This window comes from Vigna angularis, chromosome 10 (genome assembly GCF_016808095.1).
Source record: "Vigna angularis cultivar LongXiaoDou No.4 chromosome 10, ASM1680809v1, whole genome shotgun sequence".
NCBI lineage: Eukaryota > Viridiplantae > Streptophyta > Magnoliopsida > Fabales > Fabaceae > Vigna > Vigna angularis.
In genome coordinates this window covers 10,309,284-10,374,601 of record NC_068979.1, presented here as the reverse complement: position 1 = coordinate 10,374,601, position 65,318 = coordinate 10,309,284, and the positions used below count along the sequence as shown (strand labels likewise).

At 35.9% G+C, this 65,318-nt stretch overlaps 5 protein-coding genes across 7 annotated transcripts; 2 read left to right on the top strand and 3 right to left on the bottom strand.

The window, feature by feature from the left end:
• Window positions 1-10,208: 10,208 nt before the first annotated feature.
• Window positions 10,209-17,237, top strand: LOC108335994 (rop guanine nucleotide exchange factor 14). Of its 3 annotated transcripts, XM_052869708.1 has the most exons (9): window positions 10,223-10,332; window positions 11,343-11,390; window positions 11,498-11,681; window positions 14,724-15,107; window positions 15,229-15,383; window positions 15,474-15,548; window positions 15,639-15,908; window positions 16,051-16,401; window positions 16,520-17,237. In XM_052869708.1, exons 3-9 carry the CDS (start codon window positions 11,606-11,608, stop codon window positions 16,895-16,897), a joined length of 1,689 nt encoding a protein of 562 aa, XP_052725668.1. In that variant the 5' UTR covers window positions 10,223-10,332; window positions 11,343-11,390; window positions 11,498-11,605; the 3' UTR covers window positions 16,898-17,237. The 3 variants fall into 3 exon arrangements, with proteins under 3 accessions (XP_017427748.1, XP_052725668.1, XP_017427749.1); XM_017572259.2 differs by lacking the exon at window positions 11,343-11,390 and having other exon boundaries at window positions 10,209-10,332; XM_017572260.2 differs by lacking the exon at window positions 11,343-11,390 and having other exon boundaries at window positions 11,508-11,681.
• A 6,185-nt stretch (window positions 17,238-23,422) lies between these two features.
• On the bottom strand, window positions 23,423-24,768 carry LOC108334609 (putative receptor-like protein kinase At3g47110). The gene is made up of 3 exons (XM_052869322.1): window positions 24,418-24,768; window positions 23,937-24,302; window positions 23,423-23,648 (listed from the first exon to the last, which is right to left on the bottom strand). Exons 1-3 carry the CDS (start codon window positions 24,635-24,637, stop codon window positions 23,629-23,631), a joined length of 606 nt encoding a protein of 201 aa, XP_052725282.1. The 5' UTR covers window positions 24,638-24,768; the 3' UTR covers window positions 23,423-23,628.
• Window positions 24,769-25,916: 1,148 nt separating this feature from the next.
• Window positions 25,917-40,387, bottom strand: LOC128194237 (uncharacterized). The gene is made up of 3 exons (XM_052869321.1): window positions 40,176-40,387; window positions 33,572-33,622; window positions 25,917-33,118 (listed from the first exon to the last, which is right to left on the bottom strand). Exons 1-3 carry the CDS (start codon window positions 40,207-40,209, stop codon window positions 31,911-31,913), a joined length of 1,293 nt encoding a protein of 430 aa, XP_052725281.1. The 5' UTR covers window positions 40,210-40,387; the 3' UTR covers window positions 25,917-31,910.
• A 430-nt stretch (window positions 40,388-40,817) lies between these two features.
• Window positions 40,818-44,427, bottom strand: LOC128193373 (putative receptor-like protein kinase At3g47110). Its single transcript, XM_052869968.1, has 2 exons — window positions 44,169-44,427; window positions 40,818-41,893 (listed from the first exon to the last, which is right to left on the bottom strand). The coding sequence occupies exons 1-2, from the start codon at window positions 44,425-44,427 to the stop codon at window positions 40,818-40,820; spliced, it is 1,335 nt and encodes a 444-aa protein (XP_052725928.1).
• An 11,750-nt stretch (window positions 44,428-56,177) lies between these two features.
• LOC108334857 (putative pentatricopeptide repeat-containing protein At5g08310, mitochondrial) lies at window positions 56,178-60,687 on the top strand. The gene is given in 2 exon segments (XM_052869967.1): window positions 56,178-58,742; window positions 59,657-60,687. A coding segment is annotated over 1 exon segment (2,466 nt). The 3' UTR covers window positions 58,644-58,742; window positions 59,657-60,687.
• The last annotated feature ends 4,631 nt before the right edge of the window (window positions 60,688-65,318 follow it).

The following is a 65,318-nucleotide window of genomic DNA, read 5'->3' as shown; positions in this document are numbered from 1 at the left end:
TCTAAATCGCGCAAGGTCTCCTATCCAGCGCTCGTATTAATTGAATAATTATTGATTTCTAAATAGCGTTCGTCCTGATTTCTAAATAGCGTTCGTCCCGATCTTAAATAGCGTTCGTTTATACAGTTAATTAACGTTCGTCTTTTTAAAGAAGTGTAACTAAGAATGAAAGTGTGATGTTGAGTGAATTATGAAGTGTGCGAACCATATATGAGATGAGATTATGATTTTGGAATTTGAACGAGCGTTCCAAGGAGGAACGTCTCTATGAATGATTATGATGAGTTGTAAAGTGTGACCATGGTAAAATCGCTGATGGCTGATCATCCTGATATTCCGTGAGTGCTCTTCTCAGGTAGAGGAGAGTAGGTCATGCGTGGGAATGGCAGGAGGCCCTAGCCCTATTGAGTACTTTGAGGCTGATAGGGTTAACCTCGGTTGGCAGCTGATGAGGGTCCCAGTTACTACACCAACCGGGTGCATGAACGCCTGCGGTTACATGGATTCACACAGTCCGGACGGTCGGTCTTAGGAGAGTTTTGGATGGATTATATTAGGCTTTGATGTATTGATGCATGTCTTGTGTGTTAAATTCGTATGTTAAATTGTATGTGATATGTATGAATTAAATTACCTAAGCTTACCCTTGCAATTTCCTTGTGTTGTCTACCGTTTATGTACGTCCGTCTTGTCAATGCAATGATCATCCGTTGTGGATGTGAGCAGATGGTGAGGCGCCACTTGAAGATATGCTGGAAGAAGAAAATTTGGAGGACGCCAACCTAGTCGAAGTGGAAGTTAAGGCCGAGCAGTAGATCGCTCGTTTTTGGTAGTTGTTAATAGTTTTGTTTATGTTTAAGGACGTTCGGTTACTTAGGTTGTAAAACCGTTCGTTGTTAGCGTTCGCTATTTTTGGGACTCGACGTTGTAACGCTGTACTCCTAGCCGTTCGGCTTGTGTTCTTGTTTAGCTGTAAAAACTGTTGACTGTTTACTGTTAATTGTAATTAATTCTAATTAATGGTAATTACTATTTATTGGGATGTTACACTGTAACTCTGCTGTAACACTAAATTTGTATACTGTTAGTATAAGCAAACTATTTCCTAATAAAATATAGTTCTGTAAGCTTTAATTTATTTGATTTGGACCCATCAAAAGTTTGGTTGCTTTCATTGAGACTGAGACTGTGATTTGGGTAGCCAATAACCTGTTTGATATCAAGTTTTTGAGGCCACTTTCAAATTTGAAAATCGTGGTGCTGTTGCTGATGTAATTTGTTTTACAATTATCTTTTCATGTGCTTTCTTGTCACGAGAGAGACAATCTGTGATGGGATCGCATTGTGTGTCATTGTGCATGTGAAGCGTTTACTATTTTCAAAAAACGTTCTTTGAATTCAACACAATAATATAGGCATATTGAGGCATGTGAATTTGACTAATGGAAGCAAGCTCTTGTGTATGAATTTTCTCCCCAAGAGAAAGTCAAAGGAAGTAGGCCGAATTGTAAGTGCTGCAGAGTTTGTGAGGTTGTTGAGTTAATTAGGCAGGTTTGTGTCCATGTGCTTAGGAAATGCCAGCATCTTGATAAGTGCTGCAGAGCTCCCAAAGCTTTTTCACTTTCTTGCAGTAATGTTTAGTTTCTTTTAGTGCTTTCACTGTATGCATGATGGCAATGGGACGATTTGCATGAGATTTGTGACTCTGTTTTGATTGAAAAATAATGATTAGGGGGGATGAGTTTTCAAGGTATGTTGCGTGACTGAGTGGTGTGAAAGACAAAGAAAGTCAGATTAATAGTTTCTATATTTCGAATCTGTCCAAGGATTATAGTCACTTTATAAAAGTACTCTGTTGATCTATGAATAAATTATAAGAATAAAAGGCAGCTTTCAAAAATTCTCTAACAACAACTTGGATGGATGATTAAAATAATATCTCAACGGTTCTTCTCGTTTCAATTAAATCAATAAAATACCCTACAAATTCTATTCTTATTTCTGCTAATTTAAACCTTAATCTTTTTTTCCTTTTTATTCATTCCCTTATTTTTCTTCCTCTTTCCAAACACAAACTAAAATATGAAATTATTTTTCATGCTTTGAACAAAAAAAATAATTATGTTTTTATTTGATTTTAAAATATATAAAATTTCAAATTTCACACTTTATATCTTAACTATTTAGTTTTTATTTATTAACCAAATTCGTCATCTCAATACTTTTTTTTTATTCTTCTTATCTTTTTTTTGTCTTTCTCATAGTTTTTATTATTTTTGCAATCAGATAACACTATTGAGTCTGTCATGAGATTCAACTTTGATTGATCAGAAAAGTAAGTTTATTTTTATTTTTTAAATATTTTATTTGTTTTTTTTTCATTGGATATATAGACATCTCACAATCTTATGAGATGAGAGGATAGTGTTTCATCAATATTAACATTGATGTTGATATTTGGGGTTCTGACTTTTATATCTTAAGACATTGCAGCTTAGAGAGCAAACGATTATCATGAAAGGAGCTGATAACTTAAATTTATTTTAATTTAGTTTTGAAGTTAAGATGAAAATTTATTTGGAGTTAATATTTGAGATATCTATTCTGGATTTATAAGTCACAATGTTAAACTAGTTTGGAGTTTGCAATAGTCATTTTAAATTAGGATTAATTTTTGATAAAATTCATATTTGGATTAGTTATCGATATTTTAATGTTGTTAGAACAAAACTAGATAAGTAGAAGATGTTTCAATGAAATTTTTGTTTGAAATGAAATTATTTTAATTTTGAATTCTATGTTATAACATGAAATGTAGTGCTTTATTTGGATTAAAATGTCACAAGTTGATTTGATTATGTGATTTTGAAAACAATAAGAAACTATAACGAAGTTATGAAACCTATTAGAATTAATACTTTTTTTTTATCCTTGGATGCATGTTATAGACTTTGTATAATTTTAATTTTTTGACATTTTGCTCAAAAAAAATAGGAGAAATCTTTCTCTTTATGAATATTTTTCTATTCAAGTGAAAATTATTAGGACACAATTCTTTTTTTCTTAAAAGGATTTTCTTTAAAGTAAAAACCATCTCACTTCGAAATTGTTGTTTACTTAGTGAAAGTTTTTGCAAATAAACACTTGTTACAAGGTGAATTTTATTATATAATTGAAGTTTTTGGAGTTGACACTAGTACAGGAAAACGATACTGCACCGGTTAATTTCACTAATAGGCATCGGTTTTTGAACCGAGGCATATTCAGGCGAGGCAAAAAGTGATAACCCTTATGCCTCGGTTCTAAACCGGGTTATTTTTTCGGTCTCTACGGCCTCGGTTAGAACCTAAACCGAGGTGGTAAGGATTTTTTTTTCATTCTATTTTCAAACCCCAGAATACCCCAGAATCCCAGATCACAGATTGAAAACGTTAAAAACGTTAAAAATGAAAGAAGTCAGATAACAAAATTCATTCATTCAGTGACGCCAAACTTGATTCATTCATTCTATTTTCTTCCCATTACAGTTCAAAAATCTAAAACAATCAAGAATTTCATAACAGAATCAAAAAAGACACAATATTACAACATAATGTCAAAATTCTCTCTACAGATGCAATGCAGTAGAATTACATTCTCATAAGCAATATTACAGCAGAAGAAACTCAGAGATGGATGAAACAGAAAGTCAGAGAAGCCAAATTTTTTCCACTTCGCACATGGTGAAACAGAAAGCCAAGTTTCTCTATTCTTTCCCCAGCGGCGTGGCCCGCCGTCCCTCCACCTCCTGCCCCGCCACCCCGACGAAGCCTTCACCGGCTTCTGTCCCGCATGCCTCTGCAAACAAGGTTTTAATCGGTGGAAAAGGTTTCTAACGGTGAAAACAAGGTTTTAATCGGTGGAATCGAAGGGAAATGGTGAAAAGGAGAAGAAACCCTAACGGAGGGTTTAGATCTATGAATGTTTGAGGGCAGAAGGCTTACCGTGACGATGAACGGCGACTTGCGGCAAGGGATGAACGCGGCTTGCGGCGTGCCCTGAGGTTGGGGTTTGGTGGAGAAGAGAAACTGGAGGCGAGAGGCCGAGAGGGGAGAGGGCGAGAGGGCGAGAGGGGAAAGGGCGAGACGGCGAGAGGGGAGAGGGCGAGAGGGCGAGAGGGCGAGAGGGCGAGAGGGCGAGAGGCGAGAGGCGAGAGGCGAGAGGCGAGAGGCGAGAGGCGAGAGGGCGAGAGGCGAGAGGGCGAGAGGCGAGAGAGGGAGAGGGAAGAGGGCGAGAGGGTGAGAGGGCAGAGGGCGAGAGTGCAGAGTGCGAGAGAGAAATTCGTGTTTTAACCTAGGGTATTGCCTCGGTTAAATTTAAACCGGTGTCTAATTTCAGAATATTACCTCGGTCAAATTTAAACCGGTGCCTAAAGCCTTTCAGTCACAGGGAATTACCTCGGTTCGCCTTTTACTCGAGACAGTAAAATTTATAGGCATCGATTAATATACAACCGAGGCATATAACTACTCAATATTTACGAAAATACCATCGCATTTTTATATGCTTCGGTTTTAGTAAAACCGAGGTATATATGGCGCGTTAAAAAGCGCTTTTTTTACTAGTGTGATAAGTGTTATATATAAGTTCTATGATTAAATAAAAATGCTTACAATATTATATATTGAATAACATTAAATGTAAAATGTGTTGCCGATGATAAAATTATGAATAAAAAAAGTATTTGATAAATAATGATGTGAGTAATTATCTAAGTGATATTAAGATCAATATCTAAAGATGTATTATTTATTTGACATGTTGAAATGTGGTTCATTTGTGTTAAAATAAAAAAATATTATGTAATGAAGAAATAATGAATATTTCATATGCTAAGTATTCAACTAGAATTATAGAAATTATTTATCAAGTCTCTAACGATATTTATATTAGAGTAATTAGATTAATAGAAATAATGAATTGACAAGAGATGTTAGTATTTGATTTTTGAACTTAATACTGATTATTGTTTTTACAATCAATAGAGTTTCTTGTGATATAAATATTTAATGTAAATTTTAATACAAATCTATTGAATTTATTTATTTATTATTTGTGTTATATATTTAATTAAAATATAACTCGTTCTTTTGCTTATATTTAATATGAATTTTGCTTATATTTAATATGAATTGTCTATTATGATAGTGTTTTAATATAAGAGTATATGATTGTGTGTGTTGGATAAGAAGAAAGGGAATGGTTTTTGTTATTACTGAGTAGGTTAGACCGATCGGACATGCAGAAGAGATGGAAGTCAATTATTTCCGGTCGGCCACTAAAATAATACTTATGTTGAGTAGGTTAGACCGACCGGCCATACAGGCGATGAAAGTCAATCATTCCCGGTCGGCCACTACAATAATACTTGTGCTGAGTAGGTTAGACCGACCGGCCATACAGGCGATGGAAGTCAATCGTTCCCGGTCGGCCACTAGACTAATACTTGGGTGAACTCCAGTCGTTCGCTGGAGACAACCTTTGTTTGTCATTTAATGCATAATTAATGACGTAACAGTCACCGTGGAGCGGTTAAGGTTTGCATTGATCGTCATTAAGAGGTAAATTAATGGATTATATTACTTGAAACCCTATAAATAACAACTGATTACGAAGGTAAAAGCTTTGATTTTTTATTCTAATTAGACTTGTGAAGATAAATTCTGACTTGTCCCATTCCAGCAGAAACAGTTTTCTTAGAACTTTAAACATTAATGTTTAGTTGTTATGCTTTTTATATATACATAATGTTTACAATATTTAAGTATAATTACATATTGAACATATATGTATTGGGTGTTAGACAAAATGTTTCAAGTTTTTATAAAACAATTTACCTAATTATCAAAAACGAAGAATTTATTATTTTATGATTTGAATCTATTTTGACATATTTTTATCTTATCAAACTAACGTAAATTTGACTGTTGCTATTTTTTTTCATGATTAATCTATCTTATGACTTAGTATCGATATGGAATCTTGAATTAAAAATTATTTATTGATGACAAACTTATCTCATATTTCATTATTACTTCATTACCCTATCAAACATCCATGAATTGAATTAATATTCTTTCTAAAACGATCAATTCAATATAGTACTCAAATTCAAATTCACTTAATTAGTCCAAAACTCATGACTAAATAAATTAGAAGTTAATGGGTGTGTTTATTTCAAGTAATGGAAATATCGAAGGTGTAGATTTTGTGAAGAAAGTGTGAAAAGTAATAAGAATAATACAAATAACACCATTTTCCATTTTATTTTTTCTCAAATTCATATTTTTTTACTCCCTCAAATCTACTTTGAGAAAGAAACAAAGCTTTATGGTTCAATGAATAATAACCATGTCATGATTTTATCATTTAGATTCTTTTATCTTCTTATCATTGAAGAAGATGAAATGGATTGGTGTGTCTTTTTAGTAAGGACAAAAGAAGAAGAGAGGACAAAGGTACTTTGGAAGAAGTAGGACTGTCATGTATGAAAGAAAGCAATTGTTATTATTACTCCCATAACACTGAAATTAATTAATTAATTAAATGAAAAAAAATGTTATGATTACCGGGTTATTCTTTGTCTGGATGGTGTTATAGAGTAAGTGTTCAATATTTTATGCCCATTCAAACATCAAAATACACAAAGAACAGGCACCACACATATATCTCCATGTTCTTTCCTATAGACTTTTATTTTTATTTTTTTAATTTGGGATAATTGAGAAAATTGGTTACTTCTAATTAAGATATAAGAAAAATCCATCACATTCAATATTATTTTTACTATATTCATAGTTTCACATGCCTTAAAAGTTAAATTAAAAATTTAAATATTTATTCTATCATTCCACCTTTTCAAATGCTTTTTATCATATGATAGATAAAGTTTTAAAGCAGAATTTAAAATAGACAACATACGATGATTGACACTAGTTATGTCAGCTCAAAGCAAACATAAATCTTTAAAACTTAATATTATTTTTAGTTACAAAACTATCACCTAAAATCGAACTTCATTTTTATCTAAAACTTTAATATAATTCAATATTTAAACTTTAAAAATAAATAAATATAATTCTTTTATTCTAATTGGATAATTGTTTTTACGTATTGAATTATATTTCAAGTCATTTTTTATTTTTTTACGGTATTTGATACATTGAAGTTCAAATATCAATTTAAAACATCACATAAAAAAGTTGATATTGTGTTAAATTTATTTTTAAAGTTTGAAAATTAAAATATATAAAAATTTAAAAGTAGTTTTACATTCAAATTTAAGAAATAAATATATATTTAAGTGTTTAACATAAAAAATTTAATTGATAATTAAATTTAAGTGTGATTCCAACATAAGAATAGTATAAAATGAAATGGAGACAAAATATAGTGGTGGCCTGGAGCTTGTGTGGTGGGGTTGAGCATGCAACTTCTTATTAAGCTTTTGTTTGTTAGCATAGGGAGTATGTGATGATAGGAATAGGAGCGGCAAACGGAGGCAAGCTACTTTTCTGCTTCTTCCAATACTAGACAACTTAGATACAGCCACGCACCAATAATTCATCTATAATTGACCCCATCATTTTTAATATAATTTTTTAAGTAAATAATTCTTTCTTTCCCTGTTATTCACCTTAATATTTTACTTAATGGAATTTAATTTAATGTACTAAAAGTTATTACTGTGATGAGAAAATGGACAAACTAAGAGACAGCATCCCCTGGTAGCGGCGGTTTTCATGGCACCGAAATTGGGGAATTAGGTGAAGTTTTTTTGTGTCTGTTCTCTCGTGTTATAGGTTTTCACAACCCTTCGTGCTATGGCATGTGTTATGTTTGAATTCTCAACTTTTTTTAACCTTTTAGAATCGTTGCTTCTGTTTTTATATAGGAAACAGTTCTGCTTATTGCTAATTTTTCAAATTAACGTTACAATTACTTTCATAACGTCTACTTCTATTTCTTACATGTGAAACTCACTTGTTTGTTTTTATTATATTCAGTTCATTCCAAGTTCATACCTTGGATCTCGCATGTGAAACCGTACTAATTATTGGTTTCAACTTACTTAAATAAGTTGGTTTTCGTAAAAGGATAATGATACTTTGACAATATTTTTTTGACAACATTTTAACATTGTTTACGTGTCATTTTATGATTGGTCTATATTGGTGTTTATGATTATTATTATTGATTATGGAATAATTTTGAACCAATCCAGAATGACACGTAAACTGTGTTAAAATGTTGTTAAAGTATCATTGTTCTTCGTGAAACTATTGTAAAACAAAAACAATTCATAACAAAAAGTAAATTATGTGTTTTTTTTTTTACTATTTCAGCTAATAATGTTGATCATTTTTAATTTAAATATGTTAGATGTGTATGTGTAAGTTAAAATTACACAAAAGATGTTATATATTATAAGAATCTATTTTTTTTTCAGGAAATTAAGAAAATAAATTTTATTTGTATTATGATTATCGTTATTATATAAGCTTTATTCGATTTCTATTTCATATGATTATCGAATCTAAATAAAACAGTCCAAACAGTAAAACTATTCATTAAATCACTTAGAGATTGTGTGATTGGATTTTATAAACTTAATGGTTATTTCTAAGTAATAATTAAATTTAACAGTGATTAACTTACACTGAAGTATGATAATTATTAGTTCACTCCTAATTAAGTTCTGAAACCTATTCAAAAAAATATAAATATAAATTTGAAGTTTCTACATAAATGATTTATTACGTATTTAGCTTGTTGAATCTTTATTAATTTTGATATAAGAAAAAGTAACATCTTAATTTGAACAATAAAATGAAAGACAACAATTCAAACAAGTATTAAAATATTCAGGACTTAGTATTAATAAGTGAGACAATTTATCATGATGGTGTTAGCTTTTCTTTATAAGTAAATTAAAGACTTTATATATTTGTTTAAAAATATTAAATCAAGTTAAACAAAAATAAAAATATTTGTCTAAAAATTAACTTTAATTCTTATTTCAACATTTCCTTCATCTCACGTATATATTTTTTATATAATGTTCTTGTCCATAAGTACAAATCAGTAAATTTAATATATAGTTAATATTTTATAATTAAACAAAAAAGATAATTTCCTATTCCATTTCTCATATATTTATGGTTAGCAATAGAAATGAGGTAGTCTAATAAAGACAAAAAGAAGAGAAAAGCTTCTAATGCATGCATAGCTTTTGCGGCAACTTCCGTATTAAAAACACACAAAAACTCAAAACTATTTTTTACTAGGATCCACCCACCATCTTTGCCCATGATTAAGGGAATATCAAGGAACTAAAATATTCTCACAATGGAACAACCTCAACAAGGATAACGAAAGTACGCTCTTTCTTACACATACTATGTTTATATCATAGATTTCTTTTCTCCATTCAAGAAATAAAAATGTAAAAAAGAAATAAAATTTATTTTTTCTTCATCTTTCATTCTAAATTGGGAGGATTCATAGAACAATCAACCTATTAGTACTATCAATCAAAGAAACAAATTCATTTTTGTTAATGTTTGTTGAAGACATTTATTTAATTATAATAAATTATAAAAGACCTAAAATTTTAAGATAATAAATTTATAATCATTATTTTTAGTGTAAAAAGCATTGAAATATAAAGTAAAATATAATTTCAGTTTTATTTTTTTAATTTTTTTAAAATTATATTTAAAAACTAAAACTTCGTTACCACTCCTGTACAAAGTTTTAAGTAATGACGTGATTTTGGTTTTACAAGAAGCATGCATTAAAAATAATAGGTAAAAAATAGTAAGTATAGGAGAATTCATAATAAAAGAACAAAGAAAAAGTTAAAAAAGGCAAAAGTGTACTAAAGATATAATTTACCCTAAATAAAAGTACAAAAAGTGCATTTTTTTTAGCTGAAATGCAGTTGAGTAGTAATAGTGACTCTACTGAACAGGTTTAATTTGAAAATTGAAATTGAAAAGCTTCATTATGAAAAGATGATTTTCCATCTTAAGGGTGATATTTTCCAACTCATGCATGGTCCCTCATCACAGCCGTCCAAACACACACGGGCCCCAGTACATCCAACGGCCCGAATGATTGTCGCAGAGAGCCCTCTCTTTTTCTCTCTCTTCCCTATTAAACACACACTCCATTCTCTCTCCAACCTTACTCTGTGTCTTCTTCTCATTTCCACACTTTCTGTAAGGCGCCATTGTTCTTTTGCTTGCTTATGCTCAACATCGCCATTCCCAAACAACAATGCTATTCGAGGTACGCTAATGTTGTCTTCTCTTTCCTCGTTAAATCATCTTAACCTGTCGCCGTTACCGTCACAGTTACAGGAACCTTCTGCCCTGTTTGCTCTGTTTCCATTTTCAACTATGAACCGTTATTTCCATTTACCTCCTTAATTTGAAACCCCACCTTTCTCTTTCCATTGGATCTTCTTCAACTCTTAAGAAAACGTTTTGAAAAACAAATCTTGATGAAAAATCAGGGAATCTGCGTGACCTGTGGTCTACTTTTCAGACCATCCTCTCTTGACTTTTTGACCATCCCTTTGTAAAGTTTCCATAAGTAACACCTTTTACTCCACTCCGTCCCAGTAATCTTTTATTAATTTTCCCCTTATGGTTATTTAATAATAATATTAGTTAACTCTGATTACTTAATAATTACGTAATTAAGCTCAAACCTGCATGATCTATTTGTATCTCAGAATGTATAATAATCTACTGTTTTGTAAAGTATAATATGACCTGAATAATACTTTTAAGTTATATGTGGTGACCAAGTTTGGTTTGGATGGAGTGAACAAGCACATGTAGGAGACAAAATCACATGAGCAAGTTCATTTCTCATTTATTTTTGTTATGATGATTCTTTATCTTTTTAGTTCAGTAAATTCCTTTTTTAAAATATGATATCAGTGTTAACTGTGGTTTTATCTTTTTACCAAATGAATACTAAATAATGGTGAATGAAACAATAATAAATCTTTCCTTTTTTTTGTTAAAATTTATCTAACAAATGAGGATCATTAAATAATAAACAGCTCAAGTAAAAGTTTATACTTTTTAATCATTATAAAAAAAAATTGTGCTTAAAAAACTATCTATTCTATTATTGACATTTGTCATAGTAATTTATAATATATTCTATTTATTTTTGTTTGAGTGCGTATGTAAAGCAAGTTGTGTAAATCCATGGAATAGTATGATTTTTTCCTTTTGAAATTTGAGGAGATGGTGGAAGTTATTTCAAGCGTGACTTGGTGGTAGGTGAACTTAAATGCTTAGGAATGGTTGGAGTGACAGTGCTGGCCCATGGTGTGTCCCGAGCATGCATTTATCTCGAAATTTTATCAGTTTTGGAAATAGTGCAAAGTGTTGAAAAAACGACTTAGAATAATATTTTGATAACATTGTTGATGAAGGACTCATCAGAGCAAGAGTTATTGAAGGCACAGTGAGTCAGTGACTTTTCACTAAGCCTATTGGGGTTAAACAAACACTGACAGTGGAGAAGCAAGAAATTGAAAAGGATGTTGAGGATGAGAAAAAGGCTAGCATGCTGCACCAGAGGAAGCAAATTTAGCATCGATCTTGATGAGCGAGAGAGTAAGTTCAGACTACCCATCTCTCTGGTTATGTGCTTCTTTTAGCCGATTTGGTTCATAAGTTCTATGATTTTTCTGATCAAACTGTGAACATCAATTTTAACAAATTAAAGTTTCTTTAAGTATACAAATTAGTTAAGTTAGTAGAAATTATATTTCTTATCATTTTATAACAGTACTTGTATGGTTTTACCATCTCACTTATTTCTTCAAAACTAATCATGGTTGTAGGGTCTTGAAGTGGAAATAATTTTCTTTGAATTTATTCTTAAAAATCTTCCTTTAAATCTGGGTAATGTACCTTACTTTATACTTTCATATATAAAAAAGATAGCAATTTGGATACTGTTATGTACACATCTTATTCTTACAGTTTTAGTAACTGCTTTTATGTTATGATGACTGTTTATCATTTCCTTATGTGTGTTTCAGCAATAGTAAGTGAGCTATATTTGAATTTGAAATTTACACCTACTTTTCCATGCTATAATGATCTTAATTCTATTTAGTAATGATACTATAGGTTCAATAGTCAATAATCCCCTTTATTTAGGGGCACATTTATTCTTCCCTAAGTCACCAATATTAAATAGCCATCTTCACAAACTTCACTGACATTTTTGCTACAGCATACCAGCTGTGAACATGGCCATTCGAAAAACATTGTTGTCCCCAAACCGAAAAGAAAAAAAGGATAAGTACAAAATTGTTTTAATCTGAATTTCTTTATTCAACAAATTAATTATCCTGCTGATTAAAAATAGATAAAAGCGACTTTAGACGTTTGTTATCATATTTTATCCTTGATTTCAAGCCTGTTCAGAAATGACAATTTTCAGAGTAGTTGGTTCTGTTCTTCTTGTTGTTGTAGCTATGTTTGTGGACCAACGAAAAGTACCTCCATTTTCAAAATTTGTATGGTGATCAATTATTGTCACTGTTGCTCTGCCAAATTCAACTAGCTAAAGGATAAACAGTAATGTTCACTAACTCCACTTGAATTTTGAGTGCCAATTATTTATTAATAATCCTAAATTTAAGCCAAGCTTAGCATATTGAGCTTCCAATAATTTTGTTCAATAATCTGTGAGACAAATAAGACTCACTGGTAGCCTAAAAATAGACAAATAAAGGGGACCAACTGATATTCCTGACATTTTATTTTTCTCGTTTTTCTAAACCAGATGATTGAATCTCACAATTTGAACAGCTTGCCTTGTTCCGTTATTTTAGATGTGACACGGGTCTTCTTATTTTGGTTTTGAGCAAGTCCGAAGTTGCTAGAATAATGGTACAAAGTATGAAGTTTTGAGGTTTTATAAAATCACAGAAATTTTGGTGGAAACCTTTCTCAGTCCTAATCTTGAATTCATTAACTGAACATCTTTGACCGATATAATTGTTGACTTGGGGCCACCATGAGTGTTGATATTAGTGTAACTACTAGCTCTGCCATTTCCACTGATAAGTGCTGACAAATTGAAGAAAATGGGCGCAGAGTAGGGATGCACCATTCATTGCCATATTTTGGTACTCAATTTCAAATGTCTTTTTTCTATATATGTTGGATTCTTTTCTGGGGATTCTCTTATATCTTTTTTGAGGCACTCTTGTCCTTAGCTTTTCATTGGCTTCAATTCCATGTTGCTGATGTTCTATCCTGTCATAGCCTATGGCCTTGGAAGCTTTTCTGTTCTGTTCGAATCTTTGCCTGCAAATCCTGTGAACACTGCATGGACACAGGAATATATATTAAGTTTTAGAATTTATAGGACCCCACTACATAAAATTGTTCTAAAGTTAACATTTTTACAAATAAAAATAAATATTATAAAAATATAAAATAAAAAATTATTCGATTATGTTAAAAGTACAACTTTTTTTTAATATTTGATAAATATTTAAGTGCAGTTTGAATTAATTTACTCAAGCAGAATAGCTTCTCATGAAAATTTTCGTTTCAGGCTAATTTGATTTCTTGATAAATACGTACAAGCCTGAAGGTCTTCTTCCGAAATCTGAATTTAAATTTGTCAAAGTTGAAGGATTAATTTGTTATTATTGCAAAGGAAGAAAAGTGAAACTTTTTATTCTCAACTCAAGTCGTATGGCCAAACGCCAAAAGGAAAAAAAGAATAAAAAGTTTGGCTGGTGACATTTGCATGTGACTATGTATATATGTTTCGTTATTATTCATAATTATCACATGGGTTTTTATTAAAGAAAGTGAATACTAAAAAAAAGTCATTCTCTTTATTCCTTAATATAAAATACTCCTCATATAAACATGCAAACCAAAAAATAATTAATTTTGCTAATTTTTTAAACTTCGTCATCAATATACTAATTAATGCTCATTATTAATGATTTTTAAAATTCTCTTCTTACTATCCAATACAAAAAACACAAACACTTATATAATAAACTATTTCTTATAAATTGTGTGTAATAAATAAGAGTAAAAAAGTATATTAATTGTCATGGATATTGATAGAGAGTTTTAGATGTTAACGTAGTGTTAGGACAGAAGTGAGTGATGGATATGTTCTTGTTAATGTTGTCGCCTTCTTGGTGCGAGATCCACCATGCATTTTTAAAGACTCACATACCATAACAATGAAGTGGATTAAGTCTAAAAATATAAAAAAGTTTATTAACACTCGATTATAATGTGCTTTAAATATATTATTAGAATATTTAACAATATATATTGCTGTTTTTGGCAACAATAACATATGTTCTAGTCAGCGAATTTTGCAACAGGTCACATTAATTTGCAATATGATCTTCAGTTGCAGTGACAAATCATAGTTGGGTTTTAATTGTAAACATGCTATTTATTCATATGCTACTTTTGGAGGTATGCTTGCAGCAATGACGTGTATGACAGCAAAGAGAATATATTGTTGCGTTATGTTGAAAATGACAACCATGTATTGTTCTGATGATTGTTTGGTTAAATGAAATTTGTAACACTGTTTAGATTTGAGTATAGCACCTTTGAAATCGTATTTTGTGAGTCTACAACATTGGAACATTTCAGGGATTATGACATACAATGGCCTTGAGAGTTGCATGTTGAATAACCAGTCCTACGAAGATGAGAGCAGAACAAGTAGAGGAGATGAATGCATAACTGATTCATTTGACGATGATTCCAGTTGTTCCTCCAGCAAGGATGCTTTTGGATCATTCTCTTCAAACTGTTTAACGATGAAAAGGGACGATAAAGGATTGGAGGAATGGGAGCTCTCAGAAAGTCCTCAAGATTTTTATGCCAAAGAGAAGACTTTTGGTATGGACCATTCAGATATACAAGCCATGAAGGAAATATTTTCGAAGCTTTTGCTTGGTGAAGATGTTACAGGGGGAACCAAGGGTCTCAATACAGCTTTGGCGCTATCTAACGCCATCACAAACCTATCAGGTCTGCTCTAGCACTATTTTACAGCTATCTGGTTTTGGTTTGTTTAAAAATTGCATGAAAATGAAGTTTGTCACAAATGAAATGACTGGTACGAACCTACGTGCCTAATGAACATATGCAGTGACGGTTTTTGGAGAGCTGTGGAAATTGGAACCACTATCTGAAGAAATGAAGAGAAAATGGCAGAGAGAGATAGACTGGTCATTGTCTCCTACCAACTATATGGTTGAGCTTGTTCCCTCTACGCAAAGCGGTGCCGATGGTGGGATGTTTGAGGTATTTATATCATTTCAGCTAAGATAATATAGGTTTGATTATTATTGTGGATCATATGGCAATAAAATAAGAGTCATCTTCTCAAAACAGATAATGACCTCAAAGCCTCGTGCAGACATCCTCATGAATCTTCCGGCACTTCAGAAGTTGGATTCTATGCTGATTGTATGTCACATTGTGATCTCTTACTTCATCAAAATTTGGAACTTTGTTTCAACTGACTTACTATGCTAGTATATTGTCTTTGGTTGACAGGAGACACTAGATTCGATGACGAATATGGAGTTTTGGTATGCAGAGGGAGGAAACAAGGCAGAAGGGAGGGAGACAAATGCACAGCATAGCAAAAAATGGGGGCTTCCATCACCCAAAGTTCCAAAATGTGGTCTTTCTGACACTGAAAAAAAGAAGCTGCTTCATCAGGGTGGGGTGGTGCGTCAAGTATTCAAGGCTGCCAAATCCATCAATGAAAGTGTCTTGTATGAAATGCCTGTGCCAGCGATTATTAAAGACGCACTTGCAAAGGTTATCTTGTAGTTTTGAATTGAATTGAAACTGTGTACATGTTATCCTTGAGGTTTTGAACAATCTTTAATCACGATGAGAGGGTACACTTTGATAAATTCAATTTCGTTACATCTTTACTCAATCTGTTTCTATGTCGCAGTCTGGAAAGGCAAACCTTGGACACGAATTGAACAAGGTTTTGGCTGCTGAATCAAGCTCTCCAGAAGACATGCTTAAATCGCTCAACTTGAAATCCGAACATGTTGTCCTAGAGACTGTTAATAAACTGGAAGCTGCTATATTGTCATGGAAAGAGAGAATTGCAGAACATGCTGGTGGAAAACACCAAGCTCGTTCCACGTGGTCATCTTTTGTGAAGGATCCTGCGTTAGAGGTTGATAAACTGAAGTTATTATCGATCCGTGCTGAAACACTACTGCAGCTGATTAAAATCAGACACCCAAACCTTCCTCAAACATTTGTCGATGCAGCCAAAGTTCAATATGGCAAGGTGAGTTATATTGGAATGCTTGAATGATGATTCTCAATGGAGAGATAGATGTGTTTGATTCTTTTCCAGCTTTTTGTATACACCTCAGTGGTAATGTGGTTTGTTTGTGTTTCTGTAGGATATTGGACATTCCATTTTGGAAGCATATTCCAGAGTTCTAGCAAATTTAGCCTTCTGCATTCTGTCTAGAATAGGAGAAGTATTGCAGGAGGATTCTTTAAGCAATCCGAATTCACCTATGGTGGCAGAAAACTCTCCTGGGATGAATCTTTCTCAAACTAGGGTGGTGGATTCACATATCAAGCAGTCCTTACTTGATAAGATGAACAAAACAGATGGGCAATATTGTGATTCTAGCTCTTACAGTACTTGTGATATAGAACATTCTTCTTTCCATACGAAATCGAGATCTATGACAGCCACGCCAAACCAGAGTGGTAGCTGGCGCATTAGTAGAGAAGTTTGTTCAAGTCTGTCTCCTAGAAATTCTCCATAGTGGCTTTTGTTTAGACGATTCTGTAAATGTTATTGCACAGTGAGAATTGAAGCAAACTGAAATGTTTGCCTGCCCTCAATTTTTGGTTGGTTTTAAAACCAACTATACAAAATCCTTAGTCGCATATTGTGGAGTTTTATTCAACGGATTTTGTACAACAGGGTTACAAATCAAGGAGAGTGTATTTAGTTTGATGTGTTAGCACTCATTTTGAGCTCCTATTGAGAATCTTCAATAGGAAGAGCTATTTTTAAGTACATGTGGCAATGTAAAAAATCAGTGTGTAAAATTAAGGGACATGTAAGATAAAAAAGATGTGACATAAAATTTGTCAAATAAATTCTTTCACACAGACCTAATCATCAGTTAAGTTTCACTTTTTAATAAATGAATTTTAAATCTAATTTAATTTTATAAAAATTAATTTGTTAGGTGATATATATATATATATTTATTTATTTATTTATAAACGGTAAAGTTATTTTATTTTTAATTGGTATGATACTTTTTAACATATTTTTTTTCATGTTAAATTATATAGATATTTAGAGTAAGAATAAACATTAATGAACGGTTTTATAAAAATTCAATTTCAGATTAATGTTGGGTGTTTCAAGAACATTTTGAGGGAGATGAAATTGTAACTTCATCCTATCGGAGTCGTGTCATCTATCAATTGAAAAACAAATTAAATTTGTACATGAGGTTCACAATGGTTGGTCCATGTACTCTTTTGCAAGAATTGTGGATTTCAATCCCTCATATGGAGTCTATATAAACTACATCAACATTAGTTAAGTTAAAAAGTGATTGAATAGTCCAAATGAAAAATTACAACTACAAATATTAATTTTAATTTTACCTCACTAGGTTGTATATGATCTATCCTTGATCGATAACCAACTATACCATTGTGCAGGATATAACACAACCACCACTCTATCGACATTAAAGGAGGGAAAGTCAATTCAACCTACGAAATTGATGCATTAAAGGGTATGCAAAACCATGCCATGAGTATAAAAAAGACACATAACTACCATGGTCTTGGCACGTTGATGTGGTGCTCTACACATTTTCTTATACAAAACAACTAAACAAATAGAATCCTAACTATATCATTGCTAACTTATTGACAAGTGTACCAAATCGTTCAAATAATATAGATTGTAAGTCCAAGTGTTGTTTCCTAAAGGATTTGTGTTTGTTTAGATAATTATGATTACTTACTAGTTTAAGAAATGAATATAAATAATGATTGATTCAAATATGTTGCAAACATATAAAGTTATTGAATACAAAACGTTATAAAGTGATACATGTAAAGACTCATCAGGGTTGGACTTCATGATCTAAACTCTATGCACTCATTCACACAATATATCTCTAACATATTCAAGCATTCACATTACAAGTATACAAGTCCTAATTCTTTAGAGACAAGTTCTAAATCTTTATGTGCAGATACTAATCCCTTAGATATTCAAACACAAGATTTGTATTGAGGAAAGATGTCTAGAATGACCAAAAGCTTTGGTCTATGTCTAAAACCATGCCACTTGGATGTTCTATCCATATCTAAATTCCAAAACATTTTCCAATGATTAGACACCACAAAAATAGCAAAGATATTTCATCACGCAAGTGAATAAAGAGGGTAGAACATAAGAAATATGAAAGATATTCTATTGCATAGAAAGAACTACAAAGAGTTTAGGTACATTACATCCAACTCCAATGAAATGAAGTTTAGCTACTCCTATATATCTAGAACAAAAAAATGGATTGAAATGATGACAAGGATGAAGGAAGACAGAGTTATTGAGCCCTAGAAATGCCTCAACTCATGTCTTGAGTTTCTGGTTTGTTTCCACATTCAAAAACTATATTTTTCTTCAACTCTCGACACTTTAAAATGTTCACCAAAAAATGTTTTCTCATTAGGCCACAAAATCCTCTCGTTGGGCGAAGATAACTTTTCTGACATGTTGGCTTCTTCAGCTCGTTGGGCTAATGCTAACAAGGTCTCATTGGGCAAGTGTCGATGGCTCGCTAGGTGAGTGGCTTCTGGTAACATCTCTTTAATATTCTTCAATCTTCCATTTTCGTGCAAAATAACCCAAAAACATATAAGTATCTCTGTCTATAAAAAATATATACAAGTTTTGCATCTTTTCATGGAATTCAACACAAAATAAATGATAAAAGGACAAATAAGGAATTATAATACGTGTGAGTAATATGTAATTATCACACTTATCAATCGTCGACTGCACAAATTATTTTAAAAATGTAAATACACTAGGTATACTTGATTACCTATTTTATCAAGGAATAAATTCCTCTAATAAATCCTAATATATATGTTCTTTGCATCGGCATGTATTTCCTCCATCAATGAATGGTCTCGAAGTGACACAATGTTTTCTCTAAATCACTTTAACTTAACCATGACCTGAGTAGTGACTCCCCTTTTGAAGAGTAACACCTAACAACGTATTACGCATATCCTTCGAACCAAACATAGTTGGTCTGATTATAAGGACACCATTAATTCGATGTCTCAATTGTATTGCAACATCTTGTAGCATTATAGTGGTCTCTCAAGTTGATAGATGAAATGTACAAATCTCATGCCTCTACCTCTCAACTAATGTTGTGAATAAACCGTAATCCACTTTCAAATCTCTTATATTAATAACTCCTCCAAAAACCAGTTTCCTTAGTTATGAGTCTTAATTATCACAAGATCATCAAAAATACTATCAACATCTTTAATTAACTAAAAAAATTACAACAATTACAAAATAACAAATAACTTAAAATAATAATACATCTCCAATTGTTCAATAATTCAAAAAAATGAAATAATACATTTAAAAAATTTAATTTTACAAAGCCCAACCATAAATATAGATATACTTTCATCTAATAAACATATAACTTTTTTTTTAAGTTTTCCTACACTTCATTTTAATAAAATTAAAAAATTAAAAAACCAGATCACAATTCAGTTTTTCAATAATCGAATTCCGCTGATGAAATTGGATGAATATGAAGGTTAGAATTGTTACCAATGATATATGTCGAACCATATAAAGGATTGACACCACTCTCTACCCAAAACTTGAAGGCAATGAATCAATGAGTCTTTCACCTTTATATATTACTCTATTTTCGCATTTCTATTCAATGTGAGACTTAGACTCACATTTGAATTCCTAACATTATCTTACCAGTGTGGAGATTTATATGTATGTGTATGTTGAACCTCTTAACAAGAATTTGACTATCCAAAAATGAAATTTTGATCTAAAAAAAAGTACTATGGATAAATATAAAAAAAAGTATGTTATTTGGGTAAAATTGTTCCATGTAAAAAAAGATGGATAAAATTGAGGGGTTTGTGTGTATAACAACATAGCAAGATCTGATTTGGGTAGTGGACATAGATCCCCTGAATTTGAGCAGTGTCAAATGATCAGTTTTGTTTCTTTTGATGATTTCTCTTCAAACAAGCAAGTCCAATTCAAAAAGTGAAATTACACACTTAAAATTTAGATTTTGTTCTCCAAAAGGTATTAAGGAAATGAAATTTCAATCATTTCTAACATAGGATAATGATATTAAACAACATTTTTTTGATAATATTTTAACATCATCTATATGTCATTTTATGATTGGTTCAAAATTATTCTACAATTAATAACAATAATCATAAATATCAACATGAACCAATTACAAAATGACACGTTGATGATAAAATGTTGTAAAAAAATATTTTCAAAATTCTCGTTTTCCTAAATCCTGTCAACAAAATATGAGAATTTGAAGAAAAAATAATTATTCAAAAGTTAAGAACATAGTTCGAGGAGCATGGCCAAGCCTTTTGCTCCGTTAGGAATGACAGAGTTGATGGTTGAAAAAGTCATGTTATGTCAAAATCACTCACATCATCAGTAATGTCGTAATCAATAAGGGCGTTAATTTAAATTACAATAAATGATTCATCACTCATAGTCAAAGTAAAGATAATGTCATGCAGATTTTGAATTGAAAGAGGTAGAGAACAAATTAAGATGTTTGAATGATGGAAATATCTAAAATGCTTATATATAATTTAATTGATGTAAAAAGTAATTACTTTATTATATTTATGAAATATCGTTTTAGAAAGAATTATAAGAAATGACATTTTTAAAAATAAAATTAAAGTTAAAATAAATTTTAAATTGTATTAATCATTATTATTATCAAATTTTAATATATAAAAGTTATGTTTTAAATAAAATTACTTTACTTGATATTAGAATTTAAATTATTTTATTTATTTATTATTTTAACATTTGTTTTAATTTTTGATTTATGAAATATAACTATTAATAAAATATTAATGAAAATCTATTATATTGGAAAAGTTAATTGATTAAATATAATTAATTAGACATATTTAAATATAGCATAACTACACATTATCTCATAAATATTACATTATATTTACGTAAACAATTAGTTATATTATCATCCATAATTTATACAGTGATTTTCTTTGAAATTTTGGATGAAAAATTAAGACATATTTTTTCAATTTGTGTGTGTGTGTCGTTTTTCTTTTTTCTTAACTTCTATTTTTTTCGTTTTTTTTTTTACTTTTTTTCGTCAAAAAGACATCTTTGTTTGCTCATTTCAACTAAGTAGATTTGATTTTAGATATGAAATTATGTATTTAGATTTAGGATAAAGAATTTAAAGAAATATAAATTTAGATTATTGTAGATTGAATTTCAAAAATTAGATTTTTTTTCCTAACGCGTTGCCATTGATTTCCTTATTAGAAACTTAAGGGTTTCCTATTTTCTTTTATCTGATTTTGTTTTTAATTTCTAATCAAAATTTTCACATGTATTTACACTATTTATTCTGCTATTAATTAAGTAACAATGTTAACAATTATAAACCATCAACCTTACTGATACACGGTTGTTAGTGATATTAATAGACGACACTAATATAAGGACGAATTTAGATTTTTCTTTGTTATCGCTCTACAGTATTTTTAAAATACACTAATAAACATTGATTTTAATATTTTAAAATATATTAAAAAGAATTTTAATAAATCAACATTAATTTATTTTTAATGTTGAACATAAAATAGTATAAAACAATCCCACAGAGATTAAACCCTCTCTAAAATTTGATACGTACATTAAAAGCAAAATCTGAAAAGTCTGCTAAATTTTAAAATTTGTCTTTAGTTTAAACAACCACATCTCAGTTCAAAATAAATTTATAATATCAAATTATTACTTTTCTTTATTTATACTAATCTCCAAAATTTTATTTTACCTTAATTTTTAAAAATCACATTTTAGTTTAATATACTTTTATCAATTTTAATTTTTTCAGTTTAAATAATCACTCACATCTCATTATAATATAATTTACACTATTTACAATTTAATTTAAATTAAATAAATATCTTTTTATAAATTAATTTATTTTTTTAATTTATCACATCACTTAATAATTTTCATAAAAATTACTTTCATTTCTCTTAAAATCTCATCATCTTTTCCTTAACCCAAATAATCTTATTTTTACATTTCTTTCCTTTCAAATCCACTTGCTCATATCTATTCCAAGAAACAATCACAAACTAAATGAGATGATCAGAATTTTGGTAAGTTTGCCTTGTCATAAATTTGTTGGTTTTATTACTATGAACCACCTTGCTCATACATTGTGGTTTTATATAGTCTAGAAGTTTTGTACAATGAACTTAATTACCACGAATATATGATTTATCTCGCACTATATTAATTAGATTCACTATCCTCACAATAAAAATTGTTGGAAAACTTGTGCTTCCAAATCAGTATTGTATTGTGCTTCCCTTTCAATTTTGAGGTGTGTATAATAAAACAAAAAGAGAATGATAAATGTGTATGATCTGAATATTTTTATATTCCTGCAATGAAACTGTTTCTACTATTCTCATTCTCCATAACAAGTGAAACATGACAAGAGGAGCCATTGAGTTAATTTAAAGTAGGATCTTTTTTCCACTAAAACTTTAAATATGCAGCAGAAAAATCACTGCTAATAAAAATTGAAAGATGTTGAATGCAAGGACAACTAAATAGCAAATGAAAAAGGTTTTACCTATATATGAAAAACAAACAAGGATCACATTAAAAACAAACATTACTACTTAGTTTGGATTAAATAAGAGCATGCATCAGTGAATGTTTTGTAGAAGTCATCATTGATCTGTATGTTTCATACAGAAGCTTTTCTTTTTTTCCCTTATTTATGGATTCAATGCCTCGTAACCTAAAGCTGAAAAAAAAAAACTCAGCTAGTTATATCTTGAATTACTGTAAGAGGGTTTATGAGCAGTCTAAACCAGAAAGAAAAATAACTAAATTTGTGGTTAATATGGATAATAGTTTTTAAGAGCATTTTTATACTTTTGCAGCAAAATTTAGAAAATCATAGACATATGAAACAAAAATATGGAACTACAAGTTTACTAAGCAGAAGGAATATTAAATCCCTCAGTACATAGTATATGTTACTTGAAAGATGGATTTGATTTATACAGATAGCTAGAAAACTGAGGAAAATTAATAGACAATTTTGCACCCTGTTCAACTTTTATTGGAAACACATGGCACTGCAAACACCTGTTTCCTAAATGACTGAAGCACATTTGATTTCAGCTTTAACTACTTTGATGTTTCCACACCTGAAATTCAAGAATTCCATCACATTTCTAGTTCTGGAATTTTAAAAACGTAACAAGATGGCAGAAAAATAAAACTATATACAAGTAAAGCAAATCAGCTAATACCCTTTGATCTAAATGTTTGTTAAGTTGTATTCTAATGAACTTAAAGATACACATAAAGTGTTTAAGTTTGTCAATTAACTGTATTATTAATTTTGATGAGGAAAGCTTCTTGAAAGAATTCATGAAAATGAAGACAGAGGAATAAATTGTATATGACTTCTTTTGACATAAAAGTTTACTCACCAACAAGAAAGTACTCACTGATTCGGTTAAGCTCCCTAGTGACATCAGCGATATTCATTCTATCTTTTGGTGATTTCGTAGAACAAGAAATCCCAATCCTGAAAAGGGAAACTAAGCACATCTCAACATTTGGATCAAGATTCCATTTGTTTTCTTTCAATGCTGCTGCTTCCTCTGTTGGAACAAGTAGTGGATCCAAAATTTGCAAAAGATTATCAGGAAATGAAACTGTTACAAAGTTATGAAGATTTTGACCATCTTCAAACATTTCATCTGTGGGACTTTTTCCTGTAAGCATTTCCAGCACAAGAATCCCAAAGCTGAATATGTCACCGTAAGTTGATACTTCAGAGCTCACTCCATACTCTAATAAAACAAATACCAACAACTGTCAATACACAAATCTGATAACTAACAAAATTTGACACCAAAAGGTAGAAAATTTTGAGAAACACTGATGATTCAAAGGCTAAGATCATACCTGGAGGAATATAGCCAAGAGTTCCCTTTATTCCAATTGTACTTGTTTGTTTAGAAGTGGTATCATTGATGGTTGAGAGAAGTTTTGCTATGCCAAAATCACTCACACGAGGAACCATCTCATTGTCGAGGAGGACATTACTTGGCTTTAAATCACAATGAATTATTGGTTGCTCACATTCATGATGAAGATAATGTAATGCAGAAGCAACATCCACCATGATATTTGTACCGTAGGATATCCACTATTCACCAACTCACATCTGAACTGACGTCAACCACTCGACGACCAACCGTTAAGTGTCGACCACTAAAATGTCGACCACTGATCGTCAACACATAACTGAACTGATGTCGACCACTTGAAGATCAACCATTTAATGTCGATCACTGTTCACCACACAAGTCTGAACTGATGTCGAGCACTGATATGTCGACCATTGATGGTCGGTCGTTTACGATTTAACGTCGAGCACTTGGTAACTGTCGACTTCCACAGATATTAGTATATATATGTCGACCACCTGATGATCGACGATCACTACACGACCGATCGCTTAATGTCGACCATTGAGGAGCCATTGTTCACGATTAGATGTCGATCACTTGGCGATAGACCATTTATGGTCTGATGTCGCGACACGAAATTCTCACACAAAAGTCAAGCGGTTTTGCAGATACGAACAAAAAGACACTGTCACCGCGAATCAGGGAAATAAACTGATCCAGACAATGATAAAGGCCCTAATAATGGCTAAAGCACTAGAGGTGGTGGGACCTACCACTCACGTTTGCTGCCCACTTCCATTAGATCCAGGTAAGAAGTAACGGCAAGCACTAGAAGTGGAAGGACCCACCACTCACTTACGGCCCACTTCCAATAGATCCAGGTAATGGGTAAAAGGAGAGGAGGTAAGGTTTTTGAAGAGATTCCATTTCATTTTTTGAACTAAGAAATACATAGACAGAGAGAGTTCTGATCTAACTTGAGCGTCGGAGTGCCTTTTTCAGGTGCCCAGCCCGCTTTCCTCGGAGGATCAACAACGTCGAAGGCGAGATAGCATGGAGATGGTCTGTGATACGACTGTCGCGGTCATACAAATTTGATACAAGAATGTCAAATTTGATGTGCAATTAAGAATGCAGTATATTACTAGGATTTGACTCCTAGGTCGTCTCTCAAGGACCAATTTTGGTGGTTTAGTCTCAGATTTTTTTACACGAGGTGGGGGAGGGGAAAGTTTGTGAATGTTTTGTGCGGTAAATAAAATTTAAAAACTAGAATTTAAACACAACTGAAATTAAAAATACTGAAATAAATTTTAAACACGGTAAAAATGGAACAGTAAAAATCCAGAAACGGTAAAATTTATCAGTCTTTGAAATTAAAACGTTGTAACAATAAATATACAGAAAACATAACAACACTGTAATTAAAAATTCTCCAAAGCATCAGTAAAAATAATTCGTGAAAATGACATTGAAAATAACATGAACGATCAAACAAAATGACAGAATTTAACGGTGTAGAAAACGATAAACGATAAAATAAAAGAGGTAAAATAAAAACACTTAAAATGGACTTTCATCAAAGATTTAACACTTAAATTAAAATCCTTCTGCAACTAAAATGAAACGAGCAAAGGGTACAAGCTTCAGAAATGAAAACTACATTTTGCACTGTTTGAAAATGGAACTGAGAGAGCTTGCTACTGGAAAATGCAAATTGAATCAAATCATAAAACCTCCCCAAAGGGGAGGAGAAAACCAAGCAAGAACGTAACCTAAACCTACTCCTAAAACTAATACATTCTCTGCTTTGTTGCTGCCAATTTATAGCAAAACTCAGGGCCTCCCGTGACTTCTCTGTTCATAATCCTTCCCGTGAACTCCCTTCCTTGTGAGAATTGCCAAGCCATCAACTCCACTTTCCTCCTCTTCTTTACGTGAACTTTCAGAAAATGGTGGTCCCTTTTGATTCTATTACCTTTTCCAGATTGACTCTTTTATTGCCCCTAGGCCATTTAACCGTGAGCTCATTGTTTGAAAGTGGCCCCTCTTTTCCATAAGAAAATAACTTGTTGATGGTGGCTGGAATAAAAAACCCGAGAGATGCCTTCAACATGGATGGGTGCTTGCATGTCATCATGCAGTGAATGAAAGCAAAGAGGTTCCTCCACTATTAACGTGAGTGCTTCCTTGCTGGACACCTTTCAGCTGCTTCCACTACTGGACGCAACTCCTCAAGGGCCGTGAGTTCTTCCAAAGCTGCTGGAATCAGCCGTGTTTCTTCTTCCTGGCGTATGGACGTGGCTGTGTTGGTCTCCAATGGATGCAAGACTTGTTGGATGCTCTCATCATCTCCGTTCTCTTTGCTGCACCGTGACACCATCCAGGCCGTGCAGCATCCTGTAATCCTGCTGGTATGGTGAAACTGGACCGAGAGCTGCCCCTGGACGTGAGCGTCTGCTGCATTGAAGAATGCTGTTGTAGTGTGTTTGCTTCTCTTCTTGCCTTCAACGTGTTCCTCTGGACGTGCTGGACAAGCTTTTACTGCTGGAACCGTGAAGCTTCCAAGCTGCTGTCTAGATGGAAGTTGCTACTGCTGTCGGATGGGTGGAGTTGCTTGACCGAAGGAGTGCTTGATCACAATTCCTTCTTCTCTTCAACGACCATCACTGTTGCTGCTTGGAGATGAACTCCTACTGGATGCGGAAGTCTTGCTTGACGGTGGCAGCTGCTGTCTCAAGTTACAATCCATAGCTGCTGGATTTGGACGGTGATGGAGTTGTTTCCAGCCATGAAATCTCCCAAGCTGGATGTGAAGAGCTGCTAGACATTACTACAAGGTGCTGGACCGTGTTGAGTACTAGAGTTGGATGTTGGTGAAGACAGCTGCTGCCATGTCCCAGCCAAGACCGTGACTTCCACCTTCTTTGTTGAATGCTCTTACATGTGTGTGTATGACCGAGAATTCTTGCTGTCTTGTGCAGGCAATCCTTCACCTCTTGTGTCATCTTTGGGAATAATATTCTTCGGTGGAGCCCATACTTTTGTCTCATGCTTCTTTTCAGATTAATTGGATTTGTATGTTTTTTGAACTCGGACCATGATATGCTCCCAAGGAAATCAACTAAATGCCAAGATAAAGAACTGAATGGGGAACAAAACCGTGAGTGGTGGCCCCTCCATTTTTATTTCAAACAAATATTGGTTGCTTGCCAATTTTTGGGTTTGACGTGTGCACCGTGGAGCAAGCACTTTCGTGTGTGCATCATGAATTCCAATGTATTGGCTTGTCAAAATGAATTGGCCGTGAAACCACAAGAGCCGTGCTATTATTCTTCCAGCAAAGAACCAAGAAAACCAAAACCTCTTCAAGCTTCATTTATTATTCACTTCAAACACACAAAATAAATCAATGTAGTGTATCTTCTTTCAATTGAATAACACAATGTAAAAATGAATATTCTTCCAAATGTCCTAAAATATTTACAGAATTTTCCCTGCACTCAATAATGTAAATAATTAGTCTCAGATAATTCAAATTAATTAAAATAAGAATTTCTGATCGGATTAAGCTCAATTCAGTAAAATGGGAAAATACTGGACAAATAAGCACAATTCCCTGATTAATTCTAGCACAATAAACTAAGTGAAGTGTAGAAAATATGGACTCATCAAAATAGACCACACTTAATCTTTTGCACTCCTGGGCAAAATCAAGACTAAAATCAGGGAATAGTTCAAAGGACATCAAAGGACTGACACAAATGCAGCATACAGAAAACAAAGACTCACAAGAGAAATAAACAGAATTTACACAATTCTCAAGAATTCTGGACAGATAAAAGAAGTAGATAATATCCAACACATAGTCAAGAAAAGCAGATACTCATAGAAATCATCCAAGCAATTCAAAGTATGGAAAAATAATTAATAAGTTTAAGAGGTGATTTAAAAATAACAAAACCTCACAGATGCACTCACAGTGTTTCTCTCAAGTGTCTAGGGTAAATAATTTCAACTCAATGCACTCAAGAAAACAAACACAAGCAGACTTGGCAAGCTTCTAATATCAACACTTAAAACATACACATGTTCAGATCTAAAGGTCTTTCAGGGTTGAAATGGGGCCAAGGACAGGGGAGGATAAATTTGGATAAGTAGCTATAGCTCAGAAGAAATAGAGGTGCACTAGGGAAAAAATGTAAACACAGTGAAATCCCACCCAAACCTCTAATTCAATCCTCTTCTCGACTCCATTATTCACAAAATTATTTTTCAATTTTTCTCTTTTTCTCATCATTTTTTTTTATCCTGTCTCTTTTTTTTTCTTTTTTTATCACACAACAGGATATAAATTTTCATTTCAAAACATGATGAGGAACCAACTAGCCAATTCATCAGAATTCCCAAGGAGACCACACTTATTCACAAAATACTTCTATAGCTCCAGACCTTCCTAAGGTTAAGGTAATCATTTGTTTTTCACTTAGGATCAGTGTATGAGCTTTAAACAAAGAAATGAATACAATATAGGCTCAAACGGGGTATCAAAGGATAATAACAAGGTAGGCTTATTTGGCTAAAGAGGCTCAAGAATAAAAATGCCTTTATCACGTCTGAACATGCATATCAATCAAGTATATCAAAAAGAATCAAGCCAAGGCATATGTGCAAGCATTCAAGATACATATCACACACAAGAAAGAAAATTAAGTGGCTCAAATCTCACACAGGGTATTCGTCACAATCAAATCAACCTCTCAAACGTATAATCATCTTTCCAAGCAAAGAAAAGCAAGGATTACAATCTATAAGTAGTAAGTAAGTGAAGGAAAAATCTACAACTTAGATAATCCAGAAATCAAGAGAAAAATGTAAAATTTATTGCACTCAAGACACACTAAAACAACTTAAAACAGAAAAAAAAATTAGCACACAAAAACAAAAAATTTAACACACAAAATACTTACTAACAGAAACTAACAGAAATAACAGAATAATCAGAATTTCTTCCCAGTAGACCACACTTAAATCACACAATGTCCTCAGTGTGTAACAATCATCAGATTATCAATTTCAGAGCAGTCAAATAATATAGACAAGTGCAATAAAAAGTAGGAAAAAGGGAAGAAATTTTTCAATAACATCCATCAGTAGATGTTGTCAATGACATCCATCAGCAGATGTCTAAATCACCTAGCATCCATCAGTAGATGCTAAATTTTTTTTTTTTTAATTTTTTTAATTTTTTTTTTTTCAGAAAAAGGAGATGACCGGCACTGTGACAACAGTTTCGGTGGTAATGACCGAAACTGTTGCTACAGTGACAGAATTTTTGGTTATAAAAGGGTACCTCCTCTGCGTCGAGTAACATTTCTGACTTCCCTGCTCTCTCTCTACTCCTCTCTTCTCTCTAATCCTCTCTCCTCCTCTCTACTCCTCTCTTCCCTTTCTCTGAGCGTCTGGAGCTGTGCGGAGCCTCTGCCACCGCGCCGTCTGGAGAGTCTGAGATCCGCGAGGAGCTTCTCTGCCAGCCTACTTCTCCAGGTAAGTCCTCGACACCTTCCTTCTTTCCTTTCTTTCTGCTTTTTCTGCTGTTATTACCATCCTGCTTTCCTGCTTTCCATTTTTTCTTCTCTGACCTCTTGCCTGCTCCCTTTTCCTGCTTTATTTATTTTTTATTTTTTTATATTCAGCTTGTCCTCTCCCCCTGCCCGATCTATCTTCTTTTATGCTTTCCTTTTCTTCGTTCTTCTTTTCTTTCTGCCTTTTATTTTCCATTTCCTGCTTTCCTTCTTCTCCTTTTCAATTTTTTTTCTAAACAAAAAGAAAAACACTTAAAACACATAAAACACAATTGTCTTAAAATTTAAGGGGTATATCGGCTGGAAACCAGACGTTAATCTCCCTTCGTTTGAAGGTATGGCAGAGACAATCGGGTAGAACAACGCCACGTACCCCACTTAAAACAAAATAAACACAGAAACATAATATACAAGAACAATATGGACAAGGACAACTGGACAACTGGACGTAGATCCGTTTAGGACCCTTTTGCAAGGACCGTGAAACAGATCTGAGACCAGACACTAAAACTTCAAATACAGACTAGACAAAATAAATCTAAAAGGAAACAAGAACAAATAAAGAAAACACAGAACTAGTCTAATTTTTTTTTATGCCTTTTATTTTTCTGTTTTTTTTTTTATTTTTTTATTTTTTATTGTTTTTTTTTTTATGTTTTAGAATATGATGAGCGAGATGGAAATCGAGAGATACACCAGCCAGCGGTGGCGTCCAACAGATGATCAGGTCAAGATGATGACCAACATCTTCAACTATGGGGTCACTCATCCAAGCCGAGCGCAAGTCGTCGAGATCACGTCTCGACTAAGGACCTACGGAGATGCCAGCGAATACAACGTGCACTGCTGGTTCAACAATCACGGCAACCGGGTCAGGCGCTGGCAAGCGGAGATAGACCCCACTGGCACTCAGTTTTCACAACTGCCGCTATACATGTACGGTAAGAGCTCTCATCAGATCTCACTTTTATTGAATTTTTTTTTTTTATTATTATTATTATTATTGACAATTTTTTTTTTTTGTTTGAAAGAAAATGGCTGGGTGGTAATGAGGGCACCGAGGCTGTTGGACCTCTTCCCCATTCCTATCATAATCGATCCAGAAACAGAGATTCCTCCGCCTCCGCTCGTGACTTTTCGTACCAGAGCTCCCTCAACGGAGCTCTCCCTTAGACCACCACAACCAGCTCGAGAGTTCTTTCGATTTTAATGTTTTATGTTATTTTTGTTTTTTTTTTTTTTATGTTTTTATTGGCCAAGTGTGGCCAGAAAAAGGGTTGTAATATGAACACTTAATTATTTTTTTTTTTTTTATGTTTTTATGTTTTTATGTTTTTTTTTTTTTTTTGGTCTGTAATATTAACGATCAGAAATGATCGAACAACTTTATTTTCACAAATATCTACTGCAAATTTATTTTCAGATCTGATAAATTTCCTTTTCTCAATTACTGTAATTTTTTTTGCAATGATGAATGAAATCTTTCTTAGTCTAAACAAATTTTCAAACAATACTGAGTATGAAATAACTAAGAAATTTATTTACAGTGAAGGAAAATAAGGAAAATTAAGATCAGAAGTGAAAATTTTTATTGGTATGAAATAAAAAGAAACAGAAGGTCGAAATAAAATCATGGAACACGCAAAACAATTTTTTTGAATTTTTGATTTTTTTTTTTTAAAGATAACAATTTGAAAACTAAGAAATAAATATACATATCAGAATACATATTTGGCACGCTTTTAAACAAAAAATTTTATCACAAAGTTTTTTTTTTTAAATTTAATTCATGCGCACAATTTAAAAAAAATAAAATTTAAAATGAAATAAATGCAACCATGAAAACACACTAGAAAAGCTAAATAATATGTACATAATGAGGAGAAAGAGTGCTCCCTGATCATGGTGGCAGTTGCCAATTCTGGACCATCAATGATATATCTTCCACCTCAGGATCCGGCGAAGATGTCTTCAGGAGCAGCTCGCCCAGTACTGCCCTCTCATTCAAATCAAGACTTTTCTTGCTTCTCCTCCGAGCAAGTTGTTGAATCAATAAAATCAGGAGCCTTCTGTCCACTAGCAGTTGTTGAGTCTGAGACACCGGAGTAATACCTGTATTCTCATTTACTTTTGTAACATTGTCATCAAACTCATAATCAATAACATCTGTTATGAATTCAGAATCTGTTTGTAACACATAATCAATTTCAATACAAATCGGGCAAGAACCAGATTCACAATCACATTCACAATTCTCAGAAAACTGAGTCAGATCGAAATTTTGTTCTAACTCTATCATGTTGTGCGATTGCAAAATTCCTGTCTCAAAATCAATATTGACATATGCATTATCAACAAAATCCACATTCAGTTCAAAGCTATTATCAATGGAAATTTCATCACTGTAATCATGTTCATTCAACACAACATTTATATCAATGGTTTCAGAAACTAATACTGAATCAAAAACTTCAGAATTGTCAATCAAATCTATATCAGTTTCAGAATAAACATGTTTTTGCTCAGTAGAAATTTTCTCATGAATTTCCAATTCATCAACTGCACATTCAAGTTGAGGTACATTTACCTCCACGGTGGAAGATAAAAATGGTCTACCTGGCTCCATAGTACTGCTTATTCTTGCCTGGTCCTCAAAAACTTCAGCATTCTCCTCAGGTGCAAGAGTGGCCATCTGCCTGATCTGATTACTCAGATTCTGCATGGCAGCTTGAGTTTCCTGCTGGATCTTCATGCTCTCTTGCTTGAACTTGAGATTCTGCATGGTCATCTGCTCTAATAACTCCTTCAATGTAGGTTCAGAAGTTGAAGGTTGAGGAGTTATTTGAAAGGGAGCATCATAAAATTGCATCTGCTGTTGTTGCTGTTTTTGTTGCCTGTTGTAGATGTTCGTAGAATAAGCTTGAGGCGCATCAGAGGCAACAGGGTGCTGCAAAGAAGGACATGCATCTGTATAGTGGTTACTGGAAGGACAAATAGCGCATAGTCGTGCAACAGACGCAGATGGAGATGTAGATCTCCGGTTGGTAGTCAATTGTGTCACCAACTTCTCAAGAGAGTCAATCTTATCGTCCAACTTGCTTTCAAAATCTGATATAGACTGGGCAACATCATCATGTATGCCCCTCACTAGAGGATGCGCAATATTGTTCTCATTACAAAAATCAGCAGAATAATTAAAGTACCATGCAGAAGGAGATTCATAATTAGAGGTATCGGCAGAATAAACACTGTTCACAAAATTAAAATAGGTAGACATCTAAAACAAAAAATTCAAAATAAAACACAGGAAATTTTTTTTTTTTAACAGATAAAATACATATGACACGCATACAGAGAATAGAACATCACATCACAACACAATTAAACATGCTTCAGACACAAACAAGACAGAACAATTTTTTTTTTAAAATTTTTTTTTATTAATTAATTTTTTTAATTAACAGATATAATACAAAACACAACACAATAAAAATATAAAAGACAAAACATATATTACAACCACGTAATAAAACAAAAATAGTAAAAATCTAAAACAAGAACCTGGACTGAAGTGACAACGCCGCCAAAATTTGCTGAAGGTGTCGTTGTCGCCTACAAAAATATACAAGACAAAACACACAAAACAATCATATTAACAGAACAAAACTTTATACAACAAAAATCTAAAACCAAACCGTCACTGGTCCCCGGCAACGACGCCAAAATTTGCTACGACTGTCGCGGTCATACAAATTTGATACAAGAATGTCAAATTTGATGTGCAATTAAGAATGCAGTATATTACTAGGATTTGACTCCTAGGTCGTCTCTCAAGGACCAATTTTGGTGGTTTAGTCTCAGATTTTTTTACACGAAGTGGGGGAGGGGAAAGTTTGTGAATGTTTTGTGCGGTAAATAAAATTTAAAAACTAGAATTTAAACACAACTGAAATTAAAAATACTGAAATAAATTTTAAACACGGTAAAAATGGAACAGTAAAAATCCAGAAACGGTAAAATTTATCAGTCTTTGAAATTAAAACGTTGTAACAATAAATATACAGAAAACATAACAACACTGTAATTAAAAATTCTCCAAAGCATCAGTAAAAATAATTCGTGAAAATGACATTGAAAATAACATGAACGATCAAACAAAATGACAGAATTTAACGGTGTAGAAAACGATAAACGATAAAATAAAAGAGGTAAAATAAAAACACTTAAAATGGACTTTCATCAAAGATTTAACACTTAAATTAAAATCCTTCTGCAACTAAAATGAAACGAGCAAAGGGTACAAGCTTCAGAAATGAAAACTACATTTTGCACTGTTTGAAAATGGAACTGAGAGAGCTTGCTACTGGAAAATGCAAATTGAATCAAATCATAAAACCTCCCCAAAGGGGAGGAGAAAACCAAGCAAGAACGTAACCTAAACCTACTCCTAAAACTAATACATTCTCTGCTTTGTTGCTGCCAATTTATAGCAAAACTCAGGGCCTCCCGTGACTTCTCTGTTCATAATCCTTCCCGTGAACTCCCTTCCTTGTGAGAATTGCCAAGCCATCAACTCCACTTTCCTCCTCTTCTTTACGTGAACTTTCAGAAAATGGTGGTCCCTTTTGATTCTATTACCTTTTCCAGATTGACTCTTTTATTGCCCCTAGGCCATTTAACCGTGAGCTCATTGTTTGAAAGTGGCCCCTCTTTTCCATAAGAAAATAACTTGTTGATGGTGGCTGGAATAAAAAACCCGAGAGATGCCTTCAACATGGATGGGTGCTTGCATGTCATCATGCAGTGAATGAAAGCAAAGAGGTTCCTCCACTATTAACGTGAGTGCTTCCTTGCTGGACACCTTTCAGCTGCTTCCACTACTGGACGCAACTCCTCAAGGGCCGTGAGTTCTTCCAAAGCTGCTGGAATCAGCCGTGTTTCTTCTTCCTGGCGTATGGACGTGGCTGTGTTGGTCTCCAATGGATGCAAGACTTGTTGGATGCTCTCATCATCTCCGTTCTCTTTGCTGCACCGTGACACCATCCAGGCCGTGCAGCATCCTGTAATCCTGCTGGTATGGTGAAACTGGACCGAGAGCTGCCCCTGGACGTGAGCGTCTGCTGCATTGAAGAATGCTGTTGTAGTGTGTTTGCTTCTCTTCTTGCCTTCAACGTGTTCCTCTGGACGTGCTGGACAAGCTTTTACTGCTGGAACCGTGAAGCTTCCAAGCTGCTGTCTAGATGGAAGTTGCTACTGCTGTCGGATGGGTGGAGTTGCTTGACCGAAGGAGTGCTTGATCACAATTCCTTCTTCTCTTCAACGACCATCACTGTTGCTGCTTGGAGATGAACTCCTACTGGATGCGGAAGTCTTGCTTGACGGTGGCAGCTGCTGTCTCAAGTTACAATCCATAGCTGCTGGATTTGGACGGTGATGGAGTTGTTTCCAGCCATGAAATCTCCCAAGCTGGATGTGAAGAGCTGCTAGACATTACTACAAGGTGCTGGACCGTGTTGAGTACTAGAGTTGGATGTTGGTGAAGACAGCTGCTGCCATGTCCCAGCCAAGACCGTGACTTCCACCTTCTTTGTTGAATGCTCTTACATGTGTGTGTATGACCGAGAATTCTTGCTGTCTTGTGCAGGCAATCCTTCACCTCTTGTGTCATCTTTGGGAATAATATTCTTCGGTGGAGCCCATACTTTTGTCTCATGCTTCTTTTCAGATTAATTGGATTTGTATGTTTTTTGAACTCGGACCATGATATGCTCCCAAGGAAATCAACTAAATGCCAAGATAAAGAACTGAATGGGGAACAAAACCGTGAGTGGTGGCCCCTCCATTTTTATTTCAAACAAATATTGGTTGCTTGCCAATTTTTGGGTTTGACGTGTGCACCGTGGAGCAAGCACTTTCGTGTGTGCATCATGAATTCCAATGTATTGGCTTGTCAAAATGAATTGGCCGTGAAACCACAAGAGCCGTGCTATTATTCTTTCAGCAAAGAACCAAGAAAACCAAAACCTCTTCAAGCTTCATTTATTATTCACTTCAAACACACAAAATAAATCAATGTAGTGTATCTTCTTTCAATTGAATAACACAATGTAAAAATGAATATTCTTCCAAATGTCCTAAAATATTTACAGAATTTTCCCTGCACTCAATAATGTAAATAATTAGTCTCAGATAATTCAAATTAATTAAAATAAGAATTTCTGATCGGATTAAGCTCAATTCAGTAAAATGGGAAAATACTGGACAAATAAGCACAATTCCCTGATTAATTCTAGCACAATAAACTAAGTGAAGTGTAGAAAATATGGACTCATCAGTCTGATCAGAAGCAGGAATCTAGAATTGTTAGTTTGGTATTTTGGTCCCTATACCTCATACCGAAACAATATTTAATCTTTGATCAAGGCTCAATTTTCTCATTTGCTCTGCACTTGGTGTCTTGGGATGTAGCCATTGCTCTAAGCTTCCATTTGTCATGTACGGAAAAATTAGAGCTTTGAATTCTTGACCATTGTAATCTATGCTGGAACAACATGTCAAAACCTGAATCAGATTTCGATGTTTGATATTTCTGAGTGCGTTGCATTCTGAAACAAAACTCTTGTGAGCTCCCTTTCTCTGAAGGTCTAGGACCTTTATGGCAACAACTTTTTCTTCTAACTCCTCAAGAGTTCCTTTGTAAACAGAGCTAAAATTTCCAGACCCTATCAAGTTTGTAGCTGAGAATCCATCAGTTCCTTTGTGCAGGCTTTGGAACGAAACTGTAGCCAACTGATGATCAGTTTCTGATGAATGTGAATCCAAAGATGTTTTATTACTCCTTTTCCTTGTCCAGTAAATAGTTAGAGTAATTGACAATATGAGAAGAAAAGCAATCACACTAACTATCACTGCTATCAACCCGAACTTATGGTGTTTTGCATGTTTCTTACCTTTGACAAGACATGGTGGTAGATGCAGTTCTGAAGTTCCCCCACAAAGTTTATTATTTCCCATAACCAGTATAGTTCTTACATTTCCAAAGACACCTTTGGTTGGTACTTCACCCTCTAATGTGTTGAAGGATACATTGAAATATTTTAAGGAAGAAATTTTTTGTAGATCATTAGGAATTGATCCAGACAATTGATTTCGTGACAGGTCTAAACGTTCAAGCCCTTTGAGTGATGCCAAAGAAGATGGTATGTGTTAGGGCCTGGCGAGTGTACGAGAGAAGAAGACATAGGAGGGATAGGGGAGAGGACGAGCGTCCTGAGCAAGAAGGGAACCGTACGGTAGCGGGCGAGCGTTCCGAGCCGGAGATAACGAGGGGCGAGGACGAACGTCCTCAGCGAGGGGAGGACGAGCGAGCGGGGCAACAAGGAGTGAGGACGAACGCCCTGAGCGAGCAGAGCGAGGACGTGCGTTCGGAGCGAACGGGGCAACGAAGAGAAAGGACGAGCGTCATGAACGAGCTGGACGAGCGTCCTGAGCAAGTGGAGGCAACGAGGGGCGAGGACGTGCGTCCTAAGTAAGGACGAGCGTCCTAAATAAGGACGAGCGTCTTGAACAAAGGGAGACGACAACGAACGTCTAACTGGCAAGCGGAAGAACAGGCGGGACTCAAGGGACGTTCAGCAGAGTATTACAGTAATAAATACAATAAATATAGTAAATAAGGATAGAATGATTCTTTCCAGATAATTATAATAAATAGGCAATTACTATTATTCCCTACCTTTTCTGGAAGGAGTGATTAGTATTAATAAAGGAGGCACCTAGAGCTTAGGGGAGGATTTGATTATTGGAGTACTGTAAGAGAGGTTATGCTCTCGTGTGACTGAAGGAGACCCTGCTCCCAGTCATTGGTTGTGTTTTGTGTGATTACCAGAGTTGCAGTAATAAAGAGTTTTATTCAGTTAAGTGCGTTTGTTCACCGTAAGAGGCAAGTTACGTGGTCAGGCACGTAACAATTGTTAGGGCCTGGCGAGTGTACGAGAGAAGAAGACATAGGAGGGATAGGGGAGAGGACGAGCGTCCTGAGCAAGAAGGGAACCGTACGGTAGCGGGCGAGCGTTCCGAGCCGGAGATAACGAGGGGCGAGGACGAACGTCCTCAGCGAGGGGAGGACGAGCGAGCGGGGCAACAAGGAGTGAGGACGAACGCCCTGAGCGAGCAGAGCGAGGACGTGCGTTCGGAGCGAACGGGGCAACGAAGAGAAAGGACGAGCGTCATGAACGAGCTGGACGAGCGTCATGAACGAGCTGGACGAGCGTCCTGAGCAAGTGGAGGCAACGAGGGGCGAGGACGTGCATCCTAAGTAAGGACGAGCATCCTAAATAAGGACGAGCGTCTTGAACAAAGGGAGACGACAACGAACGTCTAACTGGCAAGCGGAAGAACAGGCGGGACTCAAGGGACGTTCAGCAGAGTATTACAGTAATAAATACAATAAATATAGTAAATAAGGATAGAATGATTCTTTCCAGATAATTATAATAAATAGGCAATTACTATTATTCCCTACCTTTTCTGGAAGGAGTGATTAGTATTAATAAAGGAGGCACCTAGAGCTTAGGGGAGGATTTGATTATTGGAGTACTGTAAGAGAGGTTATGCTCTCGTGTGACTGAAGGAGACCCTGCTCCCAGTCATTGGTTGTGTTTTGTGTGATTACCAGAGTTGCAGTAATAAAGAGTTTTATTCAGTTAAGTGCGTTTGTTCACCGTAAGAGGCAAGTTACGTGGTCAGGCACGTAACAATTGTTAGGGCCTGGCGAGTGTACGAGAGAAGAAGACATAGGAGGGATAGGGGAGAGGACGAGCGTCTTGAGCAAGAAGGGAACCGTACGGTAGCGGGCGAGCGTTCCGAGCAGGAGATAACGAGGGGCGAGGACGAACGTCCTCAGCGAGGGGAGGACGAGCGAGCGGGGCAACAAGGAGTGAGGACGAACGCCCTGAGCGAGCAGAGCGAGGACGTGCGTTCGGAGCGAACGGGGCAACGAAGAGAAAGGACGAGCGTCATGAACGAGCAGAGCATGAACGAGCATCCTGAGCAAGTGGAGGCAACGAGGGGCGAGGACGTGCGTCCTAAGTAAGGACGAGCGTCCTAAATAAGGACGAGCGTCTTGAACAAAGGGAGACGACAACGAACGTCTAACTGGCAAGCGGAAGAACAGGCGGGACTCAAGGGACGTTCAGCAGAGTATTACAGTAATAAATACAATAAATATAGTAAATAAGGATAGAATGATTCTTTCCAGATAATTATAATAAATAGGCAATTACTATTATTCCCTACCTTTTCTGGAAGGAGTGATTAGTATTAATAAAGGAGGCACCTAGAGCTTAGGGGAGGATTTGATTATTGGAGTACTGTAAGAGAGGTTATGCTCTCGTGTGATTGAAGGAGACCCTGCTCCCAGTCATTGGTTGTGTTTTGTGTGATTACCAGAGTTGCAGTAATAAAGAGTTTTATTCAGTTAAGTGCGTTTGTTCACCGTAAGAGGCAAGTTACGTGGTCAGGCACGTAACAGTATGGTTCCTTGTAAAGAATTCCCTTGCAAATATAGGTATTCCAACATTATGCATTCTCCCATTCTTGGAGGAATTACTCCGGACATGTGATTCTCAGACATATCTAGCCTACCAAGATTTGTTAAGCTACCTACTTCTTCAGGTATACTGCCACTCAATGAGTTTAGCGACAAATCCAACAAGATGGATAGAGATGAAAGCTTAAAAAGGTCCAAGGGTATGGTTCCTGTAAGGTTGTTACGTGAAATGTTTTAAGTACTCTAACTTCTGACAGTTTCCTATACTTGGAGGAATGTTCCCTTCAAACAAATTATCTCCTAATTTCAAATTAAACAATTGAGTAAGGTTGCCTATGTGGGCTCCTAACTCTCCTGACAGCTTGTTTGAACCTAAATTTAACTTCTCCATTTTTTGAAACTTCACAAAAGTTGTTGGGATATTCCCACTGAGGCTGTTGTTTTCCATAGCCAAAAAAGTTAAGTTAGTTAAGTTTCCTATTGTTGCAGGGATTTTCCCTGATATATGATTTCCTCCAAGAAATAATTGACTGAGTTGGGGGGATAAATTTCCCAAAGAGTTTGGCAAATGACCTCCAAAATTATTGTAGGATATGGACAACAGTTTCAACTTACTACTTGTTACTATGAGTCTCGACGAAGCTTCCATTCGGCCTCGACAAAGCTCCCGCTCGGTCTCGACAAAGTTCACACGGTCGGCCTCGACAAAGCTCCCGCTTCCACTCGGCCTCGACAAAGCTCCCGCTTCCACTCGGCCTCGACAAAGCTCCCGCTCGGTCTCGACAAAGCTCACGCGGTCGGCCTCGACAAAGCTCCCGCTCGGTCTCGACAAAGTTCACACGGTCGGCCTCGACAAAGCTCCCGCTTCCACTCGGCCTCGACAAAGCTCCCGCTCGGTCTCGACAAGTCAGTCTAGATAAAACCTTATGCGGTCAGATCGACAAGTCTTCAACCTTGATAATGATCTAAATGCTCCCAGGAGTGATTGGCAAATAATTGAAGAGGAAAGTGGAGGGGTCCCCCGTTTACCTAAAGAGGTAACAACTGCAAGTGGTGGGTCCCTCCACCTCTAGTGCGCCAGCCAATACTAAGCACCAGCATTTTATTAACTTCTGAGTGGACTGTGCATAAGGAGGGAATATTCCCTAAAATCAGATAAATAGACAAGGTATAGATCTATTCTGATTCGGATTGAATAAAAACTAAGAACCTATTCTGACTTGGGCGTCGGAGTGTTTATTGCAGGTCCACCCCCCATTACACCAGATACCGGCAGCAGGAAGAGAAGCAGACAGAGGCGAAGGAAGGTGTGCGGAACATAACAGAATGAGTGTTTCGGGACTGTAGCGGCAGGAGTCCTCTCCGTTCCAGTTCGGCAGAAACACTACTGTTAGCCAATGATTCTAGAAAATCGAAATCAGTAGTTGAATTGTCACCTAGATGGTTCCAAGACAGAGATATGATATCAAGATATTGGAACTTCCCCATGCTTGGAATTTGTCCAGTGAGACTGTTTCGACTGGCCTCAAGTGCTAAAAAGAATGCGGATGCATTGGTGATGGAAGGTGGGATTCGACCAGATATTTGATTCTCAGCAATGTAAAATTCTTGAAGATTTGGGAGGGTGTGAAACATGTTAGGTGGAAGAGAGCCACTTAATTGATTATCTGTAGCTGAGATCATAGTAAGAGCTGACATGTTATAAAGACAAGAAGGTAATGTTCCAGTGAATTTGTTTTGACCAAATGATGCAAATGTCAAGTTTTTGAAATGGCATATTTCCTGTGGTATATGTCCTTCAAAGTTGTTACTATCAACATCGATAACTGTGAGGGATGTAAGATTACCTATGAAAGAAGGGATTTCTCCTGTTAACTTGTTAGTAGAAATAACCCACCATTCAAGCTTTTGAAGTGAGCCAATCTCGATCGGTATTTTGCCAGTAAGATTATTTCTCTGTAAGTACAAGAATCTGAGATCATTACATCCAGTCAAGTTTGTAGGAATTTCTCCTACCAATAAATTGTTTCTGAGAGATAGTTGTTGCAGACGTGACAACCGTCCCAGTTCCTGTGGTATTTTGCCATGGATGTTGTTGACTGCTAGATCGAAATTGATCATATAAGAGAGATTTCCTATGTGGGGAGATATGGATCCCTCCAACTTGTACCTTGACAAAACTAACTGTGTAACTCTTTGAAGCTTGAGATTGCATGTTATTCCAGACCAGTCACAAAAGTGAGTAGAAGTATTCCAAGAAAGTAAGATTCCATATGGATCTCTGGATATAGATTTCTTGAATTCCAGCAGAGCCAAATGATCAGTCTCATTTCCTGATGCAAAGGCCGTTACAGTTGGGATAAAACACAGTGAGCTTAATGTAAAGAGACAAAACAGTTGAACAAGTAACAGAAGAAAAAAAGGCTTCATTTTGATGAGGAATTGAAGACTGCTAGACTGAGATGTAATCACAAGTTGTTCCTTCTGCTATTAACATAAAAAGATAGAGTGAACTCATCCTGATAATAACCAATTTGTCAATTGCAATTCATTAATATGACAAGGAAATAACTTATACTCATCAACTACCACGTGAAGTTTTGTCAATGTTTCATTTATTATCACAAATAAATATCAAGTCTATTTTACCATGACTATATAATTTTTTTTCTTATAAATCCGACTGTACTGATTTTGCTAAAGAAAGAGTCCGTTAGAATATGGACATTAAACATGGTACATATATTATCACAGCTTGGTATCAGTAAGAAACTTTCTGGCATACTAGGAAGTAAAAAAGTAGCATAAAGTCATGAGTTGTTAAGAAACTATAGCATAAAGTCACTAGTTGTTGGTGCAGTATAATTGACATGAATAACATAAGCTAAGATCAGGTGTAGTTTACACTTGTATATATACGGTTCCATATGAGCTTTGTTTGTTTCCTTCGATGCATTTCAATAAATATTGTTTATCTTGATCCTTATTTTGCCATTAATGGCTGTGTGGCCAAACACACCAATATGTCAATTTGAGTTTTATTGTATAAGCCATTTTAACTGATTATTCTAACTGGAGAAGACACAAACTACACCTTTAGATTAGAGGTGGGTGTAGAAGTACTCTTATTACAAAAACAATTGTTCTTCATTTAGAATATTAGAATTCATAAAACTATATTCTGATCATTAATTCCACATACCCTAATTTTTTTTATTTATTTTGGTTTTATATTATTTGTTTACATTCCTGCCTACTACCCTAAAATACTGCAAATACAATTTTATAATAAGTTTCAAACAATAATAAAAAACAGAAAAAATTGAACATATACAATTTTTTGAGGGCAGAATGTTTGGTATAAGTGAAGAATCACGTGGCTATTTTGTCAAAGACAAATCACTCACACCAAGAGAAACTTATCTGAATTTAGAAATCCAGAAAATTAAAAGCAATTATAAGTTGCACTTAACTTTTTAAAATAAGTTTTAGAATGTATATTTGAAAAATATATAACTTAAGTTTTTTTCTTTAAAAAATAATTTAATCTGTTAATTTTAAAATCTGAGACATAAAGTTGTCTAATTGAAGCTAACTTTGATAATGTCCAATATTTTGAAGATTTTTTTTTTGTTAATAATGAGGCATTTAAAGGATCACTGGTTGTGTTTCAAATTATTATAGTTAAAAAATGTAATTATAAAATAAAAAATATAGTAACATATATTTTAATTGTTATAGGTATTTTTGGGTGTATATTTTCATGAATTTACCTTGTTTTGTCTCAAGTTTAATGTGTTTTTATGTTTTCTTATGTTTTAGTTAGTATATGTTTGTTTTATCTCATTTTTTAGTGTGTGAAATAAGGAAATAGTAAGCAATTATAGTGAGGATAACAAGTTGAAACTCAAGGAAGCATAATTGAACAAGAAATAATTTTTTTAGACAAATACCCACTTCAAGGGTTTAGAATCGCACCCACGACCACAAACATGAAGAAAAATTCACATGTAGGGTTATATTGCCATGGAAACCTCTTGGATGATCAGAAAATGATCATTGGGCGCCAAGCTGACTCGCTGGGCAAGTTGGCTGCTTGTTAGGCAAAAATGACAGTCCAAACCTATATTATTTGAGTTGTTGGGCAAAAAAATGGCTCGTCCAACAAGTTACAAGTCAAAGAACATCAATTTTTAGGCCTCGTTGGAAGAGAACGAAGCCATTGGGCGAGAATGAAGCCACTAGGCGAGTTTGTTGGCTTTGATACGCAAAAGTGGGTATTCAATCATGTTTTCATGAGGGTTTTGGGATATTCCTCATTTTATACAAATAGAATCTCCTAGGGTGCTTGGGACAGGCTCTTGGAGGTTGCTTGGAGTGCTAGGAAGTTCTTCCTCTCCTCTTGGGTTTCCTCCTTCATGGTGGCACTAGTAAAAAAAGGGGATTGGAAAATGCTATATACGCTTCGGTTTAAGCAAATCCGAAACGTATAAAAGCACGGTGGCAGAACCGTAAATAAAGCTAACATATATGCCTCGGTTGCTCCAAACTCGATGCCTAAAGCATGATACTAACTCGGTCCTACACCAAACCGAAGCATAAACCTACCTCTGATAGATGTTAGTAACTCGATTTCCGTGAAATCGATGCCTAAAGGCACCTTCAAACTCGATTCTAAGCAGAACCGATGCATATGTCTCTGCTTCAGACCTGCCACCCACCTGCCAAACAAGACTTGCCATGCTACTAACTCGGTTATGATGAGAACCGAGGCGTAAAAGTCACCTTCGAACTCGGTTCTAAGCAGAACCGATGCATATGTCTCTGCTTCAGACCTGCCACCCACCTGCCAGACAAGACTTGCCATGCTACTAACTCGGTTTCAGTTGAGAACCGAGGTGTAAAAGTTTGCTCCACTGCCAACCTCTGACGTTCTTGGTTTCAACTGGTGTTTATGCATCGGTTGGCTTCTTGACCGAGCTGGTAAGGGTGTTATGCCTCGGTTAAGTGAAGAACCGAGGCAGTAACATGTTTAAATTTCTTCCGCGAACAGAACCACCTTCGTTCATCTTCTTCTCAGCGCGTCGCGAGCTACAGAAACCTTGCCATCTCCGTTTGCTTCCATCTCTATTTGCTTCCATCGTGTTTGCTCCCATCGCCGGTGACCGCCGTTTATCGTCGTCGTCTCCTTCTCTTCGTGTGGTCACCACCGCCAAGTGCTTTGGTGTTTCCTCGGATTTGCTTCCATCTCCACTACGTCTCAGTTTTGGTGGCTGTTGTGTCTGCCTCTGCTTCCATCTTCGTCGCCGGTGCTTCCATTTCAGTTGCGCCTTTCAGTCTCGCCAAGCTTGCTGCCATGCTCCCAGGTACTTGATCCTAAAAGTATATCCTTCTTCATTGCTTGTGTATAGGTCATTCATCCAAATCATTTGTGGTATTGATAAAGAAAATTTGGCATGAAAAAGGAGCACGTAGTTAACCAAATCAATTCATTATTTATTTAAAAGTGACCAAAACCAAGGGAAAAATAGAAAATTGCGAAAGCAAAAATGAAGCCTCACTTAATTATTTCTATACATTTTGTTAATTCTCTTGTTTTGTCTTTTATTACAACATTAAGATAAGGCAAGAAAAACTAACAGTGAGTAAGTGGTGATGGATAAGGAAGAATTAAGGATCAAAAGCAATGAATGCTCCACGTGTGGTATGAGATAAATGTGAGGGTTATTTTAATGTGTAGATTATTATTGCTTGTGTAGAAAATTTTATTATTGATAAACTGGATTTAATTAGAGATATATATTCTTAAAATCTTATGATATGCTTGAATATACTGTTTGTTGTTGTGAATTGGCCTTAGTTTCCCGTTTAAGATTCACTACAAAAATTATTTACTATCTCCATATTTTTTTAACAAACATACTTTTTACAAATGAAAATAGAGGAGATGGTAATAATAATTTACAAGTATTGAATCTTGAATTGTTCGGTTGGACAGTTTAAGAAGAGTAATAATTTTTTCATAGTTTATTATAACATATCAATTTTAATATACATGTCTTAAATTTCACGAAAATTTGTCGTTGTGTTTTATATTGATCTTCGGGTGCATATTTGATTGTGATTTATAATCACTTTCATTTCGTGTAACCTGAAGACCAATGCGAAATGCTGGCAAAATTTCGTGAAATTTAAGATATGTTGTTTAAAATTGATAATGTTTAATAAACTTAAAAAAATGAATCTTCTTGAATGGGATAGGGTCACACCTTGAATACAAACACGATCAAAGTGATCATTCAAGATTATTGAAATTGTGTAAACAATTTCAGTAAACATGCGTACGGATAGAGGGTGGATTAATTTACCACGCATCAGCACTCAGTACGAGAGAGGGGTAGAAGAATTTATAGAGTTTGCGCAACGTAATGCGAGTACAAGTGGTGATGATGAAGCCAAGTTCAGATGTCCCTGTGTGAACTGTTTGAATGAGAGGAAGTTGAACGCAACTGATATTAGGGAACATCTTATTTGTGATGGTTTCATACGAAGTTATACAGCATGGATATGGCACGGCGAATTAAAAGACTTTCCAACTGTCTCTCCAACTAAAAATGTTTATGATTCCACAATAAATATGGAAGATCAAGCAGAAGAAGACAAATTAGAGGACATGATCCACGATGTTGGCGCAAAAGCTTTTGCCCAAGCGCATGTGTATGAAACGATGTCCACTGATGCGGAGACTCCTTTGTATGCGGGTTCAACTAAGTTCACACGGTTGTCAGTGGTGTTAAGGCTCATGAGTTTAAAGGTGAGCAATGGATGGAGTGATAAGAGTTTTACATAATTGTTGTCGTTGTTGAATGAAATGCTGTCAGATGGAAATACATTACCCAATCGTAATTATGATGCAAAAAAAATTCTTTGTCCGATGGGTACGGAATATAAACGGATACATGCATGTCCGAATGATTGCATATTATATAGGAATGAGAATGAAGTTTTGATAAAGTGTCCAAAATGTGGGTTATCACGATACAAGTCAAAAAACAACGGTGAAGATGGTGGTCACACAAAAAAGAATGGTTCTGCTTTGAAAGTAGTTTGGTACCTTACACTAGTTGCCAGACTTAAGCGTTTGTTCGCGAATCCCAAAGACGCTAAAAACCTAAGATGGCATGCAGATGAGAGAACAATTGATGGACTGTTTCATCATCTAGCTGATTTAAAGTAATGGAAAATTATTGATCAAGAATTCCCCCAATTTGGTGAAGAATGTAGAAATCTTAGGTTTGGCTTAGCTATTGATGGAATGAATCCATTTGGTAATTTAAGTACCAATCACAGTTGTTGGCTCGTTATACTAATAATTTACAACTTATCTCCTGGATTGTGCATGAAAAGAAAGTACATGATGTTGTCAATGTTGGTATTTGGTCCAAAGCAGCCTGGAAATGACATCGATGTTTATCTAAGGCCACTAGTTGAAGACTTGAAGTTGTTGTGGGTGGATGGGGTTGAAATATTTGATGTCTTTGCTTCAGAAACTTTCATGATGCATGCCATGTTATTTTGCACCATTAATGACTTCCCAACTTACGGTAATTTGTCGGGGTACAGTGTGAAGGGTCATAAAGCATGTCTTATATGTGAAGAAAATACTGCAGCTCAACAATTAAAACACGGAAGGAAGATAGTGTATAATCGTCAAGATATTCTTGTCACAGCTATTGGACGACCTGAGCACCCAGGACGGGTGTGTGGTGCTGAGACTGGCATAGGCATAAAACAATTTTTTGGGTCTTCCTCGCGTCCATATTCATACGAAAAGATGAAGGAGGACATAAGAAAAGAGATGACGCAGGAGATCACAAAGAAGGTTCGGGTAGAGTTGTATGATGAAGTTGCTAAATGGTTGCGTGCCAGTTCCAACATCATTATGAGGATTATGGCAATCATCCTCTGTCATCTCTTGTAGCGGAACATGTTGTGCCCCCTACAAGTAAACTTATTTATTTTTGGTTAGTAATTTACTTTTTGCATAACCTAACATTTAATTTGACAGATAAAAGCGGTAAAGGAAGTTGTTCAACTGTTGGTGCCCCAAGGGACGACATGGATGAAACTCGTCCATGTCAGTTATATATTCTTTCTGATACTGGGACCATGCTAGTGGCTCGTGTTACATTTTATGAGACAGCCACTGTAGTGCATGGTGTACAACTTTCAGAAGATGAGTTCAAGGTCACGGTGGATAAAGTTGTCATAGCAGATGTCGTTCTTCCTGTGCCTACAGATGAGTTCTTCACTGTGGAAGAAGCATTTAAGTCCTTTGTCGCTTGACCTAGACATTTGGTTGGTGATGTATCTAATCCCCCGGTAAACACTCGTACTATATACTTCTCAATTTTAATATTTACTTCTAATTGACGTTATAACATAACCATTTTTGCATTAAACAGCAGATAGGTCAAGGGGGAAGTCCTACACCGAAGAAGACTCATTTATTTGCGGATGACCCTCTTGGTGTGTTAGACGAGCTTGCTAAAATCATTTCAGATGCGCCGATGAATGTACACTGGGATTCTACTACATTTGGAAGAGAAGCTCAGATCCCATTGTACTTGCATCAACAAGATGTTATGGAGCTTGCGTCGGGTAGAGAAGAAATTAATATTACACTCATTCAGCTGTGAATGATGTAAGTTTATGAAAACTTTTTTATATAAATTTATTTTATCAACTTACTTATATGAGATTATTTCTTCATTTTAGGTATATGTTTGATGTTAGTAACAAGAAGGGGTTCAACGATGTATATGGGTTCATTGACCCCTCTATGACTCATGAAATAAATAAATTTGATGATATCCAAACATACATCACCACCTGCTTTGGAATGGGGAAGGAGATATACTTTCTCCCTTATATACATGGGTAAGTGAAGTTTGTTAACTTCAACACATTCATTTATTAATTTTGGTATATGATTCATAAGTTATTATCAATTTCAGGTGTCATTGGCAGTTACTTGTGATCTCCATACCGAATAACACTATTGTCTGGTTTTGTTCATTGTAGAAGTCTCCTCCCAGCCCTCTTAGACATGTAGTAGATTGGTAAGAATCTCAATGTTTGACTTTTTTGTTATATAAATGTATGCTAAAGGAATTGTTTTTAATAATTCCCTTGCAACACATATGATGTTATCTGGGAGATCTACTGTTACAGCTAAAAAGCTTGCATGGGTTGCCCTTAGGGTTTGGTATTTTAGTCCATACTTTGTTACATTTGGTTCCATTCAAATGATGTTACTTAACATTTTATAATTATGATGATATATTGTAGTGTAATATATAAACGAGGTCATATGAATGTGGTTACTACGTCATGTTTTGGATGATGACCATTATTCGTGCACATTACACCAGTGGATGGGAAACGATATTATTTAGGTTTGAATTTTATTTTCCCTATAGTTCAGATTTCAAATACACTAATTGAAATAATTGTATTTTATGCAGAGATTCAATAGAACTGCTCCAATTCCAGAGAAGTCACTTCAACTTGTGAGGAAAGCACTGACTAAATATGTAATTCATTTATATAATAGTATGTAGTAGATATTAGGATATAGTAAGTTCTAAGTTTATTTTTCCAAGTTGTTTGATGCTTTTCTACATTATTATTTGTTTAACTTTGTACATTACATTGATTTATGTTTCAAACTTGATTTATCATTACATTGGATTGATTTATGCTTCTAAGAAGTTGATTTATGATTCAATTGAATGTATTTATGTTTTATTATAATTTTCATTCAAAATATACGTTTCTAGATTCTTCTAAACTGTTCTGGCTGTAAATATATATGCAGGTCTGTTTCTGTTGTTGGGAATGTTGCAGAAACAGAACTCATTTAAAAAAAAACAAGGATCTATGCCTCGATTCAAGTCAAAACCGAGGTAGAAAAGCACCTTATGAACTCGGTTATAACCACACTAGAAGCAGAAAAAAATAAAGGACTCTATTGCCTCGGTTCAAGCTACAACTGAGGCAGTAGGGTGGGAAATACGGCCTCGGTTCCCTTCAACCGACGCATATAGTCTTACGAAAAAAAATAAAGAAACCAAAAACTATACTGCTTTAGTTATGGTTGAACCGATGTCAAATCCTCTCCCTTTATGCCTCGGTTCACACCCGAGGCCAAAAGTATTACACTTTTTTGCCTCGCTTGAATATGTCTCGGTTCGAGAACTGCTGCCTATAAGGAAAAACAACCACTGTCATTTCTCCTGACTGTAATAGTGTGGTTTTTCCCCTTTTGAGGTTGAAAAGGAAGATGACTTGCATATTAGAGGAGGAAATGCGAATGAGAGACACAATTGAAGCTTGGAGTAGCTGTTAGGAGTCTTGGGGAAACCCCAGGTTTTCCACCATAGAAAGTGACTTCTATTTGTTGATATTAAATGTAAAACATTAAATCTTGTGTATTTTGTGATGTAAAACATTAGATGTAAAACATTAGTATTTGATTTTTGTGTTTAATGTTTGTTGTGGCTTGATCACCCATTGCTTGATTTGTGGTTCTTGATGTATTGAAAAATATGAATTGAACTTAGAGCTGTAATTGAATACCTATTTGAGCTTATATTTATAAATATAACATGATTCATTAGTAATTTTAATATTTTTGAATTTAATGCATGGTTGCTTGTTAAAGATTCAAGGAAATAAAACTTGATAAGTTACAATATAGGCTCAAAGTCATAGGTATAGGATTTGATTATGTTGGTGAGTTAATTTTGACTTGAATATGGAATTAAGATGAAATCTAATTTTGACAATTTTAAATACTTTATGTTACATTTCCTTGCATATCAATATGTTTGACAAAGATACCAAAAAGAGTTTCTTGTTCTTTCGGTAGTCATGCGAAATCGTTTACAATGTATTGATATTTGGTTTTCTGTTGGACAAACACAACGAGAGCTCGAAATTTTTTAAGATACACACACAGTGGCGAATTTTCTGTTATATTTTTTTTTATAATACTTCATGTAAATGTGATTTTTCCCATTTCATTTTCTTCCTCTAGTTGACGTTTATTACTTTTTAATTTGAAAGTAAAAAAAATTGTCCTTTCCTTTATCTAGCATGGATATTCAACTGATGGTGAGCTTAAACTGGGAAATTTTGAAATTTGAGGAACTATTACATGTCTGAATTTGAAAATGGATTGGCAAAATAGATTAGATTAAATAATTTAGAGAGATTACTAGAGTCATTTTCTTGTCACTGAAGTCATGAGTTAAGCTACCGTGTTCCACGTGACAACTAGATTTTCCGATAGAGTAACGTAACTCAGAAGAAAAAGATATACTAGAGTTGTAGAAGTATTCTAATTATGTTTTGTTAAAATTTGATTGATTTGTTGGATTAATTTATATAACATTTAAAACACATTTTATTAGAATTTGATTGATTTGATGAACTGATTTAGAGTATTTAAAACACTTTAATCTTCCATCATCACCACGTAGTGTAATTTTAAAAATCAATACACATAGTGTAATTTTAAGTTATATAAACACGTGCTTCCCTCTTCATTGCGATAGTAGTGTATAACTCCAGTGTTCGGAATCCCCTCATATTTGCATTCTTCGAAATTGAGATATAGTAGAGAAAAACATCCACAATAATCATCAGAGTTATCCTATAAAAAAACTGGCCAATTTAACGCCATTCATTCCATTAAAAAAAGTCAATCTATTCTTTTTTGGTTTAATCATTCACTAAGTCCCTATTTTCGCATGGAATCTCAATTTCGTCCCTTTCTTTTTGAAAATCTCAATTGGGTCCCAATTTTATGAAAATTGCAACAAATCGATCCTTTCCGTTAATTTGGCTGGACGGCGTTAAAAAAATTGATGAGTGAATGCTGAGATGACGAACGAGCGCTCGTCCAGCAGCGAACGAGCGCTCGTCCAGCAGCGAACGAGCGCTCGTCCAGCAGCGAACGAACGCTCGTCCAGCAGCGAACGAGCGCTCGACCACCGAACAAACGGTCGTCCAGTGTGGAACGAACGGTTGTCCAGCAGTAAGAGGTCGACGAGCGTCCGTTCTCTGGTGGACAACCGTTCGTTCCACACTGGACGACCGTTCGTTCGGTGGACGAGCGCTCGTTCGCTGCTGGACGAGCGCTCGTTCGCTGCTGGACGAGCGCTCGTTCGTCATCTCTGCATTCACTCATCAATTTTTTTAACGCCGTTTGACACTATTTAACGGAAAGGATCGATTTGTTGCAATTTTCATAAAATTGGGACCCAATTGAGATTTTCAGAAAGAAAGGGACGAAATTGAGATTCATTGCGAAAATAGGGACTTAGTGAATGATTAAACCTTCTTTTTTTTAAGGATGAAAGATGGAGGTGCATCCCGAAATGTGTGCCCAGGTCCAATTCTTCTTCTATTTATTTTTTATTTTGTGTTATTTGCACAAAATGGGCTTAAGCCCGAATGGAAGGGGTGCAATTGAAATATTGGGATGACACTTGCTGGTCCAGGCCCAATACCTCTTTTATCCTCTTCAATCAGAAACCACTAGAAACCACTAAGGTCTTCTTTCTCATCCAGAAACATGAAACAAATGGGAACGGGAGCTACTTCTTCACCACCCACGGTGACCACCATCTTCGACCAGCCCGCCGCACATCCCCGTGGCCGACCGAGAAAGTCGCCGGCGTCATCACCCATGCTGGGAGCACCGATGCACCCTCCATGCGTTCGTGAGGCAAGCTCGGACACCGCGAAGCGTGGACTGCGATGCCGTCGCTCGAACCTCCATCGTCGGAGCAGTTTTGGCCTCCGTCTTCACTCCCTTCTCTTCACGCGAGATAAACCTTCTCATTCTGGAACAATGCCGGCCGTTCACCGTCGAGAGTTACAGATGCCACCAAGCTAGGGTCGCTGCCCTCCGTCGCCGGCCATGGAATCGAGCCTCCTCCTTCCTCTACTCCTTGCGCGCGAGGGGGACACTTTCCTTCGTGAATCGCCTCCCAGGCGAGCTCGGCCACCGCGCCGGCCAGGGTTCACTTCTTCATCGTCCACGACAGCTCCACGGCTAGCGTCACCGCACATCCCTTGGCCTTCTAAAAGCTACCGTCAGTGGTGTTGCCCGCGCCAGAAACGGTGTTGGCAATGTCGCCGACGATACCGCCGACGATTGCCTTCAATGTACTCTTTAGTATTCCAGTTTTTTGATTCCTTCCTTCTTCTTTTTGAATTGTTGGATTCTTTGTGATTATTGGCAAAAGTGAAGGATGAATCGTGATTGCTAGTGAGAGTCTGATGGTTGGGGGTTTTTGACAGTTGAAAGATGAAGTTGAAGTTGGGTATGAAAAGGAAGTTTTGGAGTGAATATGGTGGTGTTGGCCGTGAGTGATGAGGAAGAGATGGGATGAAGATTATAGGTGTTGGAGACGGTGTATGGAGCTGAAAGTAATGGATGAAGGGTTGAAGGCAATGGAGTTGGGAGTGAAAAGGAAGTGGTTTTTTGAGGTTACGGGTGTTGGCCGTGAGGTATTGGAGGGTGAGGATAGGTTGAAGATGAATCCTGGAGGTGGTATCAGGATGAGGATATTGATCTGATCGTGAGCTGTGGGGAAGAGATAGATGTTGGCCGTTCAGTCCTGTCCCCCCAAGACGAAGTGCACTCCTTAAATCGGCAGAAGACTCAAAATTGTCGGCAAGCCTCATTGGATGAAACTGTCGGTAGCTTTGATTGGGGGACCATTGGAATAATTTGGTAGACATAATTGGAGGGTTGGTGAAGTGGGAATCATTAGTGGAAGATAGTGGGAATCATTCCTGGGACCTAAACAAATGGGAGCGACCAAGGCGAGAGGGGATAGTGAACAGGACGAGCGGTAATAAGTGAAGAGTGTCAGGACGAACGGTAGAAGAGGGAGAATGATTAGGACGAGCGGCAGACATGGGGAACGATCAGGACGAGCGGCATACATGGGGGAACGATCAGGACGAGCGGTAAGAAGTGATGAGGGTCAGGACGAACGGTAGAATGACGAACGTCCATTTTAAACCAAATTACTGTTTGGGCGAACGCTCAATCAAGAACGAACGCTCACTAAGAATAAACATCATGACCGAACGTTCACTAAGAATAAGCATGACCGAACGTTCTCTAACACATAATATGACCGGAAGTTAAACAACAAAAGACCGAACGTTAAACATCAAGACCGAACGTTCAACATCATTACCGAACGTTCAACATAAGGCCGAGCGTTCAACATCAGGACCGAACGTTCAAAGTCTCAAAACCGAACGCCATATTAAACTCAACACCAATAAGCCAAGACCGAACGCTCGCTACCTGAGAGGCTGAACGGTCGAACGGAGGAAGGCTTGAGAATGAGAATTGCCGAACGTCAATAAGACGGCACGGCGGAACGGTTTTAGGACGAACGGCCGAACGTCTGTGATATTATTCAATAAAGGACGAACGGTATCATGCAGGTGGAAGGAACTGAACGTAAAACAGTAGCGCACGGTAGAGGACGAACGGTCTCCCAGTGAAGAGGACGAACGGTCTCGATGTTGGCCAACAAAGACCTGTTACGCAGGGTAGAGGACGAACGGCTCTAAGTATAGAGGACGAACGGTCACCCGTGGAAGAGGACGAACGGCTCGATGTATAGGGCGGACGGTCGCGCTTAGTTGAGTACGAACGGCTCGGTCATACAGCAAAAGGCCGAACGCTTTGTTCTTTTTCTTTTTATTTATTTATTATTATTATTATTTTGTTTTATTATATTATTCATTATTTTTCATTTTTTTATTTTTTATTTTACACTCATGATGAAAATAAAATACAGCAAACCTATTAGTCAATCCAGACGAAATTGGATGTTGAGAGTTAATAATAACTTATAATCATAATTGATCTATGTGTAATTATATTTTTTTACGAATAAAATTAATTTTCTACTTCATAACTGTTTCTATATTAATTAGTTTAATAATAATGCTTTTATACAATTATTTTTTAATTTTTAAATTTTGTTTTGATAATTTTTTCATCTTAATTTTGGTTTGTAAATTTGACGGTTCAGAGATATCCACATAAAATAGGTTTAAAAGTTAAAAAATTTAATTTAATTTGTAAAATTTTGATGGACTAACGAATTTATTTATAGATGGTAATCTATTTTATCACTAGTTTAAATCAGTATCATTCGATTAAGATTTGTGATCAAAATTACATTATTTTTAATTGGTGTGAACATGTTAAAATTTTGACTTAATAACTTTTTAACTTTTTAAATTTTCCAAATTTAATAAAATTAATATTTATTATTTACAAAGTTATATAATTCTTTTAAAAAAAATTTATGAAACGTATAATTTAGTCATTTACATCAATTTATATATTTTTATGTCTTTTTCATATATTTTATATTGTATTCATTTGTCTTTTTTATTAGTTTCTTATTAAGAGACATTGATGTAATTTATTTATTATTATAATTATTATAACTTTTATTTATTTTATATGTTAATAATTAAATACAATAATAATTTTAATTTTAGTATTATAAATTATAACATTATATTTATTTAAAAATATTGTATCTATTATTTAATTATTTTTTATTACAATCGGCTCAATTATGATAAATAATTCAATAAAAACGATATTTGTTGGATAAAGATAAGTATGATTTTAGAATATTAATTTAATTTAAGAGGTTAGAAAAAAAAATCTGATTTAATAACCACTAAGATTACATCTAGATCTTGTATACTAACATTTATGATATTTATAAGAATTTTGCCTAACAAGGATTTTCACTAAAAAATTAGTTCTTTTATTACGTGAAATAAATTTTAAACTTTACAAAGTTTGTGGTTTAATTTTTTAATGCATATATATCTATACAAAACATTCAACAAAAGACCTTTATATGACAAACTATAAAAAATAAAAATTTTACACCGATATTAAAAATTCATCCAATCAATAGATTCGAATTTAAAATCTATCCATAATTAATATTTCAAATATTTATATAGATATCAGAATTCCATTATTGAAAAATCGAATTTTCAACTGTGTTACTTTTATAATTTCTTTTTTGAAATTTTTTTCATTTTCTTTTAAATAAAAATAATAATAAAAATTTTCTTTTTCAACTTTCCAAAATAATAAAATTATATATTTAAAATATACTTATAACTAAAAATTTATTTTAAATAAGTTTTTATAAAATCAATATTTATACATTTATATTTAATTAAAAGATATTAAATATCATGTAAATTTTAAAAATTATTAAACTTGTAAAATAAATAAAAGAAATAACTAAAAAAGACATTAAAAATGAATTAATTTAATTTGGCACTAGCCCCATCCTAACCCTACCCTTTAGGGGTTGGGGCTTTTAAAAAACCCCTGTTAAGTGGGCTAGAAAATTGAGGCTTGATTTTAGAAGGGGTCACGGTCAACCCATGGATCAGAGGCTCAAATGACACCTCTATACATAGGAATGTAATGCAAATGTCAATTGGAGTGGTTCGTGCGAAAGAGTGTTAATGGCCGTCGCAATCCAGAAACTCAAAATCCCTTTTATTTTCTCTGTAATCGCCAAACTCTCATATTCGAGATCACCCCATAACAATCTTCATTATGATTCTTCTGCGGCCGACAACCTCGTCTCTGTCTTCACCCAACAACTCAACGCCGCCAGGCCCAAACTCAACCTCTTCGCTCCCATCCTCACGCCTCCCCTTGTCGAGTCCGTTCTCACGCGCCTCCCCACTTGGAAACTCGCCCTCTCCTTCTTCCAATGGGCCTCCGATCAACACCAGTATGGCTACCGCCATAATTGTTACACATACAATACCATCGCCTCTATCTTCTCCCGCTCCCACCAAACCACCCATCTCAAAACGGTCGTCAAATAGCTCGTGGAGTCCGCTCCTTGTTCCTTCAAGCCCGGTGCCTTGGGCTTCCTCATTCGGTGTTTGGGCGAAGTGGGCCTTGCGCAGGAGGCCCACCACCTGTTCGATGAAATGCAGGTGAAGGGTCTTTGCGTTCCCAATGTTTACTGCTACAACTGCTTGTTGGAGGCTCTGTCCAAGGCCCGGGAGGTTGATTTGGTGGAGGCTAGGTTGGAGGAGATGAAGGGGTTTGGATGGGAATTTGATAAGTTCACGCTGACGCCTGTCGTGCAAGCTTATTGCAAAGCTCGCAAGTTTGATCAGGCTCTGAGGGTTTATGATGGGATGAAGGAAAAGGGTTTGATTGATGCGCGTGTTTGCTCTGTGCTGGCATTGTCGTTTTCCAAGTGGGGGGATGTGGATAAAGCGTTTGAGTTGGTGGAGAGGATGGATGGACAGGGGGTGAGGCTAAGTGAGAAGACTTTCTGTGTTTTGATTCATGGGTTTGTCAAGGAGGATCGGGTTGATAGGGCCCTTCAGTTGTTTGAGAAAATGTGTCGGGTTGGCTTCACTCCTCCTGTTTCATTATTTGATATTCTCATTGGAGGACTGTGTAAGAGTAATGATGCTCAGAGAGCTTTGAGCTTGCTTTCGGAGATGAAGCAGTTTGGGGTTGCCCCAGATATTGGAATCTTTACGAAGTTGATATCGGCTTTTCCAAACAGAAGTGTGATTACCAAGTTGCTGGAAGAGGTTCTGGAAGATAAAGAGGAGAAAATTATCGTTTTGATTTACAATGCTGTTTTGACTTGTTATGTTAATGAGGGACAGGTGGATGAAGCCTGTCGCCTTCTTCAGATGATGATTCAGAGCAAATTCACTGATGTCGAGATGGATGATTTCTTCAAGGACAAGAGATTGGTTTTCCCAAATGCCGCTTCCTTTAGCATCGTGATTGATGGCTTACTCACAAATGGTCAGTTGGACCTCGCTCTAAGTCTTTTCAATGACCTTAAACAATTTGTTGGTAGGCCAAGCGTTTTGATTTACAACAATCTGATCAATGGTCTCTGCGATTCTGATAGATTGGACGAGAGCCGTGAGCTGTTGAGAGACATGAAAGAATCAGAAATTGAACCAACTCATTTCACTTACAACTCAATTTATGGATGCCTGTGTAAAAGAAAAGATGTCGTAGGAGCGATCGATATGTTGAAAGTGATGCGTGCTTGTGGGCATGAGCCGTGGATAAAAAATTCCACCCTTGTGAAAGAACTGTGTGATCGTGGCCGGGCTGTAGAAGCATGCGATTTTCTTGACAGCATGGTTCAGCTAGGTTTCCTTCCTGACATAGTTTCCTATTTTGCAGCAATGGGGGGTTTGATCAAGATTCAAGAAGTGGACCGAGCATTGAACTTGCTCAGGGATTTGTGTTCTCGTGGCCATTGTCCTGATGTGGTGGCTTTTAACATAGTGATCAGAGGGCTCTGCAAGGTCAACCGAGTTGCAGAAGCTGAAAAATTGTTGGATGAGATTGTTGTAAAGGGCCTCTGTCCCTCAGTTGTGACTTACAGTCTGCTTATAGATAGTTGGTGCAAAAGTGGTTCTGTTGATAGGGCGATGTCTCTTCTGTCAAAAATGTCTGAAGAAGACAGGGAGCCCAATGTCGTCACTTACTCAACTTTGGTGGATGGGTTTTGCAGAGAAGAAAGGCCTGATGATGCACTCTTGGTTTGGAAAGAGATGGAAAGAAAAGGTTGTTCTCCTAATCGAGTTGCTTTTATGGCATTTATTTATGGTCTTTGCATTTGCAAGAGGCCATCTGCTGCACTCCATTATTTACGCGAGATGGAACTGAAAGAAATGAAGCCCGACTCGTTCATTTATATTGCATTGCTCAGTGCTTTTCTGTCTGATATGGACTTGGCCTCTGCATTTGAGATTTTTAAGGAGATGGTTTATTCAGGATTTTTCCCAGAATCCCATGATAAAAGTTACCCCGTTGTGATGGATGCAATAGACAAATTTTCCAAGGATCACAGAACATCCTCTGGTATGAAAGTTTTAAGTGAAGAGGGCAAACTTCCTACGCATTGCTTGATAAACGTCGGATTATAAAGGTTAATCAAATTGTTTATGCCACTGCCAAAGGAATGTTACATCGGACAAGTAAAAATTGAAGCATTTGAAAAGAAACAAATGTACACAAAAAGAAAGGTATGTGATGAGTCGATATTTTCTTCACTTCACTTAGTTTATTGTACCGAATTTAATCAGGGAATTGTGCTAAAATGTCCGGTATTTTTCCGTTTTTACTAATTGTGCTTAAATTGACCAGTAATTCTTATTTTAACTAATTTGAATTATCTGAACTAATTATTTTCGTTATTGATTACAAGGAAAATTTTGGAAATGCAAATTGGGACATTTGGAAGAATATTCATCTGCACACTGTGCCATTTCACTTGGAAGAGGCTACACTTGATTCAATTATTTTTAGAAAAAGATGTGCTAATCCGTTTTGGAGGAAGGAGTTTAATTTTTCTATTGGACTTCTTTGGCTACGGTTTCATCTACACAAAGGCAGCAGCTCCACTCATTCCATTATTTATTCTAGGGCCCGTTGGAAATTTCATTTTGGGAAAGAATAAGTTGGAAGTCTGGTATGCACGGCTGAAAATGGGATGTGGACAATCCACGTTGGAATTCACGGCCACATTTAGTGGAAATTTACGTTGGGAAGTTGTTTCCCTTACCATGTCACGGTTACATATCCTAGGCCCATGGACAAGTTATTTTGATGAAACATTCAGCAAAATATCTTTTTGAATGTGGGAGCCGCCACACCTTTGGCTTGCAACGTGAATTATAATTGAATTGGCAATTGGGAAAAGCAACCAAAGAAGCCCACGGCCATTCATCTTATTCAGCCTTAGTTGGAATGGAAGACAAGGGCCCACATTGAAGCACACGGCCCACACTTGGAAGTAGCACAGCAACACCACACAGTTTTCGGTCCAGCAAAAAGAAGTGGCAGAAAGAAAAGGAAGCTTTCATTTTTGGAGAGGGGTGCACACGGGATTCCAGCATTCCAGCACACAGCCACGTCCCATCCAGCAAGCGGTAATTAGGAAAAGAAGCTTTGAAGTCCAGTAGCATCCAGAAGCACATGGTCCAACACGCAATGGGGGTGTCTAGGCTTGGAGCTGGAGGTGACGTCTAGCAAGAGGGAGCTCTCGGATCCAGCATTCCAGCTTGGAAGCACGGAGGTAAGCAAGTCCAGCTTGGGGGAGAAATAAGCAGCTACCGAGAGAAGCCGCCACTCTCTGGTTTTTGGGGGGTTTTTCGTCCAGGAGGAGAGTAGCCACCACCGAAAGGGAGAGTAGAGTTGGAGAGATGGAAGGTTACGGGTGAGGGCTGGGGCACTAGCTGAAGCCGCCACTTACATGTTTTTTTTAGATGGAGCTTTCTTAAAGATTGTTTTGAAGGGGGCCTGGAATGGGAAGCACGGTTATGTGCTCCAGCCGCCACATTTACTGAGTTTTTTTTTCTCTTCCTGAACGTTTGGATTTTGAGAGGAAAAATTGTGAACATTGTTACGGTTGAATGAAAAGCATCTACTTTAATTTTATATTGCTGATTTTACGCATTGCCATTTTCATTTGGTTCATGCATTTTCTTTATTGAGGTTTTTAATCTATCCATGAAAGAGTAACGTTGGTGTGCACGGTATCCAGCAGAAGAAGCCTGCACCGTCCATTCCAGAAAAACTCACGGTCTTGCTGCACAGAGGAAAAACAATCCAGCTCTTCACGCTACAGCTCACTGCCACACATGAAGAAGCAAGCAAAGAATGCAGCTCCCATCTAGCACATCTGGCAGCAACGTCCAAATCCAGCAAGCTTGAAGAGAAGAGTGTCACGGCCCTGGTCCAGTGTTGGAAACGGAAGAGAAGATGGAAGCTTGTAGAGGAGTAGGAGTAGGGTAGAGGCTTCCTAGTTTTCGGCTCTGTAATTTTTCCCCCTCCCCCTTGGGGAGGTTTGGGGTTTCTTTTCCATTTCCAGTGATCAATATGATGTGATGTTAGTATAATTTCTTGTTTTCTGTAATGAACTTCAGTGTAATTTCCAGTCTCATTTCAAATTCCGCTTCTGAGCTTCCAGGTTTGTTTACTGTTTTATTTCTGTCGCAGTTTAATTTCCGCCAGTCTCATGCTTTCTGCGATTTTAAATTTCTGCTGATATGATGTTTTACGCTGCTGTTTGAACATTTCATTTTCTCTGATGCACTTTAAATTTTCGTTTTTATTATTCTGCTGCAAATTTCTCCTTCTGTTTTACTGTTTTGAAATCTGAAATTACATTTTCTGCAAGCTGTTTGCTTTTGTAAGACCCTAGATAATTACCTCTGCAAAACACCTGTCCAATCAGATTTAATGCAATTAAACCACTCTGCCGTGCATTGAAAGACGCACCCACGTAATTACTCAAACCATTAAAATCCACTCGGATTCTCTGCCACCCGTCTGCCATGTGTGAAGTTGGAACCTTCTAAAAATCAGTAGTGGAAGACAGGTGTCCGCGTGTGAGTGAACGTCTATTTGACTTGGGAAAGAGAATTGAATTTTCTGAAACACTCCTTCCCATTCTCTGCATGCACTCACCTTCTTCAAAACTGATTTCTCCATTTTTCTCCACCTTCTCTCTAGAACCAGTTCACCTTCTCTCTACTGTAACTCATCATCTTCTTCTCCGTTCACGTTTCAGAACTGTAGAAACGTTCCCTGAGACGTGAGCGTCATTTTGGACCGAACAGAATTGGGATCTGAGCTGGTAAGTTCTCGTCTCTGACCGTTCGTCCATTAGGTTTCATGCGAACCAGGTTCTGGGTTCATGCATGGGTGATATCTGAGTTATTTTGATTTTGGTGTTTAGATTAAGTGAAAGATATTAAGTGAATCGGAGGGTAGAACGTTGAGGACGAACCAAACCTTTGCATTAGGACGTCTCACTCACTAATCTGGGTAAGGGAAGCTTATTAATTTAATTTATACTTGTATGTTGTATGAAAGCATGATATGAATATATGTATATGGGCTGTTGGAGTATGCATGAACGAACACTGATTGTACTGAATGAATATGATTCTGTTGGTTGAAATGCATGTTGATTTTGATACGTATGAAAGATGGATGACTAGTGTATAGTTTGATTTGTTAATATGATGAATTCTATAAAGTATGTGAATTAATGATGGATATGAAATTATAAAGTATGAATCGTATGAGAAATGTTGAGTTAAGATAGTTGAAAAATCTGGATATGATAATTCTCCCTATGATAAATTACGCTCGTCATCGTACGGTCTTATACCGTTCGGTTTCCCTGAAATTGACTTAGAATGGAATTCTTTCATTCGGAAAGAATTCTGATCGAGAACGAGCGTCCCCATTTGAATTACTATGTTTGAGCGTTCGGCTCAGCATAGAGATGTCGTATGCTTTAAATTTAATAAATTATTCCTTTATACTTTAAAAATAAGTAGCGCTCGGTCTTATACCAAGCGTTCGTCCTAAATAGCGCTCGGTCTTATACCAAGCGTTCGTCCTAAATAGCGCTCGGTCTTATACCAAGCGTTCGTCCTAAATATCGCTCGGTCTTATACCAAGCGTTCGTTCCAAGTAGCGCTCGGTCTTGAACCTAGCGTTCGTCATAAGCGGTGCTCGGTCTCATACCAAGCGCTCGCATTACTGAATAACCACTTGGATAAAATAGCGTTCGTTCAAATATTAAAATATTCATTTTTCCTTACGTTTGTTCAATTACTGGCATTCGTCTTCCATATGCGAAGTACTACAAAAATAGTTCTAAATATTCTTGACCCTCTTTCTTACATTGAATCTGGTCTAAGGTCTTTATGATTAAAATTTCTCTAAGTACCAGAATACCTCAAAACGAGTCAGTTCATTTAACTAGCAGAACATATAGTAACGTTCGTTGTATACTTCTCCGTTCATTCATTATCTTTCTCTGGACGTTCGTCCTAATTCTTCAGAGGACTGAACGTTCGTCATTTTATGCTCTTAAAACTAAAGATGTAATTGATGATGAATTATGATAACTTAAAGTGTGAACACTATATGGAACGATATTACGATATTGGATTTTGGACGAGCGTTCCAGGGAGGAACGTCTCATATATGTTGAATATTGAATTGGTAAAGTATGACTGTGGTTATGCTAATGCTGGCTTGGTCCATCCTGCTATTCCGTGATACTCGTCCTCACGTAGAGGGGAGTAGTTCATGTGTGGGAATGGCAGGAGGTTCTATTCCTTAGGGGTACTTTGGATAGAGCTAACCTCGAGTGGCAGCTGTTGAGTGTATCCCAGTTACTACATCACTCGGGTGCAAGGACGCCTGTAGCTACACGGTTTCATACAGTCCGGACGGTCTGTCTAATATATATATTTCTATGTTATTCTATGTTAAGTTATATGTTGTGTGTGAATTGAACTGATAAATGTACATGTTGATTGTATGAATTAAATTATATAAGCTTACCCTTTCGTTTTCCTTGTGTTGTCTACTGTTATGTACGTTTGTCCTGTCCTTGCAATGATCATCCGTGTGGATGTGAGCAGAAGGCGAGGCCACACTGGAAGACGTCATTGAAGAAGAAAATCTGGTCGAAGTGGAAGTAAAAGCCGAGCCTTAGAGCGCTCGTTTATATTAGGAGTGTAAATGTTAGTTTCATTTTGACGTTCGGTTAAATATTTTGTAAAACCGTTCGTTCTAGACTTTCCCTGTTTACGCTTCGTGCACGTTATTTCTGTACTTAAGTCGTTCGGCTTTTGAACTTCATCTTATTAATGTAAAGACTGCATGGTTTTACTGTTAATTGTAATTAATTCTGATTTATGGTAATTACTGTATTTTTGGATGTTACAGCTTTTCTGAACCAAAGTTTTCTGAACGTTTACCATTCAGTCATGTTTTCCAGTTTCATTTTCATTGCACTGTGTTGATTTTCGTTTTTACCATTTTGTGATTTTACTGTTTGCACGTTTTCTTTTTACTGTTTCGGTTTTCACTGTTTTAATTTATTTTTACTGCAATTTATTTCTTTTGTCCACAACAACAAACTCAAAACCTCCCACTACTTGTCAGAGCTAAGACTAAACCACATTTGGTCGGAGTCACTTCCTAGCACTATACTGCATTCTTTTATGCACAACTTTTGGGTGAGTTGATTGTGTTTACACTTGTTCCCCATTGCTCCTCTATTTCTTTTGGTTTATAGCTTCTCATCCATATGTTATCCTCCCATGTCCTTGGCCCCATTACATCCATAAAAGACCTTTTGATTTGAACATGCGTATGTGCTTGAGTGTTGATATTAGAGGCTTGCCAAGTCTGTTGTTGCTTGCTTTTCTTGAGTGCATTGAGTTGAAATTGCTTACCGTAGACACTTGAGAGAAACACTGATAGTGCATCTGTGAGTTTTTGTTACTTTTGATTCACCTCTTGAGCTGATTGATCATTTTGCCATGTCTTGAATTGCTTGGATGATTTCATGAGTATTTGCTTTCTCTGATTGATTTTGTGTTGGATATTGTCTACTTCCTTTCTTGGTCCAGATTCCTTGAGAACTGTGTAATTCTGTTTCTGTCATTGTTAGTCTTTGTTTTTTTTTTTGTGTGTTGAGTGTTGTGTCACTTCCCTGGATGTCCTCTGAACTATTCCTTGGTCTTGATTTTGCCCAGGAGTGCAAAAGACTAAGTGTGGTCTATTTTGATGAGTTGATATTTTCTTCACTTCACTTAGTTTATTGTACCGAATTTAATCAGGAAATTGTGCTAAAATGTCCGGTATTTTTCCGTTTTTACTAATTGTGCTTAAATTGACCAAAAATTCTTATTTTAATTAATTTAAATTATTTGAGCTAATTATTTTCATTATTAATTGTAGGAAAATTGTTGGATAATATTTGGGACATTTTGGAGGTCAAAAGAAAATGTGACATCAATTTTGTTTAAACTAAAACGTGAGAGGTGTGGATTTACTTTTTGGAGGTGCAACTGAAATTCTGGTCCAGCTTGGCAGCAGCTTGTCACGGAAGAGGGCCTGGTCCAGCAGTGTTCTCCACATTAGAAGAAGAGCTGGCGCGGATGGAAAGCACGTCATCGTCCAGCAATCCACACGGCCCACAAGGGGGAGCGTCCAGCAGATGGCACGCACGGCCTGGTTTGGATTCACGCTTCCAGCAGCTTGGGAGACACCGCACGTCCAGCACACTCCACACGCACGTCCAGCAGAGTGGATAGCAGCGTCCAGCTGGGGCAGCAACGGACGTCCACGCTGGGTTCACACAGAGACGGCCCATGGGGAGCGTCCAGCAAGCACGGAAGGCACCACGCGTCCATCTTTTGAGCAGCAGCAAGCCCAGCAGAGAGAATACGCACGTCCAGTAAGGATGAAGTGCTACGTCCGCACATGTGACGCACGCGGGCAGCAGCTTGGAGAAGAACGCACGTCCAGGAGCAATACGCACGTCCAGCAGCCTTCACGGTCCAGCATCCAAGCAGCAGGGATGAGAAGCTTCTCTTCCTTTCTTCCAATAAAGAAGCGGTGATTATGTTGAGTGAAGGAACACGCGGACAACATCAACACGAACTTGGTCCAACATCAAGGCCCACCACGGCCCAAGGCAGGAGAAGACCTTCAAGCTTGAAGGGGTGCACACGTAAAGCAGCAGCAACACGCAAGAAGCAGGCCCAACAGTTTGGAGGGCT

What these genes read in the sequence shown, in the direction of transcription:
- LOC128193373 (XM_052869968.1), bottom strand. Translation starts at nt 44,427, where the DNA reads ATGGCAAGTCTTGTCTGGCAGGTGGGTGGCAGGTCTGAAGCAGAGACA. An exon ending in GTTACTAACATCTATCAGAG is followed by an intron (nt 41,894 to 44,168) that starts GTAGGTTTATGC and finishes CCTTTGCATCAG; the next exon opens with GAAATGAGACTGATCATTTG.
- LOC108335994 (XM_017572259.2), top strand. Translation starts at nt 11,606, where the DNA reads ATGTTGAGGATGAGAAAAAGGCTAGCATGCTGCACCAGAGGAAGCAAA. An exon ending in AGTTGGATTCTATGCTGATT is followed by an intron (nt 15,549 to 15,638) that starts GTATGTCACATT and finishes TTTGGTTGACAG; the next exon opens with GAGACACTAGATTCGATGAC. An exon ending in CCAAAGTTCAATATGGCAAG is followed by an intron (nt 16,402 to 16,519) that starts GTGAGTTATATT and finishes GTGTTTCTGTAG; the next exon opens with GATATTGGACATTCCATTTT.
- LOC108334609 (XM_052869322.1), bottom strand. Translation starts at nt 24,637, where the DNA reads ATGGTGGATGTTGCTTCTGCATTACATTATCTTCATCATGAATGTGAG. An exon ending in TCTTGGCTATATTCCTCCAG is followed by an intron (nt 24,303 to 24,417) that starts GTATGATCTTAG and finishes TTGTTTTATTAG; the next exon opens with AGTATGGAGTGAGCTCTGAA. An exon ending in CAGTGAGTACTTTCTTGTTG is followed by an intron (nt 23,649 to 23,936) that starts GTGAGTAAACTT and finishes CTTGAATTTCAG; the next exon opens with GTGTGGAAACATCAAAGTAG.
- LOC128194237 (XM_052869321.1), bottom strand. Translation starts at nt 40,209, where the DNA reads ATGGAAGCTTCGTCGAGACTCATAGTAACAAGTA. An exon ending in GAGACTCATAGTAACAAGTA is followed by an intron (nt 33,623 to 40,175) that starts GTAAGTTGAAAC and finishes ATATTTTTGTAG; the next exon opens with GCGACAACGACACCTTCAGC. An exon ending in GCGTTGTCACTTCAGTCCAG is followed by an intron (nt 33,119 to 33,571) that starts GTTCTTGTTTTA and finishes AGTCTATATCAG; the next exon opens with ATTTTGAAAGCAAGTTGGAC.